Source organism: Lactuca serriola, chromosome 8, assembly GCF_051521515.1.
Source record: "Lactuca serriola cultivar US96UC23 chromosome 8, Lser_US96UC23_V15, whole genome shotgun sequence".
Lineage (NCBI taxonomy): Eukaryota > Viridiplantae > Streptophyta > Magnoliopsida > Asterales > Asteraceae > Lactuca > Lactuca serriola.
Genome location: NC_136415.1, coordinates 141,325,941 through 141,398,029, shown reverse-complemented (window position 1 = coordinate 141,398,029; position 72,089 = coordinate 141,325,941). Strand labels below are relative to the sequence as shown.

Genomic DNA, 72,089 nt, shown 5'->3' with positions numbered 1-72,089 from the left:
TTGTGAGACTTATGCTAACACACCTAAGTGTTCAATATGAGTTCCTAAGGAGCCATATAGTGTTATAATGCAAATCTCTCTAAGTATAGTGAATCTATCCCAAATCTCTCCAAGTATAGTGAATCTCTCCCAAATCTCTTCAAGTATAGTGAATCTCTCCCAAATCTCTCCAAGTATGTGAAATCTCTCCCAAATCTCTCTAAGTATGTGAAATCTCTCCAAGTATAGTGAATCTCTCCCAAATCTCTCCAAGAATAGTGAATCTCTCTCAAATCTCTCTAAATATGCAAAATCTCTCCAAGTATAGTGAATCTCTCCCAAATCTCTCAAAGTATAGTGAATCTCTCCCAAATCTCTCCAAGAATAATGAATCTCTCCCAAATCTCTCCAAGAATAGTGAATCTCTCCCAAATCTCTCTAAGTATGCGAAATCTCTCCAAGTATAGTGAATCTCTTCCAAATCTCTCCAAGTATGTGAAATCTCTCCCGAATCTCTCCACGTATCTCAAATCTCCCTAAGTACCTTCCTTAGTCGAAAACAGCTCAAAACCGGAAGAGGAAACCTCAAAAGGAACCTCTTGGTCCGGAACCCTATTGGTCCTGAACCCTCTTAGTCCTAAACCTTCTTAGTCCGGAATGCCTCCGAAGGAGCCAAGAGAAGCTACATCTTTGGAACCCCCCTATTCGGACCCTTCGGTTCTGCTCCGGAAGGTAGCTCCGGATAGTCTTGCTTAAGGCTTGCTTCGGAAGATACCACCTTGCATCCTAGGTCTGGACTCCGGATCTTGCTGAATGGCTCTGGAACTTCCCCTAAACCCTTTGGACCTCGCAGGAACCAACCCTCACTCCGGATTTTGGTTATTTTCGGACTTTTTCACCATTTTAAGGCATTTTGACGTCGGAAATCACCCCAAACTCGTATTTTTCCTATCCTAAACCCCTATTTTATGCTAAAATTAATTATTTTAAGCATATTTACACAAAAAAATAAATGTTTGGGATTTAGGAAAACTTTATCCTAAATCAAGAAAAGGACAAGGAAGTTGACTTTGTGATTTGATGAAATCCTCATTTCCCATGCAAATCATAGTATCCCATGCTTTACCCACAAAATATCCATGCATGGACCATCAGATTCCCATGCACCAAAGATTTCCTCCCTTCTCTTATACTCTAAAGCAACGATAGTAAAGGAGTTTAGACTCCACATTCTCTCTCACTTTTTCCCTCAAAATTCATCTTCAAGGCAAGAACAATGATCTTACTGGAAGGGAAAATATTCTCAATTTCTCCCTGGAGTTGTAAGGTAAATTCCTCCACTCACCTAATATTTTATTATATTTCAAGATGATTCCATATTATTTGATTCATAATAATATGTGATGATCATCCTTAGGAAAGCATCCCTCCCAGGGAAGTTCCTCATCTCATCCAAAGTTTAGGCTTGAAATCTCCACTCCATCACTCCAAACAACTCCTCAACCAACTCAAGGTGAGCTTCATACCCCACATTTTTCAATGTTTTAATGTTTTTGGGGGAGAGTACAAGTCAAATCTTGCCTAAATACTTGAATAATTGCATGTATACGTATGTTTGTATGTGTGTGTGAAATATTATTAAATTAATATTTTAGTAATATACTCATGAACGTAGGTTTTCTCAATTTCATAAAGAACAGAGTATACTTTGTGTACAAAAGAGCCTCCCAACTATTGGGTGTGTCCAACTTAACTCCTTTATCCATGCTTTCATGTCTAGAGATATAAGTTATAAAAATGGATCTTGATAAGTGCACCATTTCTACTAATTTTCGAAAAACGAAACTTGTGACTATTTGCAAACTATCATGGGGTATTTTATAAATATTCGATATAAAAGTTTGCATCAAGAAAATATCAAATAAAGCCTTTATGACAAAAATATTTGCATGTCAGAAGCTGTTGTCATAAAACCTCCAAGAACATAAGTAATGTTCTATATGTCATAAAACAGAAAATGCGTCTCATAACCGGCAGTTATAAATTTATATAAATTATAACTTGACACTTTTTCTCTTGACTAAAATGACTCATTTTTCAATAAACGAAAAGGAACGAACACGAGCACCCAGTTAACGAGCACAATCAATGATATGGAACGAGAACGATATTTCTATTCAAAGAGTACGGATTTCATTATTTATCTAACAAATAATGGATATCTAACGATTGCTCAAAAGTTTGTTAATATTCTAGTCAGACAAATCTCAAAAGTACCTAAATATGAAAATATTAGTGTACGTCTAAGTCCTGTAAGGAGTTATAGTCAGAGTCTCCTGGAGGGAGAGCGGCAATTTAGGTATAGATCTATACGGGGTTGAAACCTCGCACCTTCGCTATTGCTACAGGTAGACATGCCAGTCTAGGGTTACAAATGTCTTTTCCAAACCGAGTGCGCTTGAGAAACGCTAAAACAGGCACCCCATCAGATTAGTATGGTTATAACGACTCACTAGAATATGTTATATTAACTAGAAATTTATGTAAGGAAAACCTCATAAATAAATTTTGGCACGTTGTGTTGACTGTCCTATATAGGGGTGTTGATCGAGTAATTTTTTCGGGTTTCGGGTAATTTGGGTCGGGTAATTTGGGTTTTTCATGTTAGAAAAAATACCCGTTACCCTACCCAAACTAAATTCGGGTAATTCGGGTATTACCCGTTACCCTACTCAAGCTTTGAACATTGAGATTTTTTAGTCAATAATACATGAGATATCAAGTAATTTTTTAACAACTTAATCTAATCTAATAAGATGTTAAAAAAAACAAATACTTAGAGATCTTAATTTACAAGTTTAAAATATTTAAGATAATTGTAGCCATAAGTTTTGTCATGTTCTAAAGTTTCGTCAAAATAATAAGTTTGTTAGTTGCAATAAAAACTATAATCTAGAAAAAGTTAAGTTTTAAAGAACATGATGATATATAAACAATTACTTTTAATATTGTTTTGAAAAGCGTCAACTAAAAAGCGTCAACTAAAAAGTTGGTGAGTTCATAAGCATTTTTTAACAACTTAATCTAATCTAATAAGATGTTAAAAAAACAAATACTTAGAGATCTTAATTTACAAGTTTAAAATATTTAAGATAATTGTAGCCATAAGTTTTGTCATGTTCTAAAGTTTCGTCAAAATAATAAGTTTGTTAGTTGCAATAAAAACTATAATCTAGAAAAAGTTAAGTTTTAAAGAACATGATGATATATAAACAATTACTTTTAATATTGTTAGTGTCATATTGTCATAATAAATAGATTCATGTTTTACAATAATGATATTTAGTTTAAGCGTGATCAAAAACCTGTTATGTAGTACAAGCTCTAAAAAAATAAAATGAATTTTTAAAATAATTCGGGTAATTCGGGTATACTCGAAACCCAAACAATGTACCCTTTACCCGACCCGATTTACACGATACCCGAAAAAATCGGGCGGGTAATTCGGGTATCAGGTATTTTCGACAGGGCTAGTGCTATACGTGATAGGTGATGGTCCGCATTTGTTGTGTTGATTGTCCTTTATTTTCACCGTGTAGAACGTCCACAATTGCCATGTTGATTCTTTCTCCTAACAAATATAGAGTCGTAATACTGCTATTTTACAAATTAAAAAGCATAGGACTCTATGGAAAACGATTTTCTACGATTTTGATAACGATAAACTAGAACTTACGAATATTTTATAGCATAATATATAAGAGTTTCTGGAGAAAACGATTTTCTACGATTTCGATAACGATAAACCAGAACTTACGAATATTTTATAGCAGAAAATATAGGATTTTCTGGAAAGAATGATTTTTCTACGATTTCGATTACGATAAACTAGAACGCACACTCAATTTTACTCGATAAGAGGAACAAGATTTTCAACCATATTTCCCTTTTGCAAGTAAAGGATTTTTCTTAAAGCGGTTGATTATTACTGTTCAAAAGAACTAATCTCGGACACAACTCGCTTTCACAAATTACAATACTTTTCAAAGATCACTCCTTATAAGGATGAACAAAAGTAATGACATACACACATATATCTATGATTTTCAAGGCAAGACTCCAAACGATTTCATAGAAAATATCTGATTTTCTGAAAGTACAATGAGAACGATTCTAATCAAGTGTAAACGATTTTATATAAAAATGCTTATGAACTCACCAACTTTTTAGTTGACGCTTTTCAAAACGACTTGTATTCGAGTTGTAGTTGAAGTTTTCTACTTATGTATCTTTTGTGTAACTCGAAGAACAAATACAATATGTAAACAATGTAAGTTTGTTATCTCAATGTATGATGTTTGGGTTGCTCGGTTTCATGTATATTCAATTGTTATGATATTGCACAATGAAGTCACCCGCCTCCGAACGTTTCTGTCGTCTGGTCTGGGGGTGTGACAATAGAAGTACTAGTTATGTTGACAGGTTTGACTTGTTGAATTTGACTTTGACTTTGACTTGAATTGAAGGTTGTCACAAAAAGGTCTTCAATCTTTCACGTTCAGTCCAGATGATCATTTGAGGATCATCTTCCAGATGGAGATGAGCGAACTTTATGTAGTACTTGTTGTAGGGAGAGAGAGGCAAATCAATACGGAGTGGAGATTCTTCATCTATAGGAGCAATCTTGGGAGAGGGAGTTGGAGGTAGCATTGATGGAGTGGCTCGGAAGGTGGCAGTCGTTAATTTGGTTTTTTCCTTAACCTCTTTTATGATTCTGTGAAGAACATCAGCTAAGGAAGATGGCCAAGATACTGATGACCAGATTCTTTGCTCTTCCTCTATAAGCACTTTAGCAGGATATTTCCTTAGAGCTTGAAGTTTCACTACTCCATTCTTAACATACACATATTCTTCATCACTTTCATCATCATCATCATCATCATCATCATCATCATCATCACCACCACCACCTGGAGAACCTAATAGGATTTGTAAAGAATCATCAGAGTTTTTGAAACGTCCCAAAAATACGGTCTGAAAATTTCGTTTTTAATTCATTATTAAAACCATAAATATCATCATCAAGTAACAACATAAAACATATATCTCCAAAAACATCACATCAAATGTCAAAATATCAAAGTGTCATCTTAAATATCAGAGTAAAATATCCCAGACTATAAACTGTGGTGTGTGTCATGCGATCATCCCAAGCCCTTCCCTTAGTTAGTAGAAGCACCTGAAACCAAAACTGAAAACTGTAAGCACAAATCTTAGTGAGCTCCCCCAAACTACCACATACCATACAATAAACACATAACATCATATACTGGGCCTTGACCACTGCCTCAGGCCCTGCCCGACATCGGACCGAAGTCCGGTATACATATATCATAGCAACAAGCACATAACAGATAAACATATACATATAAACATATAAAGCTTCCTCGGGCTTGCCCCGACATTAGACCGAAGTCCGCAACACATAACACATGACATATAAACTAAATCTTCATCAGGCTTGCCCCGACATCGGACCGAAGTCTGGAACATAGAAACAAATACATGCAAGAATCATGAAGACATCAAGCATACAGCATTCTGCGGGCTTTCCCCAGCATCGGACCGAAGTCCGGAACGTATAAGATGCATCGGGCTATCCCCGACATCGGACCTAAATCCGGCATACGCGAACATATATGAAAGGGCCAACATTGGTGCCTTCGACCCGGTCCTACTGTGTGACAACCCGAAATTTCCATTCTGTACAACATATCAAGTCAATAGAAGTCAGAACAGTTACTGTTAATTTTCAGACTATTTGGGATAAGTTTGAGTATTTTATGATTAACACTTTAGGAGATGCCAGGAGAGGGGATGCCCTAGGGTTATTGTGCAACAATAACATTACATACTCCAAGAAATTGGAATTTATGACCCAAACATGGATTTTGCGGTCGAAAACCCCTAGGGGTATATATATGGCCCTTAGCCATATTTATTCATTTGTTCCATTTCCAACTAGAGAAAAACCCGATTCTCTCTCAAGGATCTTCAGCCTTTCATCCCAAATCGTAAGTGCTTCTATCTTAGAGTATAATAGGGCTTGTTATGTGTCTAAACATCAAGAAATCACGAGGAAACACCAAGATCAAAGAGTTTACGGCCCAAGAACACCTTGGACCGTAAACCCTTCTTTAAGGGCCAAAAGTGTGCCCTAGTCCCTTCCTTTCCTTGTGAAACTAGCCTAGACTCATACCTTAATGTGTATAGGACTTGAAAGCACAAAATACCATGTCCATAAGAGATTACAACCGCAAACCCTAAGGGAATTGGTCTTAGGGCCGTGAACTCCTTAAAGGAGGGAAATGGTGCCCTAATCTCTTCCAAGGACTAAACCATCAAGTAGAAATACTTCTAAGGGACATGTAAGGCTTCAAACCATCAAATGATCAAAAGCTTAGGAGATTACGGCCATAAACTCAAGGGTTTACAACCGTAAACTCATTAGGCTATGATTCTTGGGGAGTAAACTCAAGAAAGGGGTCCTTTGGAACCCTAAACCCAATAGCTTTGTCCTACAACAACTTAGATGCAATCCTTAGGACTTATAACACTTATATAAGGTGTTTAGCATGTCCTAGGATGTCTTAACATTGTCAATTAGTAGTTTAAAGACTAATTGGATACATATATGTGTGATTATATGTTAACTAGGATCTCTGAGTGTGTACAAGTCTTCACTTGACACTTAGCAATCCTACATCGTTCAGTTCATCCAAACCACCATCTACAGGTGAGTTGATACCCCTTAATCAATGTTTTAAATGATTTTAAATGCTTTAATGGGGGGGGGGGGGATACAAGTAGAAAACAACATGCTATAGAATCAATCATATGTGATTCATAACTGTGTTTTCATCCAACTGATTTCACATACTTCAAAATGTGATACATGAAATGGTTTTCTGTCTTAAAATATTTTGTTATCAAATGAATTACTTTTGAAATGTTTTATAAAATGACATCAAGTCATTGTTATTTATTGTTCAAAACTCATAAATGTTTTACAAAACCTCTTTCATGCCCTTGGTCAAATCTATATCTATACACATATGTTCACATATATATGTATTGATACGACAGCTTTCATTCTTCATTCAGTTCCCACACTCTTGAGTAGCAAGGGTGTATAAAACTTCTTGGACCACAAATGCATTCCAGTAAACTATTATAGGGATGGTTTAGGGGATACAAAACAATATTCCTATTACAAGGAATCACACCAGAGTCAGTTCATTCATGAGTCTATACTAAATGCTATACGAAGAGATACACTTACATGGATCCTCTTACATGGATACACTTACATGAATACTTGTACCTAGATACTATACGATGATATACTATTACATACTTTATGTTTATATTAGTTTTGTGTATCCTGGTACAAAATGATACTATACGGGACTAACCATTCTGGCACCCACCTGTTAGCAACAGAGGTAATGAACATCTACGGATGCCTATGGTTAATACTTATACTAGGGGTACCTTTACGGGACTAACCATTCCTACGACCTACTGTTAGCTACAGAGGAAAATGAACATCTACGGAGGTTCAAGGTTAATACTTTTCGGCAGTCGCGATGTCGTGTTTATCCTAATACAAAAGGATAATACTTATATATGGCTATATTTTCCCTATTACTTTTATTTTGTGATACGTGCACATAAACGATGAGGTAGACTATATATTGTTAATAGTAGTCATACAGGGGAAAAACCATCTTTGTTACAGCAAAACATTCAAGTCTTGGTAGAAGACTAGTTTCAAAACATTCGGATCTTGGTAGAAGACTACTTTTATACCAGTAGGAAATATAGGATTTTCTAGGGTTTTCACACTTATATCAAATGTTTCAATCAAAAGTTTACATGGCATTCATAACAGATTTCCAAAACAGACTAATGACACTTAAATACTTATAAATTCACCAGCTTTATGCTGATTTACTCTTTCAAAATAACTTGTATTCTCAGGTCACCAGTAGACAGGTGCGATGACCAGGTTTTGAGAAGATGGAGCACAGACAAGACTCGTATTTTATTTTGATTACATATTTTGGTGTCTTATTACAATCAAAGAACACTCATGTATTAAAAACTTTACTTTTAATGCAATGGATGATGTTGTTGCTTGTTTACTACTTTACACTGTTATGATACTTCACATGACGTCCTCCACCCCTGAACATTTCCGCCATTCTTGGTTTTGGGGTGTGACATACTGGAGGAAAAACTCAACTCTCAAACTGGATGTTGAACTCGTGCGTGAGGAATCTTTGTTGGCTGCTCCCACGACCCCCCGGCTAACTCTATACAAAAATACTTAGTCAGAAAACTGAAAATCCATCTAAGGGTAAAATGACCATTTTACCCCTGGTTAAAGTCAATGCTATGGTCAAATTCAACATTCTGGGTTGACCAACTCACCGAGTCAACCTTTCAACTCGTCGAGTTCTATAACTTAGAAATCCTGGAATCGCGACTCAACTCGCCGAGTCCTATTGAGCTGCTCATAGTCGCGACTTGGCGAATCAACTCGTCGAGTCCCTCTACAGACTCGTCAAGTTCTACCACAAACTGGGACGGGACAACATGACCTGAATCATCGAGTTCCCTCATGGAATCGGCGAGTCCTTCTGTCTGTTTGGCCATCTTAACAGATTAAGCCTTTGCTCTCCAGATCTAAAGCCCATACTTCGCTTGTTCACTGGAAATGACCTTTCTAAGGGTAAAGTTTCCAACTTTACTCGTTGATAGCCCTTTTTGAAGGGTTTAGCTAAAAACCTAATTCCTTTAGGACATAGATCTTGTCCAAACAAACCTTAGTATTCCAAACCAAAGCATGAAAACCTAGATCTAGGGCCTACATACCAGTTAATCACGTAAAGTCACGAGCTTGCTGCCATGCATTTCCCCTTTGGGGCTAAAGCCATAGAAATACCCTTAGTGTTTGCATGAGACTCAATTGGCATAAAATTTGTACCTTTATGCCTTTACAACCCTTAATGACTCCAGATCTGAAAGTATAATCAACTTGGGACATCCATGACTCATAAGTCATGCTACTTGGACAAAAAACCCATAAAAGTGACCACAACGAGATCTAAGGAACTATAAGGCAAGTTAAGAGCTTGATTACCAGAAAGTGATGAGAAAGGAACGAAATCCCTGGATCTATAACCTTCTCCTTCAACTTTCAAGCTCCTTCTTCTTCTTCTAGGCTTGAAGAACACATAAAACACTCAAAGATGGATCACACACTCCTAAAATGCTCTAGGGTTTCGTGGATTATGGCTTAGGATAAGGAGGCTGTAAATGAGGCCAAAGGGTGGGGATTAGGATGCTTAAATAGGGTGCAAAACCTTGAAATTAGGGTTTCACCCTGGCCACCAACTCGTCGAGTCCTTTTTTTAAAATAAATAAATAATTAAATTAAATGTGTACCAGGGAACCAGACGTTACAATTCTACCCCACTTGTCTTAGACTTCGGCCTCGAAGTCTGTTGCGTTTAGAAATAACTCCGGGTAGTGCTACATCATCTGTACCTCAGGCTCCCTTGTCCACTCCGAACCCTTACGGTGCTGCTGTTGGATAAGGTGTATAAGACTATAACTATTTCTGGTATTTACTTGACCCGATTTGGTATGGTCCATTTGGGTTGCATGGCATCATGCATTTGGATAGACTAAAATGAGAGAAATAACACTTATGGTTTATTAATATATTATAAGTCCTAATATATTAATAATATTATTTAACTGGTATTAATCAAGAATTAATTTAGAATTAATTAAGTGATCAAAAAGGTGACTAATTAAATATGAGGGTTGATTGTGTAAATCATCCATCTTGTATAGTGGGCTAAATGCTCCATGGATTATCAAGTTGGGCTAAGACCCATAGGATGCTCCATGGAGGTGTAAACCCATGGATCATGGAGATGAAGAGTCATGTCACATTAGGGTTTACATGGTGTAACCCTAATTGTAACACACTATATAAGTAACATAAAGCTCACCAAAATCGACTACTAAGTAATACAAGTGAGGGCTAGCCGATTTCTAAGTGTTCTACATTTCTCTCAAGTCATTCAAATAGCATTTGGTATTGTGTGAGACATTTGAGGCATTACACTTGAGGTGCTAGGCTCACAAGGTTTTCAAGGAATCCAAACTACTACAAGGTATGTTTTTCTAGATTACTTTATGTTTAAATAGTTCCTCGTGTATGATAGATAGGATTATGAACCTTGGAAAATCAATTTTGCATGTATCTTAGTCAAACATATATCCAAGGTTTCTAGGGTTGCATGAACACCTTAGGAGTGTTAGAATGCTCTAAAACCTACAGTGGTATCAGAGCCTAGGCTTGTTTGTTTAATACTTGATGCAAAATAGCTGAAAAAGTTGAAATTATTGCTGTCTGCACAGGGGACTCGCCGAGTCCATGGGGGGACTCGACGAGTCCAAGCGTATCTTCAACCAACTCGGCGAGTCAGTTCTTGCACTCGACGAGTTGGCCAGGCAGAGTGCAGATTTTTTATTTTTGGTGCTGGAAATGGACTAGAAACATTACCCTAAACTTTTTTGGTGTTTTAAAGCTTGTTTTAGATGGAGTAATGGTTGTTCTAATCCATTTACAATGGCTAATATGAAAATTCCATGTTTATATGTGTTCATATGTTCTTGAAATTTTGATATGAATATTCATGTTCTTATGAGTTCTTGCAAGATCATAGGAATTATGTGTTATTAATTGGTAGTTAATTCATGATCATGATGTGTTTTAACGGAGTACATAACCTGTCCTCAAGTTATGGATAACTAAAATCACTTTGTAATAAATCTATTAAAAGAACACATAAGTTACAAAAAATGAAGAGCCTTCATTTTTAATAAACAATAACTCATAAGTTATGAATTGAAAAGTTTTGTAAAGTTAAAAAACTTGACCTCAAGCTTTGGAACATGTAAAGTCATCTAGTAAACTATAGTTCCAACCCCTAGAATTTTAAAAGTTAAAATTCAACCCTTATACTCTATAATATTATAAGTTTATATATATATATATATATATATATATATATATATATATATATATACATATTTATATATATATATAAGATCAAGTCGTTTTACCGTTAGTAGGCCTCATTCATGAAGTCAGTCTATAAGGGGGGTATAAGGTTGTTGCCTATAAAATGGCAGCTTAATGGGTGTCCACTCTCACCCACTGCTTCCTTGACTGGTGGAGGGTCGTTAGCTGAATGGGTAGGACAATGACTTTAAATCCTCATTAAAAGTATAATGATACTAAAGTAACTAAATGTTTTATAAATTCCTAATCTTAGTTACTTTAGGAAAATGTGAATAAGGTGCTAACCCATGAAATTACACTTTGCATCTTGATTAAGTCGTTAGTGGAGCGTGTGTGGTAAACCGACACACTAACTTGGACTTAACAAGGTAGGAAAAGGGTGACTTAAGGTTTTTCATAGGTTGGTGAAGCGTGTGTGGCTAACCGGCACATCGATTGAGTGAAAAACATTAAGGGTACCAAGTAGTTTGCATGGTTACTTCACACCTTGGTTTGTGATCCTCGGCATCCCAGTCACAAAACCTGAAGGACACAATCGAGATTGAAAAATCCCATTGAAAAGTTCATTGAATCTCAAAAGAATCAAGGAGTTTCTAAAAAACCAATTAAAACCTAATAATTTATATTTCGTTTTTCATGGTGGAAATTGGTGAATCGTCATTCACCTACCTTTCAAATATGTTATAGCTTATATTACGGCATCCCTCTTCTAGGTTATAATATATTGTGATTGGGTCCTAGCGTTAATATTACATTTGGTTGTTTTATTAAGGACTATATTTATATCTAATCTAAACTTGTTTTTCTTCTTTTCAGATGTCAACCAACAATGTTGCTTCTGGCTCTAACCCTACCGACTCCTTCTCTCTCATGAACCTTTGTGGGAGAGTCATCTTTGATGGATCCAACTTTATGGATTGGATCAGGAACATCAGGATAGTCAATCGGTATGAGAACAAAGAATATGTCCTCGACAAGGAGCTTAAAGAACTCGAGCCGATTGCTACTCCTGAGGAGATCGCTGAATATCAGGCCCATGAAAGAGTTGCTACCAAAGTGGCATGCATCATGTTGGACACTATGACAGTCGAGCTCCAAAATTCCTATCAGGACTACTATCCTTTTGAGATGCACTAAGATTTGATGGACCGCTAACATCAGAGTGCTCGTCAAGAGAGATATGAAATCATCTCCTCCATGATAACAACCCAAATGAAGGATGGTGAATCCATCACGGGCCACATGCAGAAAATGCAAAGGTATGTGGACCGTTTGCTGAAGCTAAATGTAAACTTCCCTGAGGAGTTAGTAATAGACATCATTTTTCACTCCTTACCTTCATGTTATGATCAATTCTGCATGACATACCACATGAACAAGGAGGAAGTTACCCCCAGCAAGCTTCAAGGACTCCTAAAGACCGTTGAAACTGGTCTTAAAGGTAAGTTGGTTGTTATCACTCCTACTCCTACTCCAATCTCCGCCCCTGTCCTGGGAAACGAGAAAAGTAAAGGGAAAAAGACGAAGAACCCTTCAAAGGGTACCAAGGGTAAGACCCTTGATGGCTCCTCTTCAAGTGGAACCAAGAAAGGTTTTGTCACTCCTTCTGACCCAAAAGAGGATGAATGCTTCTATTTCCATGAAAAGTCGCATTGGAAGCGGAACTGCCCAAAGTACCAGCAAGACATAAAGGATGGGAAAGTAAAACCCACCCATGCGGGTATTTGCACAATGTTGTCTAATAACTCACCCTATTCTAATTCTTGGGTCCTTGATACAGGTTGCAGAATTCACATATGTTCTGATTTTCAGGTACTAAGAACAAGTGAGAATGTGGAGCATGGAAAGATAAACTCGATCATGGGGAATAGGAAAGCTTCACCAGTCACCAAGATTGGAGTTTATTCTTTGTTGCTAAGTAGTGGGTTTACATTAGATTTGAATAAATGTTGTTACTCACCTGAAATGGCAAGAAATATTATTTCCTTTCATGCTTTGTACAAACAAGGGTTTACCTTTTCTTTTGATAATGAAGTTGGTGGAATAAAGGATTTCTTTAATAATGTTCTTTATTTTAAAGCATTACCTTGTGATGGTGTGTATGAAGTTGTGTCTGTTGTAGATAACCTAGGAAATAATGTGTTGTGTATCGATTATCCTAATAATAATCATTTGGATAAAGCATCATTATGGCATTGTCATCTTGGACATGTAAGCAAGAAACGCATAGGCCAACTCCAAAAGGATGGAGTCTTGGAGTCATTTGACCTAAAGTCAGAAGATAATTGTGAATCATGCTTACTTGGAAAAATGACAAAGTCACCCTTTACTGGTTCTTGTGCAAAGGGTGAAGGTTTGTTGGATCTAGTGCACACAGATGTGTGTGGACCCTTCAAAACTGCCACAAGGGATGCTAATCGTTATTATGTGACTTTTACAGATGATTATAGTAGATATGGTTATGTCTACTTACTCAAGCATAAGTCAGATACTTTTGAAAGGTTTAAAGAGTTTAAACAAGAAGTCGAGAATCAATTGGGCAGGAACATTAAGATGCTTCGATCCGATCGTGGTGGTGAGTATCTTAGTACATAGCTCCTCGACTATCTTAAGGAATGTAGGGTTGTCTCACAATTGACACCTACCATGACACCACAGTTGAATGGTGTGCATGAGAGGCGTAATCGAACCTTGTTGGATATGGTTCGTTCCATGATGAGTCGAGCTTTGCTACCAATCTCATTATGGGGGTATGCCTTAGAGACTGCCGCTCATATCCTTAATCTAGTCCCTACAAAGAAAGTTACCAAAACTCCTCATAAGATGTGGACTGGAAAGGTTCCTAATCTAGACCACACCAAGATTTGGGGTTGCGAGGCTTTCGTGAGGCGTGAGACTCACGATAATCTCGAACCTCGAAGTGAGAGGTGTATTTTCATCGGCTACCCACACAAATCATTTGGTTAACTCTTCTACAGACCCAGTGAGAATGTGGTCTTTCTAGCAAGGAGGGGTGTCTTTCGAGAGAGAGAGAGAGAGAGAGAGAGAGAGAGAGAGTTCATAAGCCAAGGAAACAGTGGGAGGAAAATTGACCTAGAAGAAATTCAAGAGTCAAGTGGTGAAGGAACTTCAAACCCTAACAGTCAACCTGAGGAGGAAACTCTTTTTGATCCAATTGACGAGTCTGTACCTCTGAGGCGTTCCACGAGAGTTAGGAATGCACCTGAGCATTACTATGGTTTCCATATTACTGCGGAAGGTGAGACACTTATCAGTGATGAGACACTGGTAAGTCTGGATGAACCTAAAAACTATGCGGAAGCCATGGCAGGCCCCGAGTCTGCTAAATGGAAAGAGGCTATGGACAACGAGATACAGTCCATGTATGACAATCAAGTTTGGAACTTGGTTGACAATGTACTAGGTCATAAGACAGTTGGGTGCAAATGGATCTTCAAGAAGAAGACCGACATGGATGGTAATGTACACACGTATAAGGCGCGGCTGGTTGCAAAGGGCTTTTCTCAAACTCCGGGAGTTGATTATGATGAGACCTTTTCACCAACAACAAAGATTAAGTCCATTAGGGTCCTGTTAGCCATTGTTGCATTTCATGATTATGAAATATGACAAATGGATGTCAAAACCGCCTTCCTTAATGTAAGTTCGGCTGAAGATGTTTACATGTGTCAGCCAGAGGGTTTTGTCAGTACATAATACCCTAATAGAGTGTGTAAGCTTGAGAAACCATCTATGGATTGAAACAAGCACCTCGCAGATGGAATCTTTGTTTCGATGAGAAAGTCAAAGAGTTTGGCTTTTCGAGGAGTGAAGATGAATCTTGTGTATATGTCAAGGCTAGTGGGAGTACAATTAGCTTTTTGGTACTATATGTAGATGACATACTACTCATAGGAAATGACATCCCAACTCTGCATGAAGTTAAGTCCTGGATTGGGAAGTGTTTCGCTATGAAAGACCTAGGAGAAGCTGCCTATATTCTAAGGATAAGGATTTTGAGAGACCCGAGTAAAAGAATAATTGGAGTACTTAGTCAGAGTACCTACTTGGATAAGGTGATGAAGAGGTTCAGCATGCAAGATTCCAAGAAAGAAGAGTTACCCAGTAAGACTCAGAGCCCGAGTACCGAGGCTGAGATAGCAGAAATGAGTCGAGTACCTTATGCTTCCGCTGTAGGCTTGATCATGTATGCTATGACTTGTACTCGTCCTGATGTAGCCTTTACTTTGAGCATGGTTAGCAGATATGTGACATCCCCTAATTTCTCGGCCAGAAAAGACCGATTTAATTTATGCTTTTTAAAATAAAATCAGAGAAATCTTTTCAAAAGATGTTGCGGAATTGGTCCCCAAACAACATATGATAAAAGTTTATCAAAACCCCTCATTAAGAAGGTATATGTTTTCCATATATATATCAAAACCTCGGGATGTCATGTTCGATACAGATCAAAAGCATAAACAAGACATTAAAAGCCTTTCAACAGTTATTTACAACTATTGGCCTATAATCCAAAAATCTCTCGCCGTCCTCCGACTATGCTCAGGGTCCACTACCTGTAACATAAAAAGCTAAGTGGGTCAGGCTTGGGAGCCTGGTGAGCATATAGGGTTTCCAACCCACAATAATAATAAACTTATTAAGTTCACCAATCAATAATAACCCTGATTACCCGTTCCCGTTATCCTCACTTTACGTCCCTAAACACTTTTCACACGGGACCTAGCCTAAAGAATATCATCGGGATGGACACTACTGCTAAGGGGTTTCCTCAGCTATACATGTCCTAAAGGCAACCATGATGGGGATGGAGTACAGCGAATGAACACTCTCAGTTCATTAACACCTACAGGTTGCGGACCTGCTAATGTTTCCCACTGGACTGTCTAGAAAGTCCATGGTCGTCATCCAAACTCCGCTAGATGACTGGATCTCAAAACACATCGAGGCCTCTCATCAATTTTATTTTATCACACATCACTATCTACCCATGTTCTACCCAACATATTTGTAGATAAAAATACTTATACAGTTTAAAACTTGTATAAAACATCAACACAACAGTCACCTCGAATAAACAATTAATATATTTACACATAGCACGTATTATAAGGTAAATACTTCATATCTATGTGTAAAATGAAAGTGACTATACACTCACATGATTTGGTGATAATCGGGCAGCAATTCGTTTCCTAAAACGATCGTTTCTAATAAAACCGGGACTTTTATTGAGAAACCGGGCTTTGCAAAAGTTGGGCTTCGAAACCGAAAAGATAAATTTTCTGGGCTTCACGGGCACTTCGTGGCGTATTTCGGGGCTTACAATCGATATCGGGGCTTTGGTGGATTCTAAGATGAAGAAAATATGAAGACAGGGGCTAAATATGGCAAAACTCCAAAAGTAACTCAGAGGCTTCGCAGGTACCCTTCTATTTATAGGGTCCGAAGTCGGCTTCGGTGGTAGGGTGCGCAGGTGCTTGCACATGGGCTGCACGTGCGAGGGGCTCGGTGGCAGCTTCTGATTGGACCGCGGTCTACTGGTGCACATGCGAGGTTCGGAGCTAGGCTATGCGAGGCTCGGAACACGCGGCAGCAGGGCGAAGCTTCGGCCGGAGAGCTGGCTACTTCGGATTGGGCCTCCTCCTCGGTCGAATCAGGATCCATCGCGTGACTTCGCATGACTCAGCAGCTCGGTGACTCAGCATCTTGGTGACTCAGCAGGACACGTGGCACTCTTTCAGCGAAGGTGACGTGGCAAAGTGTGACTATGCGAATTTTCTCGATTTTCACGCCAAAACTTCTAAAATCCATAAATTTCGCATACGAGCTTCGTTTTTGACTTTCGTTATATGCACGCGTAGCTAGAATTACGCTCTACAACTTCCATTTAGACTTCGTCGGCTAATTTGGACTTTAAATTTTATATTATTATTTTTAACAGACCGGGACAGGAAATCCGTTAAAAATTCATAACTTCTTCATCCGACGTCCGTTTTCGTCAGACTTTTTACCATTATGCTCCTAATGACGAGACCTTCAATTCTCGTTTAGGTTGTGTCGGCTAAAAATTGCTCGATCTAAAATTCGAGTTTTTAGCTGTCTACTGCTAAGCTGAAACTTCGAAAAATCATAACTTCCTCATACGAAGTTAGATTTGGGCGTTCTTTTTATCGAACTTCTTGGTTTAACGAATACTATGACTTTCATTTAGATCACTAAGGCTAAAAAGTAGTTTATCGAAAACTCACTTTTTACGACATTCAACACCGTGCCGGTTTTGTCGCGAAACTTCGACATGTCATAACTTATTCGTTATAACTCGGATTTTGGTATTCTTTATATCCCCGAAATCCTTGTTTCGACCACTACAACTTTATGTAAAGACATCGGGCTTATCTCACACTTTAATTTTGACGCTTATTTTTATTCTTAATTAATTAAGCCCTAATAATTAAGCATAAAACACATAATTCACATAATATTCACATAATTCCTTTTCATTTCTTCAAAATGAGTTACAAAGGTTAACATAGACTATCAACTCAATATAAATGCCTAGGCTAGAAACACGAGTGTTACAAGATATCAGGGGAATCCTGGCAAGGCTCACTGGACCACAGTAAAGAATATCCTCAAGTACCTGCGGAGGACTAAGGACTGGGTCCTTACCCTCGGTGGGAGTGATGACTTGAGAGTTATAGGGTTTAGTGATGCTAGCTTCCAGACTGATAGGGATAATTTCCGCTTTCAGTCGGGCTGGGTCTTTACCTTAAACGGAGGAGCAATTACTTGGAAAAGTTCCAAGAAGGAGACAGTGGTTGATTCAACTTGCGAATCAGAGTATATAGCAGCAAGCGAGGCAACAAAGGAGGCAATATGGCTGAAGAACTTCATTGGAGACCTTAGAGTTGTACAAGCTATAGAGGAGCCTATGGAAATTTTATGTGATAGTGAAAGTGCAGTTGCCTTAGCGAAAGAACCAAGGGATCATGGGAGATCCAAACACATCGACAGAAAATACCATTTCATCAGACATCGAATAGAAGAAGGACTCCTCGTGGCAAAGAGGGTATCATTGGATGAGAACCCAACAGATCCCCTCACGAAGGGACCGGGTAGGGTTAAGGATCTCCAACATGCGAGGCACATAGGGCTGAAGGATGATATTAGTTTTAGTAGTTAGATACCTCTGAAATTTGTAAAGTGTAATTGACATTTGATGATGAATAAAAGTTGTGTTTATTTATGAGTAAAAGTGTTGCTATCTCTTGTCAATCATTTTGACTTCCAGAATATTTATGTTATGTATTACATATTATTCAAATTCTCCACAGTCGGTCATATGTTGGAAGTGGTATGAATTAAGACTGTCATGGGTTGGCTTGTAGAGGTCTAAGATGTTGGACATAGCTACAACACTCATGAGTGCTCATAAGTTCTGATTATTGGATTCAACCCACGCTCACTGGTATCACTTCATGAAATTTATCTCGAGTGATCGTGAGACGGTAATATCATATAAGTCTTCAAACCTAGAGATATGACTTGTTGCCTATGAGTTGGTTATGCATTGATTGTACGAAAACACATTGGTAACTCGATGTTATAAAACGTGCTTTTATGTGTAATTCAACAAGTAGTAGAACAAACATATGAGTCAAAGTTTATCTATTCCTTCTTGGATTAGAAGCGATATCTGGGCCCCTCGATGATTTTGTTTTGAACTATGTACCGGGCCCGGTCAGAACTAAGTTGATGTGTTCAATTAAGTTCTATGTCAAACAAATCAGAAATTGAGAAACAAACTGCTGGATAATAAGTAAGACATTGTTCCAAGTATTTTTCCGACTGATATCTAGAACAGAGGATTATATGATCACTTATCTTAACTGGCATATCATCATCATCTCAGTTCCGAGAGACATTGAAAGAGCTACGATTACTGATCGGTTCCTGAAGTCATACTTGCAGTTATAGTTATTAGACATATCCAACTGGGAGACTGTTGGATAAGGTGTCTAAGTCCATAACTATTTCTCGTATGTACTTGACCCGGTTTGGCATGGTCCATTTGGGTTGCATGGCATCATGCATTTGGATAGACTAAAATGAGAGAAATAACACTTATGGTTTATTACTATATTATAAGTCCTAATATATTAATAATATTATTTAATTTGTATTGATCAAGACTTAATTTAGAATTAATTAAGTGATCAAAAAGGTGACTAATTAAATATATGGGTTGATTGTGTAAATTGTCCATACTTGTATAGTGGGCTAAATGCTCCATGGATTATCAAGTTGGGCTAAGACCCATAGGATGCTCCACGGAGGTGTAAACCCATGGATCATGGAAATGAAGAGTCATGTCACATTAGGGTTTACATGGTGTAACCCTAATTATAACACACTATATAAGTAACATAAAGCTCACCAAAATCGACTACTAAGTAATACAAGTGAGGGCTAGCCGATTTATAAGTGTTATACATTTCTCTCAAGTCATTCTAATAGCATTTAGTGTTGTGTGAGACATTTGAGGCATCACACTTGGGGTGCTAGGCTCACAAGGTTTTCAAGGAATCCAAACTACTACAAGGTATGTTTTTATAGCTTACTTTATGTTTAAATAGTTCCCCATGCATGCTAGATAGGATTATGAACCTTGGAAAATCAATTTTGCATGTATCTTAGTCAAACATAGATCTAGGGTTTCTAGGGTTGCATGAACACCTTAGGAGTGTTAGAATGCTCTAAACCCTACAGCTGCCACTGCACCTTCACTAGGTTAACCCTCTTGTTCCTCAGCTCCTTCGTCTTGCGATCCAGAATTGCCACCAACCTCTCAATGTAATTCAGGTTGTAATCAACCTGAATATCCTCTAAGGGCACAACTGTTGTGTCATCCACCAAGCACTTCCGTAGCTAGGAAACGTGGAAAGTGTTGTGTATCTGGTTGAGCTCTGCGGGGAGATCCAATCGATACACTACCTTGCCCACCTAGGCAATGACTCTTAAGGGTCCGATATACCTGGGGCCCAACTTGCCCCGCTTCCGGAACCACATGACACCCTTCTAGGTTGACACATTCAGGAGGACCATATCGCCCTTCCGAAACTCCAAATCCGAATGTCGCTTGTCGGCGTAGCTCTTTTGCCGACTCTGAGCAGTCTGGAACCTGCTACGAACCTACTGGATCCGCTCAGTGGCCTTGAGTACTACCTCAGTACTCCCCATGACCCTCTGACCGACCTCACTCTAATAGATTGGGGTCCTACACTTCCTCCTATAAAGCATCTCGAAGGGAGGTCGGTATATGCTGGCGTGGTAGCTGTTGTTATACGAAAATTCTGTTACCGGAAGATTCATATCCCAACTGCCACCGAAATCCAAAACACATGCACGAAGCATATCCTCGAGAATCTGAATCGTCCTCTCACTCTGTTCCGTCAATATGGGGGTGGAAAACGGTGCTGAAGTGGAGACGAGTACCCATCTTTTCGTGAAGCCGCTTCCAAAATCTGGAAGTAAAATGGACATCTCGATCTGACACCACCGAGACAGGCACTCCATGTCGTTCCACCACATCTCGCACATAAATTTCAGCCAACTTCTCAACCGATATGCTCTCTTAGATCGGGATAAAGTGAGAGCTCTTGGTCAACCGATCAATGATGACCCATATCGAATCAACCACACGTGCGGTCCTAGGAAGCTTAGTGATAAAAACAATAGCAATGTCCTCCCACTTCCACACAGGGATGTCTACGGTTGCATCTTGCTATGAGGCCTCTGATGCTCTGCCTTGACCTTCCTGTAGGTCAGCCATCTCTCTACGTACCAGGCTACATCCCGCTTCATGTAGGGCCACCAATAATCGGGTCGAAAATCTCTATACATCTTTGTCACTCTGGGAGGGATGGAGAACCTAGAATTGTGGGCCTCATCCATCAATATATGTCGTACTCTACCCCAGTACGGTACCCAAACCCTCCCATGCAGGGTCAACAATCCACAACTGTCGTAATCAAAGGAGGCCACCTGGCCTATGATCCGCTCGCACTTACAACGCTCCTCCTTCAGGCCCTCTACATGCGCCTCTCGGATCTGCTCTAGCAGTGGAGTGATCACTGTCATCCTTAGACAGATGTTTCGGATCGGGGCCACTACCGCCTTGCGGCTCAGGGCGTTGTTGTCCTTGCCCAGGTGGTAAAGGATCTCATAATCGTAATCCTTCACCACATCTAACCACCGACGCTACCTCATGTTCAGATTCAGATGATCCATGAGGTACCTCAAACTCTTGTGGTCAGTGTAAATGGTACAACGGACCCCATAGAGGTAATTCCACCAAATCTTGAGGGCGATCACCACACCCCCAACTCTAAATCATGTGTCAGATAGTTAGACTCGTGAGGCTTCAGCTGCCTTGAAGCATAAGCTATCACATGACCTCACTACATCAAAACTGCTCCCATTCCTGTGATCGAAGCATCACAGTAAACTACGAAGTCATCAACTCCCTCAAGGTCAGAACCAGTGCCTCGCATAACCGCTGCCTGAGGGACTCGAAGGTCGCCTGCTGCTTAGGCCCCCAATATAAAACTATCGACTTCTTGGTCAGCCACACTTGAAGCAGCCTGAGCTCCCTGCCTTGCACGTCCTCTCGTGCAACTTGCCGCAAATGCGATAACGGTTGCGACTCTGCTGGCTCCAAGGTCTGTGGTCTGATACCTTGGGCTTCTTGCCCGAACTCCCTGACTGAACCCCCCGGGTTTCCTCTTCCTCTCAATCTCTAAATCCAACTCCTACTCTCGATCCTTAGCAATCATGTCCTCCAGCGTCTTACAGATGAAGCGGCTCACAAACCGGCGGATATCACTCCGCAACATCTCATGGTATCGGGCCTTTTTCATCTCCTCGTCCGCCACCTACCGCGGAACGAGAAGGGCCCTCTCCCTTAACATCGTGGTGATCTCATTCACCGTCTCGGTCATCTGCTGGAGATCCTGGAACTCTCTGGCAAGCTGTTGCACCTCTATCACGGGTGCAAACTCGACCCTGAACTGGTCGTGAAGTCACTCCAAGTCATCGCATCAAGGGCTGCATCATCACCAATGGCATGCCTGACCTCCTCCAACCAGTCACATGCTATGTCCTTCAAAAGATAGGAAACAATTCGAACCTTGTCCCCCTCGGGGCATCTGCTAGTGTGGAATGCATTGGCGACATCCGCCAACCTTCTGGTGCTCGCAATGGGGTCCCGAGCCCCATGGTAGTCGGGAGCTCCACAAGCTCTATACTCCATGAAAGTCAGTGTGCGCGACCCCATCATGGCCGCCACCTCAGTGCGGAAAGCACTCAACCTCACATCCAAAAGCTCAATAATGCCATCCGTGATCGTGCCAAAGATCACGGGAGTCTGATCCAGGATACTACGCGTGATCTCAGAGGAGATGAACTCCATAGTCTGGTCGTCTAGTTGTACGGCTCCTGAGCTTGAGCCTGATCCCTCATTGGCGCCTGAACTGTCGACTGGTTTGTTGCGTAAAATCGCCATTTTGAAAAAACACATCATAACAAACATCAAAATACTAATCAATTCTTGAGGGATCACATACACTACAAGTTCGTTGGATTCATCTCAGCCTTCCTTGACTTGAGTACGGATCCTCTGCTTTTAGTAGTACTGGCCCATACTACCTTCCACATCTATCCGTACTTTCCTCAAGAACTTTCTTGACTCCACCAAGTCCCTTCTACTACTACTGCTTCACGTGCTACTATCATCCTAGGCTTGCCCTAGGGTAATCACCATCTCACTCTCCGCCATCAGTTGCATAAGAAGTCCCTGCTTTCTTCCCCTAACTAGGTCGCGAATACTATTACATATCACTCAAACTAAATAATTCTTAGAATGAGAGATCCTACCCTACAACGGTTGGAATCAAACAAGAGCTACGAAATAGAGCTAGATCTAATCTTCTGAAATTATTTATTCCTTGAAATATTTAACTTAACATATTCGTTTACTAGTTAGTAAAAGACAACTAGAAATCCTAAAAAGCACAAAGCAAGCAACCTTTGAGCATCGAGTACACATAATCAAGCATATTATAATCAGACCATCATACTAACTAATCTGAACTAGCATGCAACTCATAAAGCTGATACACATATAACAGGCACATAAGGAATCCTTCCTATATCCTTAGCACTAATCTAGCATGCAGTTCTCATAAATCTGATACACATATAACATGCACATAAGGCATCCTTCCTAGGTCCTTAGTCCTACTCTAGCATGGAGTTCTCATAACATAAACTTGTATGGGTGATTTGGGAGTACTTACTTGAGCTCGACTGATTGCATGCACCACACCATTTTCTCTTTTCAAAATTCTTTTTTCTTTTCAAAGTTCTTTTATAAAAAATAATTTCTTTAGAAATTTTCATACCATTTCCTTAGTTTGAGTTCAGACACACCCGAGAGTGTGCACGAATCCCTTAAACCAAAGCTCTGATACCAACTTGAAACGTCCCAAAAATATGGTCCAAAAATTTTGCTTTTAATTCATATTAAAACCATAAATATCATCATCAAGTAACAACATAAAAAATATATCTCCCAAAACATCACATCAAATGTCAAAATATCAAAGTCTCTTCTCAAATATCAAAGTAAAATATCCCAGGCTATAAGCTGTGGTGTGTGCCATGAGATCATCCCGAGCCCTTCCCTTTGCTAGCAGAAGCACCTGAAACCAAAACTGAAAACTATAAGCACGAAGCTTAGTGAGCTCCCTCAAACTACCACAAACCATACAATAAACACATAATAGCATATATTGGGCCTTTCCCACTGTATAGGGCCTCGCCCGACATCGGATCGAAGTTCGGCATCGAGCTCCCTCAAACCACCACCAACTCGCCGAGTCAACATTTCAACTTGTCGAGTTCTATAACTCAGAAATCCTGGAATCGCGACTCAACTCGCCGAGTCCTTCCTCCTACTCGTCGATTCCTATCGAGCTGCTCATAGTCGCGACTTGGCGAATCAACTTGTCAAGTCCCTCTACAGACTCGTCAAGTTATACCATAAACTGGGACGGGACAAGGCGACCCGACTCGTCGAGATCCCTCATGGACTCGATGATTCCTTCTGTTTGTTTGGCCTTCTTACCAGATTAATCCCTTGCTCTCTAGATTTAATGCCCATACTTCACTTGTTCACTGGAAATGACATTTCTAAGGTAAAGTTTCCAACTTTACTCGTTAATAGCCCTTTTTGAATGGTCTAGCTAAAACCCTAAATCCTTTAGGACATAGATCTTGTCCACACAACCTTAGTATTCCAAACCAAAGCATGAAAACCTAGATCTAGGGCCTAGATATCAGTTAATCACGTAAAGTCTTGAGCTTGCTTTCATGCATGGCCCCTTTGGGTCTAAAAGGCCATAACAACATCCTTAGGGTATGCATGAGACTTAAATGGCATAAAGTTTGCGCCTATATGCCTTTACAACCCTTAATGAATCCAGATCTAAAAATATAATACTCTTGGGACATCCATGACTCATAAGTCATGCTACTTGGGCAAGAAACCCATAAAAGTGACCACAAAGAGATCTAAGGAGCTATAAGGCAAGTTAAGAGCTTGATTACCAGAAAGTTATGAGAAAGGAACGAAATCTCTGAATCTATAACCTTCTCCTTGAACCTTCAAGCTCCTTCTTCTTCTTCTAGGCTTGAAGAACACACAAAACACTCAAAGATGGCTCACACACTCCTAAAATGCTCTAGGGTTTCCTGGATTGGGGTTTAGGACAAGAGGCTGTAAATGAGGCCAAGTGGTGGGGATTAGGATGCTTAAATAGGGTGCAAAACCCTAAAATTAGGGTTTCACCTTGGCCGAGCTACTCGCCAAGTCAGGGACCTCAACTCCCCGAGTAGATAGCTCAAACCCCGTGCATATGTTGCCCTCTACTCGACGAGTTATGGCCACCAACTCGTCGAGTCCTTCTTTTAAAATAAATAAATAAATAAAATGCATACCAGGGAACCAGGTGTTACAGTTTTCATCTTGGAGTTTGAACTCTGAGATAGGTATCCAGGGTTGAGTTCTTGAATTGGGTCCTTCTCCCCCTCTTGCAGCAGAAGACTTGACAACCGGCGCAAGAATAGATGATTCCTTTAGGTCTGAAAACTTGTCAAACACCTTTTAAAAATTGGTGTTGAGCTGTAGAGGTAGGGCGTCATAAGCATCAGCTATATGAGCTTGAGCTTTGAGATGATCAAATAACTCAAAGAGAATGGAAAGCATCTCGTCGAACTTGTGATTCGGAACATAAAATCCAAATACTGTTTATACAAAATGTTTTCAAAATATTGTTCATCAGAGTGTCCAGTAACAAAATCATAAGGATGAGGAGCGATACGATCACACCTTTGCCTTGCCACGATCTCCTGATGTACTTGAAACAATAAACTGAAACTGTAAGCCCGAGGGCTTAGTGAGCTACCCCAAAATACCAATACCACACCGATAATACCATATCAATAACAGATAACAACAATATGCATACTGGGCCTTCAGCCTGACTGGACCGCCTTACAAGGCCTACAGTCTATCTGAATCTAATCCGAGCCTACGGTATGACTGGACCGCCATGCGGGGCCCACAGTCTATCTGGACCGCTCGTTGGATATGTTGGCCTTTAACACAAAGCAGGACTGCCTCAACCCATCCATCAACAAATAACCATGTGCACATAAGTAAAATATACTGGCATATACATATATATATATATATATATATATATATATATATATATATATCATATATAACTATCTCACAGATCATCAGTCAAAGCAATCTCTCATAATGAGAATACCGACCTAACCACGAGAATACCGTCCTAACCAAGTCACTAACATACCAATACTAATGGATCATAAGAGCATAACAACATACTGTCTATCCTGATACCGATCTAACAGATCATAATCACATGTAGCATACTATAACCAGGTTAACAACTAAAAGGGTCGGCCTTGGTGCTTTAGACCCTTTTTGATTTAGTGAGGATAACTCACCTCGCTAGCAGCTTGGGATGATACTGTCCACTCCTCCATATATAGCTCCAACCACCTCGCCTGTACCCATAAGTGGTCCACTAAATAATTACTTAAATAACCAAAATACCCTTGGGTAGGCACAAGACACTCCTCGGTCAAAGTCAAAGCTACTTGGTCCATAGTCAACAGTCCATGCCGACTTAGTTGCTGAGTATAATTTTCCTTTTCATCAAGTCCCTTCCGGTCCAAGAATTCCCGACTTGACTCGCCGAGTTCCTAACAGACTCGCCGAGTCGTTACGCGACTCAATGTTTGGAAACCCCACTGACTCGCCTGGTCAGCTCCCAGACCTCGCTGAGTCCAAGCGGGACCAATGTGGGCAAAACTCTCCTCGACTCGCCGAGTCATCTCCCAGACTCGCCGAGTCCATATGAACACTCCCATAATCAAGCGATTATGAACTATCTCTTCGTTCCAAACAATAGATCTAGGTCCCAAGAGTGCATTAGCAACGTAAAGTTGCTACCTTTACGTATTTGGATGACTAAAAATCCAAATCTAAGCTTGAAATGGAACTTTACTCATAAGCAAGGGTTCTTTCATGACCATATTAAGAACTGTATGAACTTAGGGCTCACAGGAGGTTCAGATCTGAAGTTTCAACTTCAGATCTAGCTCCCACACCATAATCCCTTCATGAATAGCTAAAGAAAGCCCTAATCTTTACACATGAAAGATTCTAGAAGAAAAGAGATCAAGGTAACAGCTTGTTACCTCCAAAACGTGCCCAAACTGAAGTAGACTCTGGATCCACACGAATTCCTTTGATGCTAGTCTCTTGATCTACAAGTTTCCTCCACAAAATCACTTTCCAAAGCTCCAAAACACTCACAAGGCTCACACACACAGAAATTTAGGGTTTCTGGCGCTCAAGGGGTGATAGAGGACAGTGGGAGGCGCTAATGGTCCAATATATAGGGTGCAAAAACCCTGAAATTTAGGGTTTCCCCTGGCAGCTCCTACTCGTCGAGTCCCTTCCCGACTCGGCGAGTCAATCATTAAATGACGTGTCTCATCCCGCTGATACTCGACGAGTCATAGCGTCGACTCGTCAAGTAGGACTTAAAACATGAAATCTAAATTGGATATTAATGATACCTGACAGTTAGGATGTTACACAAAACCCCCAAACCAACACAAAACCTTTAAACTTGTTTTTTTTGTGAATTTTGTATGTGATTTGTATTTGTGTGTCTAGTCAAAGAAATTAGCATTTTTATAGTTGACTATTATTAAACATATTATATAAGTTATAAAACCTTTGACTGATTAATCATTATTCAGAGACTTTTGAGTGGTATTCATTCAAATAAGAGGTTTCAAATGAATATGGTTTGAGTAAAAATGTATCTATTATATTTTGTGAATTTTGTATGTGATTTGTATTTGTGTGTCTAGTCAAAGAAATTAGCATTTTTATAGTTGACTATTATTAAACATATTATATAAGTTATAAAACCTTTGACTGATTAATCATTATTCAGAGACTTTTAAGTGATATTCATTCAAATAAGAGGTTTCAAATGAATATGGTTTGAGTAAAAATGTATCTATTATAAGATACTAGGCAAATGTCCGCGCGTTGCGCGGAAAAACATATATAGTTGAAATCTTACAAATATATGTTTTTTTTAAATATAACAATAACATTGTTGTTAAATTTGATATAATAATTTGTATACTAAATTGATATAGTATATTGACTATTTTGAATTATATAATAATATATACATCTATTATAACTGCATAATCTCAATCGTTTGAATGACTTCTACCTGCAAGTTACTCATGAATAAAATCAAATATAATATATGGTTTAATGTTATTTATAGTTGTTGTTATTGTTAATTAATTTTTTAAAATTTATTTGTTTGACGTTTTAATTACTATCATTATAATTATTTAAAACATCAAACATTTTTTATTTATTTTAAAGGTAACAATATAATCATTTATATAAAGTTACTTTTAACTATTGTTATTATAAGTTATTTTAAGCTACTTATTTGAATACTTTTAATAATTATAAAAATATATTTAGGAAATATTTTAATTAAATTGAGATTACAATTTAGCTTTTGCATTTAACACTACAATTTATCAATTTTAACTATTCACAAAATATTCATTGGGTTTTTTAAGTGGAACTGAAATTTATATTTAAGTTAACACTGTAATGTTATATTTAAATTAACAATTTAAGTATTTTGTCCAAACTGTTCAAAAGTGGTAACTTTAAACTGATAATGGTTTACATGCAATAACATATTAAATTTAATAAATTTAGTATAATCAAGGTTGCAGAAATTGGGATTAATCGGCGATTAATCGATTGGCGTTCTCCAACCGTCGAGGATTAGAGTATTAATTGGAAATTTAAAATTAATCGGGTTTGGCGGGATTAATCGGTCAACAAAAGTCAAAAAATTCAAAAAAAATTAAAAATTAAAAAAAATCAAAAAATCAACTTTTTTTTTTACTCCAAAAATTTCAAAATTTTAAAATTTCCAATATTATACCAAAATGTTCATATTTTTGTATTTTCAAAATACAAAATTTCTTATTTTCTAAATTTGAAGTACTTGTTTGTCTTAAGATTAGGGGTGAGCAAAAACCGAACCGACTAAAGAAAAACCGGCAAAACCGCAATAAACCGCAACCGAAAAACCGAAGTCGATGCAAAAACCAATGGTGCAGATTTAATTTTTGCAAAAACCGAAGGTCAACGGTGCGGTGCGGTTTTTATCCAAAAAACCGGTCCACCAAAACCGAACCGCACCGCAAGCATGTATATTAATAATTCAATTAATATATATTATATGCATGCTATTTAAAATACTTATAAACGATAATATATTTGTTATATGTTTACTTTGCTTTTGTTTAAGACTATATGAGTTGCAAAAGAAATTTTCTATTGTTAGCAAAATGTACTAATCGATATGTGTAATAAGATTGTAACAAATTAAGACAAAGTTAACCAACCTTCAATTATTAATTAGTTTGTGAGAGTAGTCTCATGTTGTATTTTAATCCACTTACAATTGTTGATTATATTTTTTTTTTGAGAGTAGTCACATGTTTTTACGCTTTTAAAAAACTGTACCAACAGACATAAAAAACTATACCAATAAACATAAAAATTTGCACCAAAGTTTAGAGACGGTTTAAAACTGAAACCGCACCGATACAAACCGAAACCGCATTTAAAAACCGTAAAACTGAACCGTTGCAAAATCGCACCCAACGGTTTTAAGAATGCAAAAACCGCATCATACGGTTTGCGGTTCGGTTTGGCCTTAAAACCGCACCATGTTCACCCCTACTTAAGATATATTAATGTTTGATTAATTTTAATATTGAATTTATAAGTAGAATTAAAGATATTATTTTAATATTGAAATTTAGTTTATTTATGGTTACACTATAGGTTTGATATTTATTTAACCTTATTAACCAAATTATAATTATTATTAGAAAGACATTACAATTTATCACTTTTAATTATTTACAAAATATTTTTGGGTTGTTTAAGTTAAACTAAAATTTATATTTAAGTTGACCATATAATATGATATTTAAATTAATAATTTAGGAATTTTATACAAATTGTTCAAAATTTATAGCTTTAAAATGATAATGGTTTACATTCAACAATATATTAAAGTTAATAAATCAAGTATAATATGTTAAAAGTTACAAAAGATAACTTTATATGTAGAAGTAAAGATATTTTTTAATATTAAAATTTAGTTTATATATGATTACACGTTAGGTTTGATATTCATTTAACCTTATTAACTAACTTATAATCATTATTAGAATGAAACTGAAAAGTCATAGGAGTTTCAAATGAATGTGGTGAAAGGAAAAATGCATCAGAGTTTCAAATGAATATGATGAAAGGAAAAATGTTTCTTTTATAGTATAACTAGACGAATTCACGCGCGTTGCGTGACGCAGGTTAAAAATATATTGTTAGGATATAGTTTTCAGACACCTTTTAGTTAATTTGATTCATCAATTTAGGTTCTTTTATTATTATTATATTTAATGTTTTCCTTTTAACTATGTTGAAAAATATATATTGATTCTTTTTAAAAATTATTTGATATTTTACTTTAGGTTTTAAATTTTACACTAAATTTTTAAGCTTATTTGATATATTAATGTACGTTATTTATTTAACTATATATTGAAGTTAATAAATTAAGTATATCATATTGATAAGTCACAAATTCTTCCATTTTTGATAATGTTTACAACTAAAAACATATTTAAGTTAATAAATTAAGTATATTGTATCAAAATATGAAAAATTGAGAGTTTCAAATGAATGTGGTGAAAGAAAAAAAAATGTTTCATTTATAATATAGTATGATGATTATAGTTTTAATTTTTAAGTCATTGTGATATATACAATTATTTGATAATTTTATAAACCGTTTAAAATTGTGTAAATTATATATCAAACGTATGATAATCTATATATAACGGGTAACAAAATGTATGAACAAAAATATGAACTACAACTTTTAGTAACATAAAAATAAAAAAAACATCTATTATAACATTTGTATTAAAAAAGATATATATACAACGAATAATAAAAAAAAATATGAAAAATAAACACTACAACTTTTAATAACATAAAAACACTAAAACATTTATTATAACATTTATATTAACTTTTCATATTTAAATCACAAATCTCTTCAAATACATTAATGTTTTTAATGAGTAAAACTTTACAACCTTATAAAAGAAAGGAAAATAAAAAGTTATTAGTGATTACTAATTAATAATCATAAGTTAAAATTTTTTGAGTTGTAACTAATAAATATACATAAATTAGAAAACTCTAGAGTTGTAGTGTGAGTATCAAATGAATACAGTACTTGGATATATATATATATATATATATATATATATATATATATATATATATATATTATTATTATTATATTCGTCTAAATAATTGGTTTTGATGCATCATTTTAATCCCTTCAATTATTAAACATAAAGGTATTTAATTATAAATTTATGACATACATAGGTGCATATATATGGTAAACAAATCACATATAATATATATTTTCGTAAATGTCATATGTAATTCTTGTAGTAGTAATATGGATAAATTAATTTCATATGAAGAACATATCAAATGTTAAAAGTTATGTTATCTTTTAAATATTGTCTTGTAAATATGTTGTGTAGGATAACCCAACAAAAAAAATAATAGAAAATAAACATAATCAAAATAGAAAAACTATAATAAAATAAATAAGAACATTGGGTGGTTGAATATATAAATAAAAATGTTACATAAATATACATTTAAATCAAAAGAAAAAACTAACATTCGTCTACTTTGCTCAAACAAAAAAAAACCTATATCCGTTTTCTGAATCTTCTTTCTTTATTGAACATCATTCAACCATAGAAACTTGATGACAATTCTTCACTAACTTGCAATCAAATTTTTTTTCTTGAAAAAGAAGAATGAGAAAGATATTCCAAGCAAAACATTTATGTTTGGAGAGTCACATTCAAGATTGAGTAATACATACAAATCACATATAAAGGTCAAATGAGAAATTGAATATAAAGAAAGAATAGAAAAGCTTAATTTGTTTTGGTTGAAAGAAAAAATCATATTATAATTACCATTGATGCGACATAACCTATTTCTTCAAATCATCATATTTGGATTGTGAATGCTTCAACTATATGAAAACTTTTGAATCATAATATCTTTAACCAAATGCCGACTTTTTGTAAGAAAAATGTACTAATATAACTACATATATAATGAAGGTGAAAGGGTGTGGGGGTTTGAAATGCATGAGGTGTTGAACTTATAGAGTGTGTGATTTTCTTGGAATGAGATTATGTGTGATTAATTACTTTAAAGGTGAAAGGGTGTGGGGGTTTCAAATGCATGAGGTGTTGGCAAATTTTTATGGGGGTTTCAAATGCATGATATTCAAGAAAAAATGTTAGCTTTATAAGTATGTATGATATGATACTAGGCGAATCCCCACGTGTTGAGAGAGCATTTAATTATTTAATTAAAATAATAACTTTTAACAAACTTTAACTTATTATTTATAAATGAAAAACCGATGTTAGTAGCAAAACAAAACATATAGTTACCTTGTTCGTTTTATGAACTACCATGGTTTTATGTCATTGGTTATTTCTACTATAAATTGATGATTTTATGAATCGTTTTAAGTTGTGTAAATTTTATATTAAACGTATATTGATATATATATATATATATATATATATATATATATATATATATATATAGTATGACAAAATAAATACTACAACTTTTTATTATTTTATAAACCGCTTTAAGTTGTGTAAATTGTATAAAAATGTATCCTAATATCTAATATAACGAATAACAAATAGTATGGAAAAAAACTACAACTTTTAGTTACATAATACCATTACAACATCTATTAGCACATTTATATCAAATAAAACTTATTAAACCCTTATAATTCATACAAAAATATATAGAAATCAACATACATTTGGTATACATAATCACTATTATCCCCTAGAACAAATCGTGTTTTAATCACCATTGATGCGATAAAACTCATTTTTTTCGACGCAATTTAAAATCACAAATCTCTTCAAACACATGGTTTTTTCTATCACAACTTACTTATATATTACTAAGATAGCTACAGTGTGTATAGATAAGAGTAAAATAAAAAGACATTACACATTAATAACCATAAGTTAAAAACTCTTGAATGTGTAAACATTTAAATGATAACATGCATAAGTCTAATCTTTATATACAATTATAATAGCTCAAAATAATAATAAAAATATGCTATAAATGTGATGTTAAAAATGTATATATATATATATATATATATATATATATACACTAACATTTTAGTCACCGATAACTTATATAACCCATCTTCATCGAAGTCTTCCTTACCCATTTTGCTACTTGTCTTGATCTTTTTGGAAAAGAAAAGGAAACTCATCTTAAGTTATTTCCAAACATAATGAAATAGTCTTCGGTTGTTGTGCTTGAATTTTTTTATCCTCGGTTAGTTGTCGTACAATGAAGAGAATCATCTTCTGCTTACTTTTTTCATATATAAGACAATATTACCATTAAAAGAAAAATCATGTTAAAACATTAAATAAAAACAAATCAGTGTTTTTGTTCGAAAAACAAACATGCATAATATAAAAATAGATCTTGAAAAAAATTTGCTTTCTTTACATAAATCATTTTGTTTGAAGCTTCCAATCTACCATACAATCACCTAAAAAACTTAAATCCTACCAAAATAATCTACCAATGTGAACTATATATATACCAAAATTAATCAATTAATGTCATAAGTAGGGATGAGCATGGGACGACACCAGTACCGACTTGTACCATTCCCGATTTCCCGAAAACCAAATTTGGTCGAAAGTTAATCTCGAGTACCAAACCGAATTAACATCACCCGGAATGGTACCGGTTTTTGGTACGAGTACTGGTACCGGCGGTACCGATTCCTGAATTTCATGTATTTGGAGTACCAAGTATCATCCCATATTTTTAAATTCAGTACAGTTCGGTACTAGTACGAGATCTGGATTTGAGACAAACTGCTCATCCCTAGTCATAAGTACCATTAAGTATAAAACTTTTTGAATGGTAATTAAAAATCATTATTACAAAGAAATATGAAAAGACATAAGTTTCAAATCAATGTAATGCTTAGAAAAATGTTTCTATTATAAGATACTAAGCGAACACTTACGCATTGCGCAGAATACAACAATATATTTGAAATCTTTACAAATATATAATTTTTAAATATATCAATGACGTTGTTGTTAGCTCTTATATAATAAATTTTATAATAAGGTGGTATAAATATTGTTTGTTTTGAATTATATGATAATGTAGACATGATTTAAAATTCTATAATCTCAGTTGTCTCAATGACCTCTATCTGCAGGTTATTCATGAATTAAATTAATTATAACATACAGTTTAATGGTATTTATAGTTGTTGTTATGATTAATTAATTTTAAATAGTTTATTTACTTAAGATTATAATTTTTATCATTGTAATTATTTAAAACTTCAAATATTCTTTTTGTTTTTAAAGACAACAATATTATTTTCGTATATAATGTTACTTTTAAGTATTGTTGTTGTAAGTTATTTAAAATAACGTATTTGGAAACTCTTAATTATTTAGTTTGGTTTTAGAAATTTAACTTTTTTAAAATTTATTTGATGAATATTGTTAGTTTCTTTTATTGTAATTACTTAAAACAACAACCATTGTTTTTATTTTTAAAGATAACATTATAACTTTTTATATAATATTACTTTTAGCTATTCTTATTGTAAATTCTTTTTAAGCTACTTATTTGAAAACTGTTAATAGTTATAAACAATAATTTCATGGTTTTTTTTTGTTAATTTAGGATTACAATTTTGGGTTTAACATTATAACTTATAACTTATATTTATTTATAAAATAGTATGTCGACTTTTTTCAAGTTTAACTGAAATTTTGATTTAAGCTAACCATTTAACATTATATTAAAATTAATAATTTAACTATTTTGCATAAAATCATAAATATACAAAAGCAGTGACATCTAAACTAATCAGTTAACTATAATATGTTAAAAAGTTAAAGTCATAATTTTATAAATATAAGTAAAATATAATATTATAATATTGTAGTTTAGTTAATTTATGATTGAAATTTAGTTTTTTCGTTAATTTAACATTATTAACAAATTTATAGTAAGTATTAGAAAAAATTGAAATGTTATTGAGGTTTAAAATGAATGTGGTGCAAGTAAAAATTCAACTTTTATAAGTATACTAGACAAATAACCGCGCATTACGCAAATTAAATTACACGGTTAAATTTTTTGTAATCATATTTTATTGAAAATATTTATGTCATTTTTATTAACTATAAAGTAATAATAATTACATTTAGTCGATGCAAAATTATAATTAATTTGCACAATAAATAATATAACTCTTATGAAAATCAAATCATTTAGTGGTCTCTGCTCATACTTTACGTGTGTATAAAATTAGTTGTGGTGACTAAGTAAGACATGTGGAAGATATCATGAATAAATTATTGACCCATATTTTATTTATCGCATTACTCCAGGGCATAATGCATAACCTTATATTTGTATCGATGAATTATTCGGGCATGGAACCCTCGTTAAGGAAATTCTCTTTCAAAAAAAATAGTTATAGTACTCATTATTTTAATTAACTATTGTTATAGTTTATTAAATTTTAAATTTTTTAATTTCATCATGAATATTATTTAAATTATCAACCACTGTTTCTACTGTAACATAATTTATTTTATAATTTCATGTTATTTTTAACTATTACTATTATTATAAATTAATTTAAAAACAACTTAATTGAATTTTAGTTATTATATTTATCGTATTTAGTAATTTTCTTTCAACTATTTTAAAAAACATATATTGGATTTTTATTACTTTAGTTTTTAAACTTTACACTATATTTTTAAGTTTGTTTGATATATTAATTTAGGTTATGCATTTAACACTATATTGAAGTCAACAAAAGTTATTTACAATAAAAATATCACTAGATATTAAATTTAAAAAATATAATATATTATAATACATCATTCAAAAAAGAAAATATGACAATAATGGACATTTGAAAACAAGACTCATATTTTGATTTGATCTCATTGCACAACAATTAATGATACATAATTTGTTTGTCTTTTTATTTTTTGGAAACGACAAACGGATCAAACAAAACTTTACTCATAATATTTCAACGATTATCTTGGGTTCGAGTTCATTTACATGATAAACTCTCTTTAACATGATTATTAATTATTTGATTAATAATAATAATGAATAATCACCAAGAGAACTACTATAAGTATAGAAGATATGGATTAGCCGATTATAAATTTAGGATTATACATGCTGCCTTGAGATTTTATAATAGAACTTTAGAAGATAATGGAAAGCTCAAATCTAGAAAAAGTGAAGTCTAAAAACTCAAATTTTGAAATTCGTTCCAACCTTATTCATATATTCTGTAATCTGTTGTGATCAATGAAAAATAGAATAAAAAAATCAGATAACTGAAAAAATAAAAATTGAAAAGTATTAACCCTAATTAGCTTTAACTATTAACCCTAATTAGATAATTATATCTGTGTAACATCCCGAAATTCAGGTAAAGCTATTTAACCCTTCTCTTTTGTCAAATTGTCAAAATTAGCCCTTGAGTGAATTTCGTGGCAAATGAGTATGATGGGCGTACTGGGGAGTACGTTGCGCGTACTCATGCGCTTAAATTGGACGCGGACTCGCCTAGGTACGCTGGGCGTAGAGGGCCCAGATGCAAACCCTAATATTTGGCTTGTGCACTATATAAGGGATGCTAAGACTTATTCCTTAGCCACCATATTAGAGAGTGAAACCCTAAGAGAGCCTTCCTTCGTCCTTAAGCTTGTGTGTGAGTGTTTTGAGCTAAAAGTGCATTGGTGTGTTAGTGAAGAAGAAGGAGAGGAGCTTGTGGAGGCTAGGGCTTGAAGTGCAAGTTTGGATATGAGATCTTCAGAGGAAGGAGCTTCATCTAGAGGTATAAAGTTCAAAACTTTCCTCTTTATTTTGGTTTGGTGTTGCATGAACCATTTCTAGGGTTAAAAGTCCCAAAGGTCGAGACTTTATTAGTGTAAGGGACTCCATGAACCTAGATCTGTCCCATTTCAGTGATATTTGCGTTATAAATCAATAAAAATCCCAACTTGATCGTTGTTATGGGGTCATGCTTGGGTTATGAGCTTTTCTAGGGTTGGAAATGGAATATTATGGGTGTTAGTGACTTGTCCAGCCATGCAAAGGCTTAAAGTCACCAACTTTATGGATTAAGAGGCTTAGAAATGGTCAGATCTAGAAGTTGAACGTGTGTCTTAACTGTTTAAGACCCTAAGAGCTAAGGAGTCTGAAACCGGGAGTTACGCAGGGCACAATCCCAGTATGCGCGGCGTAGGGGGTCGTGTTCCCCATTTCAGTGAGGTCGTCGGGTACACCCAACGTACAGGTTTGGTACACGCAGCGTAACCCGGAGAGTTGACTTTTGTTGACTTTTAGGGTTTGGTCAACTTTAGGGTCTTTGAGCCATGAGAGGGGTAAAATGGTATTTTACTCTTCTGAGAGTGCTAAGAGAAGAAATAGTCCAACCTTGAGAATGGTATTAATTATAGTGCTTATTCCATGTGATTAGGCGGAGGCTAGACCGGGTTTTACCGAGTTCGAGATTACCGAGTCACCCGAGGTGAGTCTTCTCACTATACTGTACTTGGAAGGGTACCTATGTGTGACCGGAAGGTCTTATATGCTATGAGATATATGTGCTATATGCTGATATGTGATATGTATGTGTTATGTATGCTATGTATGATAAGGACCGGAAGGTCGAGAGGACATGGACCGGAAGGTCAGGAGGTTACAGACCGGAAGGTCGATACGGGTAGGACCGGAAGGTCTATCGGGATTTGGGACGGAAGTCCCCTGAGACACTCGGACCGGAGGGTCCCACAGAGTTATGGCCTGGAAAGGTGTATGTGTTGTATGTGGTATTTTGGGGAACTCACTAAGCATTTATGCTTACAGTGTTGTGTTATGTGTTTCATGTACCAGTGAGGATCGCAGGAAGGCGCCGGCATGATCCGTACACACTGAGAGGATTTACGTATTTGAGATCTTTTGAGATTCTGGGATTTGTTTATTATGATGACATTGGATACAATTGTTGGATATTGTTTTGGTTATTGAAAATACAATTTAAAAATTAAAAATTGTTTTGAAAATTTTGTCTTTACAATCTGATATCTCAGATTATAAGTATGCTAATTCCATAAACAATTTCAGCAACACAGTGACACCTCCTAATTAGATAATCAGATTCTGCGATTCAGATGACAGATAATGGAAAAATAAAAGTGAAAAGTGAAAAAAAAAATGCACATACGTTTTTCAGTGACAACCTTGAATAGTAGGAAATTTTTGAACAATGGAGTGGAGTTATCAGTTATGGAGAAGCCGAGAATGGAGAAGCAAGAAGAAGAATAAAAGGTAATGTATGTATTTCAGTGGCTTAAAATCGTTAATCAGAGTCCGATTTTTGAGCCGCCCCTGAGAATAAGAAGAAGAGAAGCGTGATCATCGGTTGTAGAAGAAGAACTAGTAAATCGAATTTTTGTGGCGTGCACACAGCGAGACAACGATTCAGCTAATATGGACAATTAATTAGACATTGGAATGTATTAGGTACTTGGGTTAAGTGGGACCCTCTAGAAGTGGGGGACCTAAGCCCTAACTTTGTTTATCTACACATAGAGCCGGCCCTGACAATAACCCATTAAATCATGGAAAACATTTCCAATCTTTGCCCAAAAATCCCTAGAAGTTCGACTATACGAGTCTTCCATAACCATCACTCATGTCAGCGCTAATTTTTGTTTTTCTTCTTCCGACTAATTTTGCATTTTGGGAGCCAAAGTTTTTGAATCAAGCAACACAAATGTATGAAAGTGAATAAAAGTAGAGAGGAACTTGGTGAAATATAGAAGGTGTGTGGTGATATTTATATAGGTAAAAATTAGACAAACTAAAAAAAAAAATGAAAATAACGGTTACATGGTGGTCAAAGATGTCAAAGGGAGTAAAACCATTTTATTGGCCATTGTGTATTGTCCTCGGCACAACGAATTAGCACGACAACAACGAACGACGACCAACCGAGATGGTGTGCATGACCGTTGTCTGTGGCCACGTAGACCACGAAGTCTCATCGACAATATACCGTTCGGCCTAAAAAAAAAACTCAAACTGAAAAAGAAAAAGAAAAAAAAAACTATATGTCATTAATAGCAAGTGGATGTCATGATGCCTACGACGCAAACAATTAATATTGGAATCTTAAAACTGATAATTTAAAAAATAATTTTATAGATTATAGTTGTTTGATTTCAATAATTTATGTTTGCCTATTTATGCTAATGGAAGTCAGAATCGATGACGATTTTTTTGGCCAAATGTAGTTTCAATTTAGTGTTTCAGTGTTTGGCTGACTTCTAGGACTGTTATTAAGTTATATTATATGAAAAGAAGTGTATAAACAATCAGCGAATGTGTTAGCATACTTGGATCGAGTTTACTTAGAAGACAGAAAGCTAGTAAATAGAAAACCAAATTCTAATTTAATAATAAAAACTTTATTACGATCTAAATTATTAAAAAAAAGTTTGTTTGTCGGATTTCTGTTAAAATAAGATTTCTTTTCTAAGCTGATTTTCATTGTATACAAGATTGGTGTTTTTTTATTACCATATAACTAGATGTTAAACTCGTATATTACACGAGTTGATTTAAAAAAAATTAAACATTAAAGTGTAAACAAAAAATATTTTTTAATGTACAACTTTAAAATAAGAAAAAAATAAACGTATTTATTGCAATTTAATATATATATATATATATATATATATATATATATATATATATATATATATATATATATATATAATACTTTACATATATAGGTATATGATTTTAATTTTAAAAATTAAAACAAATCAAAAATTGACTATTAGATAATATTTATTTTAAAAATACCACAAAATGACAAGTGTCAAAACTCATGATAGATTGACATGTGACAAAAAAAAACCTTCATTTATTAAGGAGGATAATAATAATATATGATAATTATTAATCACTATTATTTACATTATACTTGATAATGCTATTTCTTTTAAAATGAATTCAGAACTTCAATAATTTATTGTTTTTCCATTTCCAAAAATAAGGAAAATTATTTTTGTTATTATGTTATACTATGTTTTCATGATATATATATATATATATATATATATATATATATATATATATATATATAATTCTTTTTAACTATAACACAATAAATTTTCGTTTTTGCCCGATTTAGTCATTAAATGTTTTTTTTTTGCACAATAAATCATTAATTAAATCATTTTACTCTATTTGAAATGGTTATCCGGTGACAAACCCTGCGTGTCATTTGTGGTTTTTCCAAATTCAATTGATACCCCATAAATTTTTGTACTCTAGAAAAACTCACAATCCCCCTTTAACATTGATAAAGTTAACCATTGTTATTTTCGTTATTAGCACCAATGGTGCAAATTCATGAAAATAGAGTGGAGAAAGTGAATGATTACCATAATAATAATGGAGAAAGTGAGAGGTTTTGTATAAACGAGCACTTGGATTTGTTGGTTGATTGAGATTTTAAGAGACTGTACAAACTATTGTTAGGTGCAGCAGCTTGTATGTGTCGGCAATGGTATTCGATTGCACGACCCAATTCGTTGTGGGAGCATATTTGCTTTCCTCACGTGTTGTCATCAAGACATAAACCCTCGATTGCTCCAAAACATAGCCCAAAATTGCTACAAGGGAATAGATCTAAACGTGGAATTTGGTTCCAAGAAATCAAAAGGCATACAATAGAGATAATATTGGAAGATGTGGGGTAACGTGACAAACTTTCCCCTACATGTCACATGCCATGTAGGCTTTGTCATCGGCTAACTCTTTCAAATCGAACAAATTGGTTTAATTGACATGTAAGTAACGACTTTAATTGTCTATTGTGCAAAAAAAAATTGTGACAAAACCGGACAAAAACGAAAACTTTATTATGCTACAATGACATTTTTCCTTTATTAAATTCAAGTTTTTATTTACAAATATTTTTTACTCAGTTTATCAATTTAAGTTCTTTTAGCTATCTATTTTTATATAGCAAACAACATGTTTGAATGATTTATTTAATTCTTTTTGCCTAACCAAATATAACAATAAAATAAAATGATTTATTATATCACACCGTTCGTTATTAGGTTGTTCATTTTTTTTGGTAACTGCATTCCATTAAGTAGAGTTCATGATAACAAGAATACGAAACATCGACCTAGAAGCAAAAGTAAGAAATTTCTTAAACTCTGATCATACGAAGACATAAGTTTTTTGAACAAATTATTGTTAGCCAAAATAATCACTCTGATGTCAAATTATTATGTGGGAATAGGAACTTTGTGCTTGTGAACCTATTACTATTGATGTGAAGTAAAGACATATTTGTGAGTAGAGAAAGTTCTTTTATAAGAATGCCCTCGAGGTTGCCATGGTTGAGATCCATTCAATTTGATTTGAAGAAATTTTGCTTCATTTGATCTAAAGGTATTCTCGAATAAAAGTTGTTTGTATTCACGACAATTAATTGATGTGCAAAGGAGATGAAGCGAATCTTCAATTTAATATTTCATATCGTACATAATTAAATCTTCTTGGATAATTCTTATTGTGTTTTACATACTTCATCCGTCCTATATTTACTGTTCATTTTTAACTTTTGAAGTTTTCATTTTTCAATTTTGACCATAAATATTTTTATTTGTGTTATAAATTTAATTGATGAAATTTATAACAAGTATTATATATCAAAATAAAAAATATTTAAGGTTAAAGTTAAAGAATAAAATTTTCAAAAGTAAAAAATGAACAATAAATATGAAACGAATATAGTATTTTAATAAAAAAAAAAAAAAGTACATAAAGTGGTAGTAATGATGGTTGTGGTTGTTACATCACCATACCATTAGGGGTGGCGAGCATAGTTAGTAAATGTGGAGTAATGATAGGATATGTTTGAAATGAAATTAATCGAGGGCCAGAGTCTTCATGTTTTGATCAAGTGCTCTCAACCACAAAAAAGGAATCGGTAGGTCAGAATCAAAGTAATGGGAGTATTACTCGAGAGTGTATATGAGCTTTATAGGAAATAGATGAGTGAATTGTTACTTGATGACACTTCCTATGTATATGTAGGGTTTTTGTGCCCCTGTCATGCATGTTTTTTGCATGTGATCGTGGGTAGTGCATGATCTTTTGTTCAAATTAGGCAAGATTTATTTGGCGCCTTTGTATAGTCCTGAGTCCTGACTCCCGCTTCAGCTGTGTATTTGGTTACTTGGTCCGGATGCGTGGTAAATTTTTCCGTGCCGAGTTGACGATCTTTTTGGTATGACAAATTACTAAGTCCCTCAATCCGGCAGGCGTAGCGAGATCTTTAAATGAAGATATGGTTTGTGGTTTCACCTTATCAGTATTGAAATAATGATTCTCCATTGACCGACAAAGTATTCTTTTGTCTTGTCACCACTTTGACAACCGTGCAGCAACATGTGTTTGTTTATCGTAAAAAAAGGTCATGATTTCCATTTGACGATTATCAAGGATGGCTTTTCGTCTTTTTTTGGCCTTTATAATCGTCATTTTCCACACGCTTCTTTACCCTCAAGTGCTTGTTGTAGGGCTTGTATCCATTATTAAAGTTGGTTCTTTTATTAACACAAGGACTATTTATGTAACTTTGTCTATGTAATATTAAAAAGAAAAATCCCACTGTGAAAATGTTCTGGTTTGGCCCTTGGAGACCTGGAGGGTTTATTTATGGGGTTTGAGACACATGTGGGTTACTTTTATGTTTTAACTTTAGTGGAAGAGTATTTGAATGTGTTGCTTTTTGGTCTTCAATACTTCGAGGTTTTCACTTTTATTTTCTTAGCAAAGGTGAAGAAGGAGATATTTGTTATTCAAATGTTTGTTTGTTTGTTTTTTTGACGTATTTGATGCTCTTGTTTGTTACGTAATTAATGGCACATTTTATGCTCTTGTTTGTCTTTCTTTATATAACACTTTAAGCATATATATGTAGAAATGCTTATTCAAACAAGTTATAATGTTGAAGTGAACCATTTGCATAAAATGCATGCGCATAAAGTCACAAATCATAACAGAGAAAGAAAGAATTAAAAGATACATGACTAAGTAATACACACTGCTGAGTGCTGATTGATACATTTGAACAATTTAAATACGGGATAAGTGAGTGGCAGATATTGGTTGAGAAAACCAGTAAAAACATCCCACCACCAATACAGAGTATGAATACAAACATGGAAACCTAGAGTCTAATGGTGCACATAACAGCAGTTTTGAAATCTAAAGTTTGTTGAAATGGTGGTTTTGTGATTAGGGTTCTCCATATCATCTTTTGAGGATGATATATTTGTAAGAACAGAGATGCTGACCTTTTATTCTGTCTGGACTTCCGATTCTCTGTTGAATCGCTAACAGGAACAGATCCCATCACATGCAACTCACCATTCAGCGCAACAAAACCCACCGATGATTCATCTGATAGCTTTTTTGGGATGCTGGTTTCCTTTTTCCAACGATTACAATCCATGTCATACCTGTGAATTGTGATCGTCTTATTAGTTCTATCACATCAGATGTTGAAAATTCAAAATCAAAATCAGATATCATGATTCTTGAGTTAAATTAGAATAGTTACCTAAAAATGTCAGTTTTGTCAAGCATGAAGACACTTGGAGAACCCCCATTTATGTCTTCGATTACAGCGATTCTCCCTAGCCTCCTCCTCTCACCTTCGTCCCACATATCTCCAACTTCTCTCCACTTCCCAATCTCACCTTTGTTGAACTTCATCACCACGGCATCTCTGTAATACTCATCCACCGGAAAAACACCCAAAACGGTTCTTGATTCACCATATCCACCCATTACCCAGAACTCATCGCCTACCATAAACCCAACACAACCAGCTCGAAACCTAGGCAACCCATCCAGAGCCACCCATTCGTTTCTACCAATATCATACATCTCAACGGAACTCATTCTACTCCCGGCAGCTCCAAACATTGTATGCCTAGAACCACCACCAGCAACGATGATTCGATCGGAATTGGGGATAGCAGCACAGGCAAAACTCCCACGAGGTAGCAGCATAGGAGAAACAGATTCCCAATTCTGTGTCGCGAAATCGAAACGGAAGGCGGAGGAAGAAGGCGACGGCCGATCAAGCGGAAACGATCGGGTATCAAAAAGTGACCCGCCGAGTACGTACAGGTGAGATTCGTGAGAAATTGAAGTGAAATTACAGAGACCGTATACGTGTGGGTTACATGGCATAGGAGGGAGATGACACCAAGCGAGATTTCGTGGATCAAATACGTAAGGGGAAGAAATCGTAGGGTCTTCGGGAAAAATACAGATAAGATGAGATAAATTGAAAAAATGGAGGTGGTTACGCCGAAATGAAAGTAGGGTTTTCGATGACAAAAACTGTTTCCATAATTTACAAGTGGATCTAAGGCGTGCGTGGTGAGAAAACGGAAGAAATGAAAGGATCAAAGCTGATAGATCATCCGGCAGACCTGGAATCAGGGTTAGTGTTAGGTTTTCAGGTTCGATTGACAACGGAAGAGATGATGATGATGATGATGGAGGAAGAGGAGAAGGAGGCGTCACCATTATAAACGAATCTCTATATCGTCAGCCTCCACGAAAACAATCAAATTCCTGTATCAATTATTAACAATCACACTCAAATCCTTGCGTAAATCATCTGGATAACTGTTTATTTTATACGGATGAAAGTTGAAATTCATACAGGAAACTGTGAGAGTGTAAAAATGGCACAGCAGGAGATATGAACAGAGAGCGTAGAGCATTGAAGAGGAGAAATTATAGGTGTCGGCGGTCGTGATCGGTGAACGGAAGGCGGTGGCTTGGTCGCCGACGAAGCTTCCGAGAGGAAATAATAATAATAATAATAATATCAGGTCGGATGTGGATTGGGTATAGGAAATAGTTGACACACATTAATGCATTATATGTACTCATTAGATTACAAACTGTTTTCTTCATTTTATGCACGTGTTCTTTGTCCTAAATACCTTTTCTAGAAAAAGTGTTTTGTCTACCATATGTGTATATGTTTTTGCTAACTTTAACAATATGATCTCCATTAGACATATATCTAAATGAATATACATTTTGTCTAATTTGAAATAAATGGTAAAAGAAAATTCTTTGTTTGCTAAGCAAGTGACGGCATATTTACATACGTATCATATTTATTAATTACATTTAATTAATATTAAATTATCAAGTTTGAAACTACAATATGAGGTGCAAATTCAAATATTTGTGTTTATTTATGGTTCCTCTATTTGAAATGTTATTTTAGACATAAATCGACAAGAATTTTCAAATTCGTATAGTAAATATTATCCATATGTATTTCGAAACGATCTTTAATTTATGATAAAAGATTTGTTTTGAACAGTTGTCATAAAAAGCAAGTTATTATTCTTTTCATGTTATAGTACAAGAATTTCAAAACTCCTATTTACCTTGGGATTTAAGTTTTTAATTGTTAACTTGGCATATAAACGTTATATTATTTTGACAAAATTGTAAAAATGGTCATAATGATATGTATTTTTTGAGAAAAAATATCCAAACCATTTAACTTTTGAATTGATGGTTTTTTTTCAACAAGTTTGTTTGGGTTTTCTATTCCTCCATAAATTATATATAAAAAAAACTATTATACCGTTAGTATATTTATTTATTTTTTTTCTTAAATATTTTTAGAGCAAATACTATAAAAACCACAACATTTTCACATGTAATAGAAAAAAATCTTATTGTTTTTTTTGTTGGCTCTGGCCGCAAATGGGACGTAGAGTTAGGACTCTATCCCATTTAGACCATCTCCAACCCACTTTTATTTTTTCCTCCAAAAAATTAAGTAAAAAATAGGGTAAGTAATGTTTCATCTCCAACCTTGCTTCATTTTTATTCCATTTTTACCTCCAAAAAGTATATTCGGTTCTTGTAGCTTATATAAATTGTCAAACACACCCCTTCTATTAATTTGGTTTTAACAAATATATAATTTATATTTTTCTCATTACAATAATATTAAATAAATAAGATTATATATATAACACTTAGTTATAAGCTTTTGTAAAATACGTTTTTGTGTTTTAAAATTTCAATATGTATTTAAATTTTAATATGAATTTGATAAACAAAAACAAACTTTATATTTATAATTAATTAATATAATTTAATATATAACACAATATTATAAGTATTAAATATTACATTTAAATTATAGTTAATAAATAAAAAATCAGAAATATATAAATATATAAAAAGATGGACTAAAATCGACAACACAAAGTTCATCTCCATTTTAAGGGAAATGAATAATATAATACCAAATATGGTGTTATACTATTCATTTCCCCCTAAATGGGGGAATAAATGGGGTATGATTGGAGAAGAAATACGAGAAATAATGGAGAATATGAGTGGGTTGGAGTTGCTCTTAACAAGTTTCATGGTTAACTTTGTTATTTTTTTTTGCAAAATCAATTTTAAAATTGAGTTTAAAGTTCAAATTTGGTCCCTATAGTTTGCAAAAAATTACACCACATGTCTAAAACTTTGTTTTATGTTTTTTCTTCTTTATTTTCATTTATTTTTTATTTTTTAGTCAAAACTAAACTTGGTTTTATATTTTTTTTTCATTTTTTTAGTCAAAACTAAACTTTAAAGGGGAGGGGAGCTTGGAAAGAAGCAAGGACGTAGGAAGAGCTTGTAGATCCAGAAGTTTGGCATCATTTTTAATCCATTGAAGGTACAAAGCTAAAACCTTGATCATTACAAGCTTAGATTTAGGTTTAGGGTAGAAAATGGTATCTTTTGTTCCTATAGTTTGGATTCTTGGAGTATGATCAATTTTAGACCATATGAGCTACCCTTTTAGACTCTTGGAGGTGTTTTGAGTCATAAAAATCAGATCTTGATGGTTAAGCCACAATCATGCAAGTGTTAGGAACCATCCAAGTGTGCTTATGGACTTGATTCATGATTTGAGCCCCATCCTTACATGCAAAAGCATAAAGTTTGCAACTTTATGGCTTAAGACGTTATTAGGGGCCTGGATCTAAGTTTTAGACGTTGGGTCTTAATGGATTAAGACATGGAAGTGAGAATGGGTTGGCAGACTAGTATGCCATGTGCACTGCAGTATACGATGTGCGTACTAGGTCAACACCTCGACTCATGGTCAACACCAACATATGTTGGGCATGCAAGCCAAGTACGTTGCGCATACGCAGTCTGTGGGCCTAGAAGGTTTTTAGGCTCTTTAGATGTTGGGCTTTGGGCTTGAGTAAGTTCGGCCTTGGGCTCACCTGATTATAGTAGGTCATTTTTGGGCCATAGGCCAAGCTAGGTGTTCTTGGGCCATATTGGGCCTTAGAGGCCCTATAGTGGGATTGGATGCCTTTTCGGGTTTTCTTTTATGGATTTGGGCCTTGGAGGAAAGGAGGCTCAGTAAGTCAAAGGTAAAGGGGCCTTTTTGCCTTAAGTCAAGAATTAGGGTTTTGGACTCTCGGGTAGAATGTGACCTAATTTCTAATTAGGGTTTTATGCTTGTGCGATAGGGAGAGGAGTTCGCGAGTCTTCCGTTAAGCGTGATTTGATACCCACAATTTGAGGTGAGAATTCCTTCGTAGTATCTATGGTCTAAGGAACCAAGGTCGGCCCACTAGTTTATGTGGTAGTGTGATGATTGTCTTTGTGACAATTGTCAGTTATGCCTGTATTTGCTTGATGATTCTGTGATTTTTGTTATGATTTATGTGCTAGTGGTAGGGGTGAAATAGACCTGGTATCCGGTTGAAATAGACCGAAGGGGCTTGCAAGCATCCATATTTGCTTGATAGTATCTAGTTGAAATAGACTGAAGGGGTAGGAAAGCACCCAGATATGTTTGGCAGTATCCGATTGAAATAGACCGAAGGGGAAGGCCAACACTCATATATGTTTGGCACTATGTTTATTTAGTATGTGGTATTTTGGGGGAACTCACTAAGCTTTGTGTTTTCAGTTTTCAATTTATGTTTTAAGTACTTCCAGTTCCTAGGGGAAGCGCCAGGCCTGATCGCACCACATCACTCTATGTTTTTCCACACTTAGTGATTTTGAGAATTTGTACTCTTATAACACGATGCAATTATACTCTTTTGACTATTTTGGTATCAGTTTCTTATGATATTAATGAATTTAAAATCAGAAATTTTATCTGTATTTTTGGGATGTTACAAAGGAAGTAATTTCTCAAGCATGGATTCAAACATCCTTCAAACTTCATATCCATGACATATAAGCATCAAGGGACCCTAGGGACCCATAAAGCTGCCAACTTTATGGAGTCCCAACACTCTAACTCTCAAGATCATGGATAAATATGCATAAAACTTTAGATCTAGCAAAGAGGAAACATAAAGATTGGATTTTGGTTACTCACATTGGTCCAAAAGTGTAGCTAAGGATTACAAATGAAACTTCGAAGTTGAAATTATGCTTCCATGGTGATCTCTTCCTCTCAAAGCCACCAAAAGTTCAAGAATCATGATGAGAAGCTTGGTTTAGGGTTTTACTGAGTTAGGGACGAAGGAGGTTGTTTTGGAGCCCTAAAATGAAGTTTATGGAGCTTAAATACGAAGGAAAACCTAAAGGATCGTGGGCTTGGGCTACAACGTATCTCACGTCGTGAGCTCTTATTACTCACATCGTGAGCATAGTTTAAATCCAGAATTTTATTGATCACTACTCACGTCGTGACCTCTCTATGGTCATGTCGTGAGCCATGGTTTTACCCAAAAACCATGCCTTTGACCCCTTGAAGCCCAAAATCGATCCAATTTGGAAACCGGGTGTTATACTAGTTTCATGTTTGAATTTTACAAGGACAACGACATACTACTAGAAACCTCATGCCCGTACATGCCACAACAAAATGGCGTTGTAGAAAGAAAGCACAAAAATTTATTAGAGATGGGAAGAGAATTGTGATTCCAAGCTTCTCTTCTAATAGAATTTTAGGGTGATTGTATGCAACATATATAATAAACAAGTTGCCAACACCAATTCTACAAAATAAAACTCCACATGAAATTCTCCTTGGGAAATCACCCACGTATAAACACCTATGGGTTTTGGGTTTCTTAGCTTATGCACACAACACATTGGGAAAACACAATAAATTTGATGAGAAAGGGAGACCTTGTATTTTATGACTTGAAAGATCAAAGAATACACATCACCCGTAGTGTCACTTTTATTGAAAGTAAGTTCCCTTTTGGAGAAGACTATGAAGGAAATAAGGTGATAACAAATGATCACCTGGTTGATGCATTAGATAATGTACAAGAAGACGTTGATGCTCTAATGGACAAATCATATGGGAATGAAGAGACAAACCCACAAATCACTGAATTGCAACCATTAAACTCCACTACACCTGTCACCACTAGCGATAATAACACTCTAGTGCAAACAGGTCAAGAAATGGGAATCAGGCATGGTACTCGCATATGGTCAAACCCCAAACAATTGGAAGACTTCATGACTGAGTTACCACCATCACTTGACAGCTCCGCATGTAACGCCCTGTTCCGAATCACTTTCCTAATTCGGGTGGGGGCTTGAAGATAGGTTATCATAAGGCTTAGGGCATTTGGAAAAGAGATATCTAGACCCATTAGGCACGGATAATGTAATTGAGGTGATCCGGGAGTTTGGGTTGTGCCTTGGAGCCAAGGAGTATATCGGTAAAGTGGCAGTTCGAGCTCTTTATGAATTTTGGAATTTCGTTTAGAAGATTTTAAGGTGAGGATAAGTTGATAGATGTGTAGAGCTTCTCTCCATCTTTCCGTGGATATAAAGAACGTCAAAAACGGAGTTGAAACGAAGATGTTATGGTCGTTTGAAGTTGGAGTGGTCCGGGTGAGTGATCGTTGACTTGTTGACCAAGCTCATTTAAGGCTCACGACATGAGCATGAAGTGCTCACGACGTAATGGGCACCTGATGCACCAAAAACCTTATTTTTTTGGGTATTTAAAGGTATGATATGATTAGGGTTGCTTCTCCTCAGCCTCCTTCACCTCCAAGACCTTTAAAAACCCTAATCTCATCCCCCATTGAAGTCCTTGGTCATTTTTGGTGCTATTTAAGAGATTTAAAAGCTTTAAAGTCCTATGAGGAAGAAGAAGATCATTGGTGGTGCGTTTGTTAGCATCTTGGCTTCATCATTAGCTAGTTGAGGAGCTTTTGGACCTTTGTAAGTCCTCAAGCTCATGCCTTTCCTTTCCCTGCTTACTAGATCTAAGTTTCCATGAATTTTATGGCTTGTAATGTTGTTTAGCATGCATGGAATCCATAAAGTTGGCAACTTTATGGATTATTTTGGTACCTTAAATCCTATAAGTTCTAGATCTGGATTTTGGTCGTGGTTTTGGACTCGAAGTTTGAGTCATGGACCTTTTGTAGCACCTGGTTCTTGGTACGTGTTCTTTTTATTAAATCTTTTAATATTTTGCATTTGGTCTTGGACTCGGTGAGTTGAAGGACCAACTCGCCGAGTAGAAGCGAGATGAGACGCAGAGTTTAAGTTGTCGACTCGGCGAGTCGAGTCCCGGACTCGACGAGTAGACCCTATTTGGGCAAAAACCCTAATCCGAGGGGTTGCACCCTATTTAAACACATTAATTCGGCCTCCTTAGTCCCATTTGCTCCCAGAAGACCCCCATAGCAAACCCTAGCTGTTATTGAAGCAATCTAAGGCTTTTGGAGTGATTTTGGTGCTTTTGTGATCCAAAGAAGGAAGGAAAAGCTTGAAGGATCAAGAGGAGGCTAGAAGGATTCGGTTTTGAGCATCATTTGCTGACTTCAGAAGGTATAAAGTCTATACCTTGCTTGCTCTTTTGATAGATCCCATTTTGTGGAGTTTTAGGGCTTTTCTAAGCTATTTTGGTCACTAACCATGATTACAAGCATGGTTTGAGGTTGATGTTTCAGATCTAGGTCCTTTGAGGGGTTACAAGGCAAAAAGGAGTGGCTTTTGCACTCAAGGAAGGCCCCAAGCATTGTGAGAGCTTGTTTTAGGACCTTTTGAGCTTAAAGTCTCATGCAAGCACGTAAAGGTTGTAACTTTACGTGCTAGATCGATTGTAGAAGCTTAGATATACATTTTGATCAAGGGTTATACATCATAAATTGAAGATTCAGTGAGTGGTTGTGACCAACTCGGCGAGTCCGTTCTTGGACTCGGCGAGTCCAAGGTTCTGTCCCATATCAGTTGAGGGTCATAAGGACCCAGTTGAGTGTGGAAAGGTTTTAAAGGGGTCCCAAGGGGTAACCCAACGTTCTGGACTAAGCCATTGTTCTGGAAATTCATGGGACTCGGCGAGTGCATGAACAGACTCGGCGAGTCCAAGGCAATCTTCTTAAGGATGAAGATGAACTCGACGAGTTGTTCATACAACTCGGCGAGTCAAGGACAAGACCTGAGTATCAGTTAATGATGAACTCGACGAGTTGTTCATACAACTCGACGAGTCGGATGAGGATTTAGTCGATGTTCATTTAGAAGGAAAACTCGTCGAGTCATCGCCTAACTCGACGAGTAGAGATGGGTATGAGGTCTAATGGAAGGATAGGGACTCGGCGAGTTGGCGAGCCAAGTCGGCGAGTCAGGTCAACTAGAAGTTGACTTTGACTTGGTCAGGGGTAAAATGGTCATTTTACCCTAAGAGTAGGTGTCAGTTTCTGACTAAGTGTTTTGTGGGAATTATAGCCGAAGGATTTCCGGAGAAGCAGCGGCGACAGTCAGAGGATTCTCGCACAGTTCAGCAGCTACTACGAGGTGAGTTACCTTCCAGTAGCGGTGGGTCTACGGCCACAATGTCGGCCCACCAGTAGGGATCGTATGCTAGATGTTTGTCTTTGTGATATTCATCTGTGTTGTTACTACCTGATATGTTATATGCTAGCGTGATATGGTATGTGATAGTGATAGAGTTCGGTTGTTAGGACCGAAGGGTAGTCAGCACCCCAGAATGGCTCGACATGGGTAGGTCAGCGCCCCAGAATGGCTTGACACGGGTAGGTCGGCACCCCAGAATGGCTGTACCGGGTAGGTCGGGCACCCCAGAAATGCTTGGCAGTATGTATGCTATGTGATTGTATGGTATGTGGTACGATGAGGGAACTCACTAAGCTTCGTGCTTACAGTTTTCAGTTTTGGTTTCAGGTACCTCTTCAGCGAAGGGGAAGGAGCTAGCGCGGTAGCGGCACATCATACACACACACATTGGTTTCTGCATTATGAGATGTTCTGGGATTGTTATAACGTCCCAAAATTCAAGACTAAAAATTTCTTTTAATAAAACATTACTTAAGGCAAAAACATCAATCCAAAACATAATCAGAGTATTAATTTCCAAAACACATGTTCATTATCAGAGTAAAACATTCACAGGTTGTCTAATCTATGGCGTGTGCCATGCAATCACCCCGAGCTCTTCCCTCCGCTACCGGAAGTACCTGAAACCAAAACTGAAAACCATAAGCACGAAGCTTAGTGAGTTCCCCAACCTACCACATACCATGCATAACCACATACTGCACGTACTGGGCCATGCCCGCTATTCTGGGCCTCGCCCCTACCTCGGGCCTCGCCCGCTACAACGGTCCCGCCACTCGAGGCCTCGCCTAGCTTCGAGCCCCGCTCGGATACAGATCTGTTTCACTTAGGCCTCGCACGCCAACAAATACTAACACATAAACATAACGCAACAGATACACACTAAACATACACTACCGAATCCTGTTCTAAAGGCCTCGCCCATGTCCTGCAACTGGTGATTCATGGAACCCCATCCACACTCCTACTAGTAGTGAGATACGGGCCCAGCCCACACTCACTCTTTCCCTAACTTGGGCCTCGCCCCCGTTCTGATGCTAATGAGATGTGGAACACCGTCCACACTCTGCTATTGGTGAGATATGGGACCTCGCCCATACACTTACCTCCCTACCAGGCACATACATGTATCACACAGACAACAAGTATAAACTATCATATAAACCATTCCTTGGGCACCCGCCCGCTATCATTGGACCTCGTCCTGAATATCATACTAACATACTGTTCCTAGGGCTAACCCCCCGGGTCTTCTACTCATAACTACATGGGCCGACATTGTGGCCTTAGACCCATTCACACAAAGGGAAACTCACATGCACTTGCTGAACTTGCTGATAACCCCTCTAGCTACTGCCCGACAACTCTCTGAACTCCTGCTCCACTAGCTCCCCGAGCTACCAATATCAATGCAACACTTAGTCTAACTGCCCCCCGAAAGTCAACTAAGTCAACTCTGGTCAACGTCAAAGTCCTGGTCAAAGTCTGTTGGGTTTTGAGCATTCTAACACTCCTAAGTGTACATGGAACCCTAAATACCTTGGATCTATGTTTTCTCTATTATACATGCAAATAAGAACTTCCAAGGTATTATCCTAAGCTAGCATACAAAACAATGAATGTAACAAGATAGAATACATACCTCTTTGATGTAGAAAGTCTTCATGAAGCTTGAGTGCCTAGTGCCCCAAGTGTGACACCTCAAATGGTTCACACAACACCAAATACACTTGGAATAACTTGAGAGAATACTACACTTCATGAAAATCGGCTAGCCCTCTCTAGTTCATACTAGTCGCCGATTTTGTCAAGAATAAGATCTTTATATAGTGTTACAATTAGGGTAAACCCTAATTGTCATGACTTTCCATTTCCTTGGATCCATGGGTTCAAATACACCATGGAGCATCCATGGACCATCCTATGAGTTTTAGCCCAACTTGATTATCCATGGAGCATTAGCCCACTATACAAGTATGGATGATTTACACAATCAACCCATATATTTAATTAGTCTTCTTTTGATCACTTAATTAATCCTAGATTAATTCTTGATCAATACTAATTAAATAATCTTATTATTCTTATTATTAATATACTAGAACTTATAATATATTAATAACCATAAGTGTCTTATTTCTCTCATTATAGTTTATCCAAGTGCATGATGCCATGCAACCCAAATGGACCATGCCGGGTCGGGTCAAGTCTTACCAATTATAGTTATGGACTTAGACATTAATCCAACAGTCTTCCACTTGGATAAGTCTAAAACTATTATTGCGTATGACTTCAGGAACCAACTGGCAATCGTAGCTCTCAAAAGCTTATGTCGAACTCTGACCTTGTCGATGAACTCTGACCTTTGTCAATGACTTGTCCATTAGATAAGGGATCATATATTCCTCCATTCTAGATATCATATGGACTGAGACATGGATTATAATCATTCTCTCTGTCCATTTGTTGTTTCCCGATTTCCGATTTATGACGACTGACTAATTGAACAAATCAAATCAGTCCTGGCCCGGCCGAGCACTTCCATTTGTCATCATCAAATCATCGAGGGGCCCACAGATATCGCTTTTATCCCGAAGGTAAAAGGAATGGATAAACTTCGACTCATACGGCTTGTTCTACTACTTGTTGAATCATACACAAAGACACGTTTTATAGCACCGAGTTACCAAATGCGTTTTCGTGCAATCAATGTACAACCAACTCATAGTAACAACTCATATCTCTAGGTTTGAAGAATATAAGATATTATCGTCTCATGATCACTCGTGATAAAATCCATGAAGTGATTCCAATGAGCGCGGGTTGAATCCAATACTCAGAACTTATGAGCACTCATGAGTGTTGTAGCCCTTTGTCCAACACCTTAGACCTCTACAAGCCAACCCATGACAGTCTTAATTCATATCTACTTCCAACATATGACCGATTGTGGATGGTTTGAATAACTTAGTCATTCCGGAAGAATAACCTAGTTTGTTCGGGAAGTCAAAACATGCAAAGTGAAACACAATAATAATTGAATCCAATATGGTATCAAAACCTATGAACATAAATAAAACACCTTTTATTTATCACCATATGATTACACATTATTCATTGTATACTGTTTCAGCTATCAACTTTATTCTTGAATTTAAAACAATAGTTGTCCCATGCTCCAAGCACGTACACTATGTTTTCTAAACACTAGTCATGCCACACACCAAGTATGAATACTATGTTTGTCTATGATCTTTACTTTGTGAACTAGATCAATTGAACATAACTTCAATGATTCTCTTTTCACAGTCCCAAATCCTTACTGCAAATGCAAGAATTCCAAATTCATGCCATTTACTAAAATCTGTTAGATTCTAATCTTATATGCATTGATCTTCTTGTAATGATTATGCACAAAGTCAAAAAGACTTGACAACCATCATTACAGAGTATTCCAAAGGAGATCAGCTCCTTGGAAACATCCTTCTTGCATTAAGTTCCTAATCTTAAACAGATTGAAAATTCTAACTTTGAAACATTTCCAGATTCCATTTTGACTATCACTTCTGAACAAGAGTTGCCTCCTTACAGACTATGTCAATATGGTCCTTCCAGAATTATCACTATACTTCCAACTATCCTTGAGCACCCAATCTTTGGTAAACCTTAGATTGTCCTCGACAATTGTTTAATCCTTTTAGTCATATCCAGTTCTAAACCTTTTCCCTTCTTAATGCCCTAGGCATTTGGAAAATTTTAGAAAGGATGAATATAGCACATGTAATCGATCCTATATCCGAAGCATATGGGACACGATTCATGATGTCTCACATAAAGACTAAACCAGTCTTTTGCTATAACATTTCCATTTCAATTTGCCAAGTTCTCATAATTCAGATTATGAAAAGGGATGTCGTAATCATAATCGAATTTTAGAACGCAAATAATGGACCCATATACAGAATTTCCTTATGTTGAGCCATTCCAACATGAAATTCATATATATATATATATATATATATATATATATATATATATCCTTGACTAAATGATTAAAACCTCACGATCTAAGCTTATAGATTTGAGATGAAGTATAATTTCCTCTCCCTTAATTATAGCAAAACAACTTTTTCCCAATTGAAACCTTTTGTTTTCTATAATTAACATTGCTAGCTTGCAATACTTATCATAATTATCATGCTCCCACTAACATGATTATTATTAGCATAACACTTATGCTCCCACTAGCTTTGACATGTACTTAGAAATCAACTGGACTTCTAGAAATCAATACTTCATTGACTTTCTTACCAAAGTTCAAATTTCTGATACTAGATTGTTTTGATAAGACTTTATCAAAATCATACACCTTCCCTTAGATAGCACACTTGTGTGTCTAAACAATTATGAAGAGGGATGCCGTAATCATAATGGTTAGACCTTTTTGCCACTTCTCACAAGTCCAGGTTAGTGTGCCGGTTAACCACACACGCTCCACTAACGACTTTGAGAATGCAAATATCACAATTGCTATCTAGCTGAAATCTACTTAGTGAAAGTGTTTCCTCACCATCATTTTCATGAATCGGAGAGAAACCTTATGACACTTAGATTTAATGGTGTATGTGTTCTTATCCATGTGAATTGTCAAAACCATAGACACAAGACAAGGATAATGACAAATCCACACTCATATGGATTGAACTCAATCTTAATTTCTTGCCACCTGGCAGCTCAAGGGCCTGCGATTGCTTCCAAGTTTTTGTGCAACTAATTGATAACTCTAAGAACTCATATGCAAAGCCAACTTTAACTGGAATGGGCACAGAATATGTCAACACGATAGGTTATAAACCTCAAGTCGTGTGTTAGTGAAGAACTTTAGGTTTTATTCTTGATTAGTTCTTGAGACTTTCAAGACCTTTAAGACTCCCACTGTCCTCTTGACATATAAGACTTTCTTGTCAGTTATTCAAGAGATAGTGTGGATTCTAATCAAGACAAACACTTCACAAAATTGGCCTAAGTTGGTCTTTGTTTTATCCAAAACATCACAGCTTACTAATTCCAAATGTACAAGAGTAGGATACTTTTACTCTTACATTTGACAAGTGTTTTAAACCTTCTTTAAGACATGCCACTCAAGTTACAATCTTGGAGTATGACTCTAAGACTTGTATTGGAACGAAGTATGACTCATCTTCTTGATTTAACCATTTCAACAATTCAAGCTCCTCTTCTTAGTCATAAGAATGCACTAAGATTTCCTTAGAGAACTAATTGTGCTATGGTTTCTTAATCATTAAGATGATCACAAAAACTGATACTAAAGTACTCTCCCATCTTTTCAGATTTGAGAAACTTTTATCCTTCTGCCTAATTTGATTCTTCTTATTCGCTCTGCCATACATTGGAACCTTTTCCAATGTCTCAGAATTACACTTAAGCTTGTAAGTATAATCATATTTACTGAGCTTTAGTAAAATATGACGAATAGTCTTATCAATCTTTTGTGGTGGACTTGATCAGTGCACAAGAATGTGTACTCGATCCCTTAGTCCTTTACTTGACTCACACATCCATGTGACCGAGTAATTAGTCTTAATTTTTCCAATACTTGAAAGTTCTCATTCATCATGCTATACAACTTGCATGATTTCAAGTTCCAGTCCAATTGAAACTTGGGTGATGAGAATCTTTCCTTATTTGGTAAATTTAGACATTACCACAAATGAAAGAATCAATTTCATATTTCCACTCTTGCTATTAATGGAATCATATAAGCAACAATTTTTCCTCAAATGCCATTGTAAGGATATTTTAAAATAAATAAAATCAAAATTTTCCTTTTATTTTAAAAAACTTGCGGAAAACTTATCCTTACAATCCATATGAAAACTTGTTGTTATCTATTCCTAAGCAATATCTCATAACTCTTAAGAAGTAGCTCAAGAATCCGATCTTCAAGCTACGCGATAGAAATCCATCTACGCGATCAGATTCAACATATTCTTTCTTTAAGTTTCTTTACTTTTCTTTGATTCTTAAAACATCACCATGTGACCCAGTCACATCATGTATCAAGAATCTCAGATTAGAAACTTAGCAGAGTTAGATAGTGGACTTTACCTGAAGTAGAGTCAAACTTATTGACTTTAACATCCTTAGGTAAATTTGGCAGCTTCGCAACCAATGCCCCTTTCTTTGGCAATATTAACATATGGACCCTTTGATAATGGTACATGGGACTATCACAGACTTAGCTTTTCTCTTTACCATTCGGTCAACCTAGTTGACTATGGTCGATCCTTTTCCACTGGGAAGAGAGAGCTTTACTAGATATCCAATGTCTTCATTATCAATGTCCATAAAGTTTTAGGAAGTTGATCTTATCAAAAATCATTAAGGGTCTTTTCATAGTCTGTTTCATACGTGTTCCAAAAGAACTCACTATGTGACTTAGAAAGTAGTTGAACCACCAACTTTCTCAAGACTTTGACACCCAACTCTCCCGGCTTGTCAATATTTGACTACATCTCCAAGATGTGATCACACCTAGACCTTGCCTTGCCAATAGGGCTTGAGTGACCTTGAACTTGTGGGTTAGGGATAATAATTGGAGGAGGTGAAAGAAGTATGATTTCCATGGGACATCATCTTCATTTAGGAAAGCTTGTTTCAAGAGATTTGGGAAGATCATAAATGTCTAAACCAGACATCTTTTGGGAGATATTCAAGATAGTTGATCTTAAGTCCTTAATATGACACCCAATATGAAATATTAAGGCTAGGACCCAACAAACTATTTTATAACTTAGAAGAGGTATGCCGTAATCCAAGCTATAAAATATTTGAAGGTAGGTGAATGACGATTCACCAATTTCCACCAAGATAAACGAAATGTATTATTAGGTTTTAATTGGTTTTGAAACTCCTAGATCTTTTGAGATTCATTGAACTGTTCAACGACATGTTTCAATCTCGAGTGTGCCCTTCAGGTTTTGTGACTGGGATGCCGAGGATCACAAAACAAGGTGTGAAGTAACCATGCAAATTACTTGGTACCCTTAATTGTTTACCCCTCAATCGATGTGCCGGTTAACCACACACGCTCCATTGATACTATGATAAACATTAAGTTACCCTTTGCCTACCTTGTTAAATACGAGTTAGTGTGCCGGTTAACCACACACGCTCCACTAGCCGACTTAAACAAAGTGCAAAGTGTAATTTCATGGATTAGCACCTTATTCACATTTTCCTAAGAAACTAAGATTGGGTATTGTTAAGAGTTTAGTTACTTAGTATTTATCATTAATACTTTTAATGAAGGGAGAATTCTAGTCTTGTCAAACCCGTTCGGCTAACGACCCTCCACCAGTCAAGCAAACGGTGGGTGAGAGTGGACACCCATTAAGTTGCCATTTTATAGGCAACAACCTTATACCCACCTTATAGACCGGCTTCGTGAATGAGGCGTACTAGCGGTAAGACTGACTTTACTCTTATACATATATATATATATATATATATATATATATATATATATATATATATATATATATATATATATATTAACTTATAATATTATAAAGTATAAGGGTTGAATTTTAACTTTTAAAATTCTAAGGGCTAACTTGGAATTAAAGTATTCATAAGTAAAAACTTTACAAATTCCAAAACTTGAGGGCAAGTTTTGAAACTATTCAAAACTAATTAATTCCATGATTTATGTGTTTAAAGTAGTTTTAATCCAAAAACTCTTCAAGTTCCATAACTTGAGGACAAGTTATGGAAGACTTTAAACTAATAAAAGAATTACTTTTCTTTATTTTATAACTTATGGAATTAGTTAAGGTTACACTTTATTTATTTATTTATTAACGAAGTGACTCTTGAACCTCCATAACTTAAGGACAAGACTCTTCATCTTTTGTAACCATTGCCAACTTTTATGAGTTTTATGAAACTTAAATGTGACTTTTCATATAACTTGAGGACAAGTTACAAAAACACATTTTAGAATCAACTCTTAGATTAATTTGGATTGAAAACAACTATTTCACTCAACTTTTCTATTAATCTAAACAACTCATAAGAACAAGATAATTCAAATCAAACTTTTTCATGTAATTAGTCTAAACCATAAACTAATACAAAACATGAATCTATTGACAATTATCTTTGGAATTGGATTAGCATGAACATTACCACATCAAAAACAAGTTTATAAGTCCAAAAACATCTTAGGGTAATGTTCCTAGTCCAATTCTAGCAAAAAAAGTCGAATTTATGCTGTCTGGGGGTCCAACTCGTCAAGTGCACGAACCAACTCGGCGAGTTGGATGCTTTTTGCCTTGGACTCGGCGAGTCTGCTGGGCAGACAACATCAAAACTCGATTTTCCAGCTTCTTTTGCAAGTATAACAAGAAAACAAGCCTAGGCTCTGATACCACTGTTGGGTTTTGAGCATTCTAACACTCCTAAGTGTACATGCAACCCTAAATACCTTGGATCTATGTTTTCTCTATTATACATGCAAATAAGAACTTCCAAGGTATTATCCTAATCTAGCATACAAAACAATGAATGTAACAAGATAGAATACATACCTCTTTGATGTAGAAAGTCTTCATGAAGCTTGAGTGCCTAGTGCCCCAAGTGTGACACCTCAAATGGTTCACACAACACCAAATACACTTGGAATAACTTGAGAGAATACTACACTTCATGAAAATTGGCTAGCCCTCTCTAGTTCATACCAGTTGCCGATTTTGTCAAGAATAAGATCTTTATATAGTGTTACAATTAGGGTAAACCCTAATTGTCATGACTTTCCATTTCCTTGGATCCATGGGTTCAAATACACCATGGAGCATCCATGGACCATCCTATGGGTTTTAGCCCAACTTGATTATCCATGGAGCATTAGCCCACTATACAAGTATGGATGATTTACACAATCAACCCATATATTTAATTAGTCTTCTTTTGATCACTTAATTAATCCTAGATTAATTCTTGATCAATACTAATTAAATGATCTTATTATTCTTATTATTAATATACTAGAACTTATAATATATTAATAACCATAAGTGTCTTATTTCTCTCATTATAGTCTATCCAAGTGCATGATGCCATGCAACCCAAATGGACCATGCCGGGTTGGGTCAAGTCTTACCAATTATAGTTATGGACTTACACATTAATCCAACAAAGTCAACCTTCCAGGTCAACCCTACTCGCCGAGTCTGCCTACTGACTCGCCGAGTTCACTGATTTCCGATTTCTGTCTTGTCCAACTCACCGAGTTCCCACTCAACTCACTGATCCGAGTCTTAACTCGAAGGGTTTGGGGTTTCGCGACTTGACTCGCCGAGTCCAAGAACAGACTCGCCGAGTCCAAGGTAATCTTCAACAGACTCACCGAGTTGTTCTTCCAACTCGCCGAGTTCCTGCCCAACTTCATCCAACTCACCGAGTCCACCCATGTGACTTGCCGAGTCGCTCCAGCTCTTAATCCATGTAGTGGCTTTTCGAGCCAAACAGGGGCTCCAACACATAGATCCATACTTCTAAGGCCTATTCCTCACGTAAAGTGGCAAATTTTACGTGTAGCTATGGAGATCTAGGCTCAAAACACTCAAAACTAGGGTTTATGACAAACATGCTTCACCAACATACCAAGAGCTGTTACTTTATGGGATTCTAGACCAAAACAAGCATGGGCATGAGGTAGCAACCTCAGATATGAATTTCTAGCTCGAAATGGTTACTTATCATGCCAAAAATGCCCAAAACTCACACATAAGAATAGATCTAGGTGAAAAGGAGTCCAAGTACTATTTTATTACCTCCAAATGTTCTGAAATGTCTTCCCAATCCCGGATCTATAGCCCCTTCTCGCACCTCCAAGATCCTTCTTCCTTCTCCAAGCTTTAATGCACTCTTCAAGGCAATAATTAGCTCAAAAACAGATATGGTGGCTAGGGTTTCGTGTTCTGGGTTAGAGAGGCAGTAAAGGAACCCTAGGGAAGAGAATGAGATGCTTAAATAGGCTCCAAGTCCCGGATTTAGGGTTTTCCTCGTTCAGACCAGACTCGTCGACTCGCCGAGTCGGTCACTTACTCGATAACCCGGATCCCGCTCCGACTCGTCGAGTTCCTCCCTGGACTCGACGAGTTGACCCTTTGACTTAGAGTTTTCTTTCATTTCATGGCCGACACCTTTCTGATTTTGGGTGTTACAATTGTACTCTGACATTATTATTATTTTCATGTTTTGGGTTTTCAGACACGAGATATGTCTTATGAGATGATATGATCGGATGATGTTTTACTACAAATGTTTTACAAACCACTTAATTTAAAATGAAATTTTTGGGCATGAAAATTGGGTCGTTACACCTTTTTCCTTCATTTTGACCTAAGTAGGTGTTTAAGTCATGTATTGGACATATGTGACTGAAAAGCTTCGCTTTTTATGGTCCTTGGGGTCAAGGAAGACCCTCTAGACTGTCCCATGTTAAATATTAATGAATTAAGAGCTTAATGCTCATTTTTGGTCAGATCTGGACTCACGACGTGAGGAATGAAGCCTCACAACGTGAGAGCGTGTTCGAGGAAGTTTATGATGGGTTTGAGCCATAAGAACTTTCCTATGTGCACATGCAAACCCTAATGCTTGGATCTAGGTTTCTCTAATTGAACATGCAATGTATCCAAGACTTTTATTGATAGATCTACTGTAAACATTCAAATCATAACATATGAAATCAGATCTAAAGGAATACCTTGAATTGCTTGCTTGAATCTTCTTGTCTTTGGAGCTTAGAGTCACAATTGTCACTCCTCTAATGGCTTACAAACACCAACTAGCAAGAGGATGATAATAGAGAGAGAGAGAGAGAGAGAGAGAGAAAAGGGTGAGAAAATTGGCTCTAGGGTTTCTTGAGAAGCATGAGTGCCGATTTCCTCCACCCAATGGGTCTATATATACTATGAGCTACTAGGGTTACACCTTAAACCCTAATTGAATAACTTAGGCCCTAAGCAATCCAATGATCCCTATAGACTAGGCCTTGGACGATTTATAGGTTTCTCCAAACCCTAAAATCGTCCACCCTCTTATCCATAAAGATTCATAGCCCAAAATACAACTATCACACATTTGACAGTTTATGCCCCTTTATTCAATTAACCTCTTTAAGTCGCCAAATTAAGTCCTAATTAATTTATGACTTATATTAATCAAATAACAATATTATTATTCCTTATATTATTCTCATAATATATTAATAATATTTCTTCTCTCATTATAAATCATCCTGTCAAGTTGCTATGGTGAAGGCAACCCAAAAGGACCATGCTCAACCGGGTCAAATACTTGCCAAATATAGTTACAGCCTTAGACACTACTCCAATAGTCTCCCACTTGGATAAGTCCAATAACTATATACACAGGCACAATCCGATTAGCAATCGTAGCTCTCAAAGACGCTGTCAAACTCTGATCTTATCAGTCATGTCCTTTAGATAAGGGATCGTACAGTCCTCTGTTCATATATCATGCGGACACAATCATAGTTCAACATTTAGTTTCTCGATCTCAGATTTATTCGACATAGAACTTAATCGAACACATCAATTTAGTTCTGACCGGGCCCGACACATAAGTCAAATCAAATCATCGAGCGACCGAGATATCGCTTTTACCCTCTTAGGATAAAAGTAACAGATAAACTTCGACTTATATGCATTTACTTATTCGCTAATCAATCATACACAATAATGCGTTTTATAACATCAATTTACTGATGCGGTTTCACATCATCAATGTACAACCAATTAACAAATAACAAACCATATATCTAGGTTTTAAGACCATATGATATTATCATCTTGCGATCACTTACAATATACATATATACCTTTAAAGTGATTCCAGCAAACGCGGGTTTGTTCCAATGCTCAAAACTAGTTCATAAGCACTCATGAACGTTGTAGCAAAATTTTGCTATGTCTAATACCATTCAGACAATCTACATACCAATTCATGACAATCTTCTTTCATATCTACTTCCAACATATGAATGATTGTGGACCATTCGAATAATTCGATTATTCTTAATAACTCAATTATTCAGGAAGTCAAAACATGCAAAGTGAAACAATAGTTAAACAATTAACATAAGACGGTAACTTTACTTATAAATAATACTCCTTTATTTAATCATCAAATGTCAATTACATTTATCTATTACAAGTTTCTAAAACTATCTAATCTAAACTAATATCATCCTTCAGCCCAATACTCCTAGCATGCTGCAAGTGCTTAACCTAACTCAGTCCTTTCGTAAGCGGATCTACTGGGTTATCTTCTGATGATATCCTCTTAACCACGAGATGTCCTTCTTCTACTCAATGTCTAATAAAGTGATATTTTCTGTCGATATGACGAGATCTACCATGATCCCTCGGTTCCTTGGTTAAGGCAACCGCTCCTTCATTATCACAGAAAATTTCCACAGGCTCCTTTATGGAAGGTACAACTCCAAGATCACCAATGAAGTTCTTCAACCATATTGCCTCCTTCGATGCTTCGCTTGCTGCAATGTACTCTGATTCGCACATTGAATCAGCTACGGTTTCCTGCTTGGAACTTTTCCAAGTTACTACTCCTCCATTAAGGGTAAAGACCCAGCCCGACTGCGGACAATAGTTGTCCCTGTTGGTCTGGAAGCTGGCGTCACTATACCCTCGCACCTTTAAGTCATTACTTCCTCCGAGGACTAAAAACCATTCCTTGGTCCTCTGAAGGTACTTAAGGATATTCTTGACCGCAATCCAATGGGCTCTGCCAGGGTTCCCTTGATATCTACTGACCATGTTCAAAGCAAAGGATACATCAGGGCGAGTACAAGTCATAGCATACATGATTGAGCCAACTGCGGAAGCGTAAGGTACTCGGCTCATCTCTGCTATCTCAGCTTCGGTACTCGGACTTTGAGTCTTACTCAACTTGGCATTACTTTGTATCAGTAATTCTCCCTTCTTCAAATTCTCAATACTAAAATGTTTCAGTACTTTATCTAAGTAAGTGTTCTGACTAAGTCCTATTAGTCTCTTACTTCGTTCTCTCACTATCCTTATTCCCAAGATATAGGAAGCCTCTCCGAGGTCTTTCATAGCGAAGCACTTCCCGAGCCAGGACTTAACCTCCTGCAGTGTCGGGATGTCGTTTCCTATGAGTAGTATGTCATCGACATACAAAATGAGGAAGCTAACTATACTCCCACTGGCTTTGACATATACACATGATTCATCTTTGCTTCGTACAAATCCAAACTCTTTGACTTTCTCATTGAAGCAAAGATTCCATCTGCGAGACGCTTGCTTAAGCCCATAAATGGACTTCTCAAGCTTGCACACGCAATTTGGATGCTTCGTATCGACAAAACCCTCTGGCTGAGCCATGTAAACATCCTCAGCCAACTTCCCATTAAGGAAAGCGGTCTTGACATCCATCTGCCATATCTCATAATCATGAAATGCAGCTATGGCTAGCATCACCCTAATAGACTTTATTTTCGCAACTTGTGAGAAGGTCTCATCATAGTCAACTCCGGGAGTTTGAGTAAAGCCCTTCGCAACCAATCGCGCCTTATATGTGTGTACATTTCCATCCACGTCGGTCTTCTTATTGAAGATCCATTTGCACCCAACGGTCTTATGTCCGGGCACATTATCAACCAAATTCCAAAGTTGGTTGTCATACATTGATTGAATCTCGCTGTCCATTGCCTCTTTCCATTTTGCAGACTCCGGGCCTGCCATGGCTTCCTTATAGCTATTAGGTTCATCTAGATTTATTAGTGTACCATCACTAATATACAAGTCCCCTTCGGTAGTAATATGAAAACCATAAAACCGGGGTTGAACTCTAACTCTATCGGAACGTCTAAGAGGTAATGACTCGTCAATTGGTTCAACCGGAGTTTCCTCCTCGGGTTGAGCGCCAGCGGTAGAGGTTCCTTCATCACTCGATTCTTGAATCTCTTCAAGTTCGATCTGCCTCCCACTGTCTCCTTGGCTTATGAGTTCTCGCTCTCGGAAAACCCCTCTCCTCGCAACGAAAACAACATTGTCATTCGGTCTATAGAAGAGATATCCAAAGGATTTATGCGGGTAGCCGATGAAAATACATCGCTCACTACGAGGTTTGAGCTTGTCATGAGTATCTCGTCTTACGAAAGCCTCGCAACCCCAAACCTTGATATGTGCCAACGAGGGAGCTTTCCCTGTCCACATCTCGTGAGGTGTTTTGGCAACCTTCTTAGTAGGGACTCGATTAAGGATATGGGGGGCAGTCTCTAAGGCATACCCCCAGAATGAGATAGGTAGTGAAGCACGACTCATCATAGAACGAACCATGTCTAACAAGGTTCGATTATGCCTTTCTGCCACACCATTCAACTGCGGTGTCCTAGGTGGCGTCAATTGCGAAACTATTTCGCATTCTTTGAGATAGTTGTGGAATTCAAGACTTAGGTACTCTCCTCCTCGATCGGATCGAAGCATCTTGATTTTCCTGCCCAATTGATTCTCCACTTCATGTTTGAATTCTTTGAACTTTTCAAACGTTTTTGACTTGTTCTTGATTAAGTAAATATACCCATATCTACTATAATCATCGGTGAAAGTCACATAGGAGCGGTTCGCATCCTTTGTGGTGGATCTAAAGGGTCCACATACATCGGTATGTATGAGATCCAATAAACCCTCACCCCTCTCACAAGTACCAGTGAAGGGTGACTTGGTCATCTTTCCAAGCAAACAAGATTCACACGTGTCATCTTCCCTAAGGTCGAATGACTCTAACACTCCATCCTTTTGGAGTTGGGCTATGCGCTTCTTGTTGACATGTCCAAGACGACAATGCCACAAACATGCTTTATCCATACTATTGGAAGAATCCATGCATAAAACATCATTTCCTAGGTTATCTACAATCATAACAGTCTCATAAATTCTATTACAAGGCATTGCTTCAAAATATAAAACACCATTTAGATAAGCATAAATCGAACCATTCTCATTATTAAACGAATATCTAAATCCTTGTCTAAACAAACCATGAAATGAAATGATGTTTCTTGCCATATCTGGCGAGTAGCAAGAATTATTCAAATCTCAACTTAATCCATTACTAAGCACTAAAAAATACACTCCAATCTTGGTGACAGGCGACGATCTTCTGTTTCCCATGATTAGATTTATTCGTCCATGCTCCACATCCCTATTTCTTCTTAGTCCTTGCAATTTAGAACAAATGTGGTAACCACACCCGGTATCAAGAACCCAAGAAATAGCATGAGATGAATCATTAGATTTAATTGTGTAAATACCTGCGAAAGACGGCTTGATCTTTCCATCCTTGATGGCTTGCAGATGCTCTGGGCAGCTTCTCTTCCAATGCCCTATTTTGTGACAATGGTGGCATTCTGCCTCCTTCGGGTTAGGGTTGGGTTTAGCAGGATTAACCTTGGTCCTACTAGAAGAGGAACCATCTCGGGACTTTCCCTTGCGGTGGCTCTTTGACGGAGCCTTCCTCTTTTTGCCCCTTCCCTGCCCTATAGCAAAAATAGGAGCAACGGGTGGATTGGCAGTTTGTGCAACAGACTTGTCCTTAAGGTTGCTCTCAGCAACCCTTAGGAGCGCTTGGAGTTTGCTTAGGGTGACCTCTTCCTTGTTCATGTGGTAGGTCATCCTAAATTGGTTGTACCACGGAGGCAAGGAGTCAAGGACCATGTCGATAGCCAAGTCTTCCCCAAAGTCGACATTCAACTTGCGAAGACGATCAACATACCTTTGCATCTTTTGCAAGTGTATGGTTAGAGATTCTCCATTTCCCATTTTAGTAGTGATCATGTTAGTGAAGATCTCGTAACGTTTTAGCCTCGCGTTTTGATGGTATCTCTCCAATAAGTCTTGATGCATCTCGTAGGGATACATGTCCTCATAGGACTTTTGGAATTCGGCGTTCATTGTGGCTATCATGATGCAATGAACCTTCGTTGCATCACGCTCATGAGTCTCAAAGACAGTCATTTTAGCCGGAGTAGCGATTTCTGGATTGATCTTTTCGAGCTTCTCGTCAAGGACATACTCCTTGTCCTCGTAGCGAGCAATCGTGCGGATGTATCTTATCCATTCGCTAAAGTTCGTTCCATCGAAAGTCACCTTTTGGCAAAGGCTCATTAACGTGAACGAGCTAGCAGCAGCGTTGTTTGCGTTCGACATCTACAAGTAGAAAAGGACAAAGTTTGATTAGAATTGAATCCCTAATTATCACCCAATATGAAAAATTAGGGCTAGGATCCAACAACATTATTTACATATTAGAAAAGGGATGCCGTAATCCAACATGCAAACAATTTGAAGGTAAGTGAATGACGATTCACTAATTCTCCACCACAAAACATAACCTTAAGTTTTAAATGCATTTAGAATTCCTAGATTTCGATGAGATTCATTGAACTTTTCAATGACATGTTTAAATCTCGATATGCCCCTCTCGTTTGTGACTGGGATGCCGAGGATCACAAAGTGGGTGTGAATAACTATGCAAATCTACACGGTGCCTTCATTATTACAATCACCTATTCGATGTGTCGGTAAACCACACACGCTCCACCGAACTATGATAAACAATGAATCACCCTTTGCCACCTTTTCTTAGAACCAATTAGTGTGCCGGTAAACCACACACGCTCCACTAACTTCCTAGCAAGGGTGCAAAGTGTAATTTCATGGGTTTGCATCAATTCACTTTTCCTAAAGTAACTAGGATTGGGAATTTGAAAAAACATGTAGTTACTTTGTATTTTAATAGTATACTTTTAATGAGGAGATAGGGTTGCCCTATCCTACCCGTTTGGCTAACGACCCTCCACCGATCAAGCAAGCGGTGGGTGTGAGTGTACACCCATTAAGCGCCATTTTATAGGCAGCAACCTTATACCCATCTTATAGACCGACTTCGTGAATGAGGTCTACTAACGGTAAGACTAGCATTTTAATTATACACACACACACACACACACACACACATATATATATATATATATATATATATATTAGTCTTGTAATATTATATTAGTATAGGGTTGAATTTTAAACTTTGTAAAATTCTAGGGTTTGAAATTTAAATTGTCCAAATTAAACTTTTAATCACAAAACTAAATTTCAAAACTTGAGGATTAGTTTTAAACTTTTCAAAACATAAGGGGTCAAATAACAAATAATTTAAATTAACCATTTAATCTCATAATTATCCATATTTGATTTATTTAAATGTTTCTTGCAAAACAATTTACCAATTTAATTAAAATAATCAATTAATATCATATAAGGAAATTATTATTCAACTAATTGGCAAATATCTTTTGTTAGGTCAAGAATATACTCACATATATGTTAAAATTCGAATTTTATTGACCCATAAAGATTAAGGCAAGTTTCCATAAGAAAAACAACAAGAAATCCTGAAACTAGCTCCATCTGACGCTCGAACTCGCCGAGTACCACAATGGACTCGCCGAGTTGAGGCCTACTCGCCGAGTCCACTATGGAACTCGTCGAGTTCATCAGGAAGATGGACAAAAAACGAATTTTGCAATCAACAAGTAATCAACCAATGCATCAATTCAATAGAAACCAATCAAGGCTCTGATACCACTGATGGGTTTGAGCCATAAGAACTTTCCTATGTGCACATGCAAACCCTAATGCTTGGATCTAGGTTTCTCTAATTGAACATGCAATGTATCCAAGACTTTTATTGATAGATCTACTGTAAACATTCAAATCATAACATATGAAATCAGATCTAAAGGAATACCTTGAATTGCTTGCTTGAATCTTCTTGTCTTTGGAGCTTAGAGTCACAATTGCCACTCCTCTAATGGCTTACAAACACCAACTAGCAAGAGGATGATAATAGAGAGAGAAAAGGGTGAGAAAATCGGTTCTAGGGTTTCTTGAGAAGCATGAGTGTCGATTTCCTCCACCCAATGGGTCTATATATACTATGAGCTACTAGGGTTACACCTTAAACCCTAATTGAATAACTTAGGCCCTAAGCAACCCAATGATCCCTATAGACTAGGCCTTGGACGATTTCTAGGTTTCTCCAAACCCTAAAATCGTCCACCCTCTTATCCATAAAGATTCATAGCCCAAAATACAACTATCACACATTTGACAGTTTATGCCCCTTTATTCAATTAACCTCTTTAAGTCACCAAATTAATTCCTAATTAATTTATGACTTATATTAATCAAATAACAATATTATTATTCCTTATATTATTCTCATAATATATTAATAATATTTCTTCTCTCATTATAAATCATCCTGTCAAGTTGCTATGGTGAAGGCAACCCAAAAGGACCATGCTCAACCGGGTCAAATACTTGCCAAATATAGTTACATCCTTAGACACTATTCCAACAGTTTATGGGCCAAAGTCATGACCTCACAACATGAGCATAAGGTGGTCACGACGTTTTGGAAACAACGGTTTTGTAAACACTTCTATAGAAAAAGGATTGTTTTGGAAAGTTTAAATTTTACTGAAATTTTATGGATATTACACTGCACTCATCCGCTCTTCAGGTTCTTCAGCGTCTGCCAACAATATGGTATATCCTCTCTCTCTCTCTCTCTCAATTTGTTTCTTATAATAAATTTCAAAAACACATCAAGCATTCTTAGCAGCAATAACTTCAAACGATGAACCAAAAGATTTCTCTCAATCCATGAAAAATCCAAGATGGATACAGGTAATGAAAAGAGAGATAACCGCACTTGAAGAAAATGACACCTGATCTTTAATTGAACTAACAGAGGGAAAGAAAGAAATTGAATCGAAATGGGTTTATAAGATTAAATATAAACCTAATGGAGAAATAGAAAGGTTTAAAGCTCGGTTGGTAGCAAAAGGATACACTTAAATAGAAGGTATCGATTTTCATGAAACTTTTGCCCCAGTAGCTAAACTCATGACTGTAGATGTGCCTTGGTTGTTGCCACAAAGAAAGAATGGAAAGTACAGCGGATGGACGTAAATAACACCTTCTTGCACGGTGATCTAGAAGAAGATGTTTACATGAAGGTGCAAGGTTTTCGTGAAAAAATTGAAAATTGGGTATGTAAATCACACAAGTTTATCTATGGTTTACGTCAAGCTTCAAGAAATTGGTACCAAAAGTTTACAAAATCTCTTACGGAGATACTCTTTCTACAAAGCATGGCAGATCATTCTATATTCACATTTAGGATGAATTATATACACGTTGTTGCACTCATTTATGTTGATGACGTCCTGTTAATAGGAAATGACATCAATAAAATCAATGAGGTGAAAAATCATTTGCAGAACAGATTTAGCATTAAAGATTTGGGTCCTCTCAAATATTTTCTTGGTATTGAATTTGCTCAGTCAAAGGAAGGTTTCGTGATCAGTCAAAGAAAATACACTCTTGACATTCTAGAAGATTGCGGTGTTTCAGCAAGCAAGCCTAGCAATTTCCCAATGGAACAGAATGTTAAGCTGAGAAAAGATGATGAAAGCCCACAAGTTAATGCTTCACGTTATAGACGATTCGTGGGATGTCTACTTTACCTCACATTTACTTGACCTGGCATAACATTTTCAGTTAACCAACTAAGTCAATTCTTGATCAATCCTAGAAAATCGCATATGGATGCTGCTCACAGAGTACTTCGGTGTTTGAAAGGCACACCAGGTTAAGGTTTATACCTTCCTTCAGCTGGTTCTTTAGATCTTGTGGCCTATTGTGACGCTAGTTGGTTAAGGTGTCCAACCACTAGAAGGTCATGCACAAGATATTTCATTAATCTTGGAGGATCACCAATTTCCTGGAGGACGAAAAAGGAAACATAGTATCA

At 36.5% G+C, this 72,089-nt stretch overlaps 1 protein-coding gene across 2 annotated transcripts; it reads right to left on the bottom strand.

The window, feature by feature from the left end:
- Nucleotides 1-43,246: 43,246 nt before the first annotated feature.
- Nucleotides 43,247-45,135, bottom strand: LOC145066391 (F-box/kelch-repeat protein OR23-like). Of its 2 annotated transcripts, XM_079013621.1 has the most exons (3): nucleotides 44,932-45,135; nucleotides 43,813-44,840; nucleotides 43,247-43,711 (listed from the first exon to the last, which is right to left on the bottom strand). In XM_079013621.1, exons 2-3 carry the CDS (start codon nucleotides 44,790-44,792, stop codon nucleotides 43,420-43,422), a joined length of 1,272 nt encoding a protein of 423 aa, XP_078869747.1. In that variant the 5' UTR covers nucleotides 44,793-44,840; nucleotides 44,932-45,135; the 3' UTR covers nucleotides 43,247-43,419. The 2 variants fall into 2 exon arrangements, with proteins under 2 accessions (XP_078869747.1, XP_078869746.1); XM_079013620.1 differs by having other exon boundaries at nucleotides 43,813-45,135.
- Nucleotides 45,136-72,089: the final 26,954 nt, after the last annotated feature.

Bases quoted from the DNA above. Each gene is read 5' to 3' on its own strand.
- LOC145066391 (XM_079013620.1), bottom strand. From the start codon at position 44,792: ATGGTGACGCCTCCTTCTCCTCTTCCTCCATCATCATCATCATCATCT. The intron at 43,712-43,812 runs GTAACTATTCTA...CACAATTCACAG, and splicing joins GACAAAACTGACATTTTTAG to GTATGACATGGATTGTAATC.